At 43.0% G+C, this 72,089-nt stretch overlaps 1 protein-coding gene across 1 annotated transcript; it reads left to right on the top strand.

The window, feature by feature from the left end:
• The first annotated feature begins 24,059 nt into the window (after positions 1-24,059).
• LOC138869628 (uncharacterized) lies at positions 24,060-28,035 on the top strand. Its single transcript, XM_070147265.1, has 3 exons — positions 24,060-24,431; positions 24,512-24,682; positions 27,742-28,035. The coding sequence occupies exons 1-3, from the start codon at positions 24,060-24,062 to the stop codon at positions 28,033-28,035; spliced, it is 837 nt and encodes a 278-aa protein (XP_070003366.1).
• Positions 28,036-72,089: the final 44,054 nt, after the last annotated feature.

Here is a 72,089-nt window from a genome sequence, read left to right as displayed (position 1 = left end):
TTCTGTGCAGCATGCTAGGTTAAACATACATGTTTTACCTTGGTATGAAATTTGAATTGAATTGAGTGTTCTTCGTGTTGCTGCTGTGTGTTTACTTTGGGACTACGGGACGGTATCCCGGGAGATCCCCCTGCATGTTTACTTTGGGACTACGGATTTGTATTCCGGGAGATCCCCCTGCACTTTTATATTGGAACTACGGGACTGTACCCGGTAGATTCCCCCAGTACTGGATATTTACATTTGGGACTATGAATCGGTATTCAGGGAGATCCCCGCGCATTATGAGTTGGACTATGGGACGACACCCTGGAGATGCACTGGATATTTATATTTGGGACTAGAGGACTGTATCCTGGGAGATTCCCCGGTTGTTATCTCTGTGTCGAGCTGTATTCTTTTCTGTGATTATTTTGTCTCTGTTGTAGTGGTTGTTGTTTTTTTTTCTATCATGTGCTACTTCTTACAGTTGCACTTAATTATACTATCTTATTCTATACTGTTATACCTTATTTTTCATGTAAACTAAGTAGGGCCCTAACCTTCCTCGTTACTACTCGACCGAGGATAGGCTTGGCACTTACTGAGTACCGTTATGGTGTACTCATGCCCTTTTTGCGCACGTTTTTCATGTGCAGATCCAGGTACTTCGACTCAGCCCTACTACCCTTGAGGCGAGGTTATTCTCCAGAGACTTCGAGGTATATCTGCCGCGTCCGCAGACTGAGACATCCCTTTCCATTCTCTCTCATAATATTAGCCCTTTTGTATTTACTTTTGCTTAGACCTTCTGGAGTTAGACACTTGTAGTTATTCAATAGCTTGTGATTTCATGAGATTCCGGATTTTGGGAAATGTAGTTTCAGCTTGAGAGTTGTATTGTATATGCCGAGTGGCATCTTAAACGCTTCATTTTGATATTTTTCTACAGTTTTGGCTGGTTTATTTCTATTGTTTTCTTTTTCCGCAATTTGTTAGGCATACCTAGTCGTAGAGACTAGGTGCCGTCACGACAGTTCACGGAGAGCGAACTCGGGTCATGACAAGTTGGTATTAGAGCTCATGAATCACAAGCCGGTTTATTAGAGTCTCGCAGATTGGTACGGAGACGTCTGTACTTATCTACAAGAGGCTATGTAACTATTAGGAAAATTCCAATTCATTTGATTTCCTTGTCGTGCGAGATTTTGATATCACAATTCTAAACTTCTGTCTTCTATTCTCTCACAGATGGTGAGGACATGTGCTACCAGAGATGATCAGTCACCCGCGCCCCCTATTGGAGCCATCAGAGATCGGGGCCCGGGTAGAGGCCGAGGACGCGCACGTGGTGAAGCAAGAGCACCCGCGTGAGCTGCCGCCAAGGTGCCACCAGCAGTTCTAGCCAGAGTCCAGGCACCTGATACGCCTACTGCTACTACTACTCCAGCTTTCTAGGAGACTCTTGCACAGTTCATGAGCATGTACACCATTCTCGTTCAGGCAGGGTTGCTTCCCCTTGCTGTAGCTACATCTCAGGCTAGGGGAGGAGCACAGACTCCCGCCTTCCGCACTCCTGAGCAGCGAGTGCATGTTGACCAGGTCCAGAGATTATTCCTGTACAGCCTGCAGACCTAGATCAGCCCGAGGACAGGGCATCGGCTTCCGAGGACGAGCAGCTGAGGCTTGAGAGGTTCAAGAAGTATAAGGGGTTATATGAGCGGTGCCCGTGCTCCAGCTACAATTCGTCATGGTAGGGGTTATATGAGTTTCCCCGTTCATTCAGATCTTCCAGCAGCCAGTGGTATTCCAGCTCCTCCTAGGCCTCAGGAGCCTTATTATGCACCTCCAGTATCTAGTACGCCTCCTGCGCGGGGTGCTTTCAGTGGTCAGTCCAGCAGAATTGGCCCAAGCCAGTCACAGCTGCCACGCCCTCCCAGAGCTTGTTTTGAGTGTGGTTACACATGCCATACGGTGAGGGATTTCCCCAGACTTAGGAAGGGTGCACCTCCATAGACTTCTCAGTCACAGCGTGCCCCGCAGAGTTCTCAAGCTATGGTTATAGCTCCAGCTGCTACCCCACCTGCTCAGCCAGCTAGAGGTGGAGGTCGGGGAGGTAGAGGTCACCCTAGAGGGGGAGGCCATGCCAGATATTATGCCCTTCCTGCCTGTACCAAGGTTGTTGCCTCCAATTCTATCATCACAGGTATTGTCCTGGTTTGTCATAGAGATGCATCAGTTTTATTCGATCCAGACTCCACCTATTCTTATGTGTCTTCTTATTTTGCCCCGCATTTGGGTGTACCTCGGGATTCTTTGAGTACCCATGTTTATATTTCTACTCATGTGTGAGATTCTCTTATTGTAGATCGCGTTTATCAGTCGTATGTGGTTGCTCTTAGTGGTTTTGAGACCAGAGCCAATTTATTATTGCTCAGCATGGTAGATTTTGATATTATCTTGGGCATAGACTGGTTGTCGCCCCATTATGCTATTCTTGATTGTCACGCCAAAACTGTGACACTGGCTATGCCAAGTGTACCGCGAGTAGAGTGGAGGGGTAGCTTAGATCATACTTCCAGTAGAGTTATTTCATTCCTTAAGGCTCAACGTATGGTTGGGAAGGGGTATGACGCGTATCTAGCTTATGTGAGAGATGTCAGTATTGATACCCCTACAGTTGATTCAGTCCCAGTAGTATGGGATTTTCCTGATGTGTTTCCAGTTGATCTTCCAAGCATGCCGCCAGATAGGGATATTGATTTTGGCATTGATCCGTTGCTGGGCACTCAACCCATTTCTATTCCTCCGTATCATATGGCCCCTCTTGAGTTGAAGGAATTGAAAGATCAGTTACAAGAATTGCTTGATAAGGGTTTTATTTGGCCTAGTGTATCACCTTGGGGTGCTCCTGTCTTGTTTGTCTAGAAAAAGGATGGTTCTATGCGTATGTGCATTGATTATCGCCAGTTGAACAAAGTTACGGTGAAGAACTGTTATCCTTTGCCTCGTATTGATGATTTGTTTGACCAACTACAGGGTGGATGAGTGTTTTCTAAGATTGACTTGCGTTCAGGTTACCATCAGTTGAAGATTCGGGAGCCAGATATCCCGAAGACTACTTTCAGGACTCGGTATGGTCATTACGAGTTCCTTGTTATGTCATTTGAGCTGACCAATGCCCCAACAACCTTTATGCATTTGATGCACAGTATGTTCTGGCCATATCTTGACTCATTCGTCATTGTCTTTATTGATGATATTTTGGTGTATTCCCGGAGTCGGGAAGATCATGAGCAACACCTGAGGACAGTGCTTCAGACTTTGAGGGAAAATAAGTTTTATGCAAAGTTCTTGAAATGTGAGTTTTGGTTGGATTCTGTGGCATTCTTGGGCCATGTGGTTTCGAGTGAGGGTATTCAGGTGGATCCGAAGAAGGTGGAAGCAGTGCAGAGTTGGCCCAGACCATCCTCAGCTACAGAGATCCGCAGTGTTCTTGGCTTGGCGGATTATTACTGTCGATTTATTGAGGGGTTTGCATCTATTGCAGCCCCTATGACCAGGCTGTCCCAAAAGAGTGCTCCGTTCCAGTGGACAAAAGAGTCTGAGGCGAGCTTTCAGAAGCTCAAGACAACTTTAACTATAGCCCCAGTTTTGATATTACCTACAGGTTTGGGGTCTTATACTGTCTATTGTGATGCCTCGAGGATTAGCCTTGGAGCAGTATTGATGCAGGACGGTAGGGTGATTACCTACACGTCCAGACAGTTGAAGGTACATGAGAAGAATTATCCTGTCCGTGATCTCGAGTTAGCTGCTATTATTCATGCCTTGAAGATCTGGCGTCATTATTTGTACGGTGTGTCTTGTGAGATTTATACTGATCACCGGAGTTTGCAGCATCTATTCAAGCAGAAGGATTTTAATTTGCATCAGAGCAGGTGGTTAGAGCTATTGAAGGACTATGATATTACTATTTTATACCACCCGGGCAAGGCCAATGTAGTGGCCGATGCTTTGAGTCACCGGGCGATGGATGCTTTGGGGAGTTTGGCTTATTTACCAGCAGTGAAGAGGCCCATGGCGATGAATGTTCAGGGCTTATCCAGCCGGTTTGTGTGATTGGATCTTTCGGAGCCCAGCCGGGTTCTAGCTTGCGTGGTTTCCTGGTCTTCCTTATTTGATCGTATCAGAGAGCGTCAGTTTAATGACCCTCATTTTCTTGTCCTCAAGGACACGGTTCAGCATGGTGATGCCAGAGATGTGACTATTGGTGATGATGGGGTATTGAGGATGCATGGTCGGATTTGTGTACCCAATGTTGATGGGCTTCGGAAGTTGATTCTACAGGAGGCCCATAGTTCGCGGTATTCCATTCATCTGGATGCTGCGAAGATGTACCAGGATTTGAGACAGCAGTATTGGTGTAGGCAGATGAAGAAAGATATAGTTGGGTTTGTAGCTCGGTGCCTCAATTGCCAGCAGGTGAAATATGAGCACCAAAACCCGGGTGGATTGCTTCAGCAGAGAGAGATTCCGGAGTGGAAGTGGAAGCGGATCACCATGTACTTCGTAGTTGGACTCCACGGGCTTTGAGGAAGTTTGATGCCATTTGGGTGATTGTGGATTGACTGACCAAGTCCACACACTTCATTCCTGTGTGTACTACCTATTCTTCAGAGCGGTTGGAAGAGATTTATATCTGGTAGATTATTCGTCTGCATGGTATTCAAGTTTCCATCATTTCATATAGAGGCACTCAGTTCACATCACGGTTTTGGAAGGTCGTACAACATGAGTTGGGTACTTGGGTGGCGTTAAGTATAACATTTCACCCTCAGACGGACGGACAGTCCGAGCGCACTATTCAGATTTTTGAGGATATGCTCCATGCGTGTGTGATTGAGTTTAGAGGGTCTTGGGATCAGTTTTTTCCATTGGCAGAGTTTGCCTACAACAACAGCTATCAGTCCAGCATTCAGATGGCGCCGTACGAGGCTTTATATGGTAGGCGGTGTAGATCCCCGGTGAGTTGGTTTGAGCCGGGTGATGCTAGATTATTGGGCACAAACATAGTTCAGGATGCCTTGGAAAAGGTTAAGGTGATTCAGGATAGACTCCGTGCAGCTCAGTCCAGACAGAAGAGTTACGTGGACCGGAAGGTTCGTGATGTTTCCTATATGGTTGGAGAGTAGGTTCTGCTTCGGGTTTCACCTATGAAGGGCATTATGAGATTTGGGAAGAAAGGGAAGTTGAGTCCGAGGTTTATTGGTCCTTTAGAGATATTGCGGTATGTTGGGGAGGTTGCTTATGAGCTTGCCTTACCTCCCAGCTTGGCAGGAGTTCACCCGGTATTTCATGTTTCAATACTCCAGAGGTATCACAGTGATCCGTCGCATGTGTTGGATTTCAGTTCAGTCAAGTTGGACAATGATCTATCTTATGTTGAGGAGCCAATGGCAATATTGGGCAGGCAGGTTTGGAAGCTGAGGTCAAAGAACATTGCATCAGTAAAGGTTTATTGGCGGGGTCAGCCGGTCGATGAGGTGACCTGGGAGACCGAGCAGATATGCGCAGCCGTTACCCTCATCTTTTCACTACTTTAGGTATGTCTCTATGCTCGTTCAAGGATGAACGAATGTTTAAGTGTAGGAGGATGTAACGATATGGCCGGTCGTTTTAAGAATTAATGCCCCAATCCCCTGTTAATTGCATTTCCCATGTTTGTTTCTGCTATTGTAAGTTGCCGGGAGGATTTATTTGGCGTTTCGAAGAGTTTTGGGATACTTAGTCCCTAAATGAGAGCTTAAATTTTAGAATTTGGACCGTAGTCAGAACAGTGTGAAGACGGCCTCGGAATGGAATTCAGTTGATTTCATTAGCTCCATTGGGTGATTTCAGGCTTAGGGGCGTGTTCAGATTGTGTTCTGGAGGTCCGTAGCTTATTTAGGCTTGAAATGCCGAAAGTTGAATTTTTGAAGTTTCCGGTTCGATAGTGAGATTTTGATCTAAGGGTCAGAATGGAATTCCAAAAGTTGGAGTAGCTCCGCAGTGTGGAATGTGACGTGTGTGCAAAATTTCAGGTCATTCGGATGAGGGTTGATAGACCTTTTGATCAAAAGCATAATTTGAGAGTTTTTGGGGTTCTTAGGCTTGAATCCGATATTAAATTGGTGTTTTGATGTTTTTTTGAGCGTTTCGAAGGTTGGAACAAGGTTGTATGATGTTTTAGGATTGGTTGGCAGGTTTAGTTGAGGTCCCGGGGGCCTCGGGTGAGTTTTAGGTACTTAACGGAAATTGATTTTAGACTTAGGCAAAAAATCTGATTGCTGAACCTGTCATAACCGCACTTGCGTGTGGGGGACCACAGGTGCATCGCCGCAGAAGCGGAATTTGGTCTAGGCTCCAGAAGTCGCAGGTGCGAGACGTAGAACGCACCTGCGAGACCGCAGGTGAGGAAATGTAGTCGCAGAAGCAGAAAGTCCCCATTTAATGAAATGTCACAGGTACGAATTGGTCTTCGCAGAAGCGGGACTACATGTGCGGTCCCAGAGCCGCAGATGCAGTTTCACTGGTCAGAAAACGGGAAGAATCGAGAGTTTAGTTTCAAAACCTTAGAAATTGATTTGGGAGCTCGAGATTGGCGATTTTGATAGAGATTTTCACCTGGGTGTTTTGGGTATGTAATTCTTATTCGGTTTTGACTAATTTTCACGAATCTATGCTTAAATTCATCCTTTAAATTCTAATTTGGGGTGGAAAAATTGGAGAAAAGTTGGAAAAGTTCTTAGACCTAATTTTTGAGTTTGAATCAAGATTTTGATGTCGGATTGGAGTAATTTCTATATATATTAACTTGTAAGAGTGTGAGGATTCCGAATTTGTAAATTTTACTCGATTCCGAGAAGTGGGCTCGGGGGCGTTTTTGTCATTTTTCCTAATTTCGCATATTAGCTAAGAATTAATTAGTGGAATCAGTTACTTGAAGTTATATTTACATTATGCAATTGAATTGAATAGATTTGGGCCACTTGGAGTCGAGTACTCATGGCAAGGGCGTGGTTTCAGGTTGATTATTTGAGCCGGTTCGAGGTAAGTGACTTGCCTAACCTTGTGTGGTGGAACTCCCCTTAGGATTTTGTATTGTTAATATTTGAAATGCCTTGTACGTGAGGTGACGAGTGCGTACTTGTGCTTATTGTTGAAAATCCTGTTTTCATTAATTAACTATAATTGTGCTTCTTTCCTGTCTATACTACTTGCAATTTAAGCTTACTGTGAGCTTAGAGGAGCATGTCTAATTGACTTAATTTCTTTATTTGCTCAATCTGCCTTATTTGGATTCTGTGCAACATGCTAGGTTAGAAATACCTGTTTTACCTTGGTATAAAATTTGAATTGAATTGAGTGTTCTTCGTGTTGCTGCTGTGTGTTTACTTTGGGACTACGAAACGGTATCTCGGGAGACCCCCCTGCATGTTTACTTTGGGACTGCGGATTTGTATTCCGGGAGATCCCCCTGCACTTTTATATTAGAACTACGGGACTTCACCTGGTAGATTCCTCCTGTACTGGATATTTACATTTGGAACTACGGATCGGTATTCAGGGAGATCCCCGCGCATTATAAGTTGGACTATGGGACGACACTAGGAGATCCACTGGATATTTATACTTGGGACTACAGGACGGTATCATGGGAGATTCTCCGATTGTTATCTCTGTGTTGAGCTGTATTCCTTTCTGTGATTATTTTGTATCTGTTGTAGTAGTTGTTGGGTTTTTTCTATCCTGTGTTACTTCTTACTATTGCACTTAATTATACTGTCTTATTCTATATTGTTATACCTTGTTTTTCATTTAAACTCAGTAGGGCCTTGACCTTCCTCGTCACTACTCGACCAAGGTTAGGCGTGACACTTACTGAGTACCGCTGTGGTGTATTCATGCCCTTTCTGCGCACGTTTTTCATGTGCAAATACAGGTACTTCGACTCAGCCCTACTACCCTTGAGGCGAGGCGATTCTCCAGAGACTTCGAGGTATATCTGCCATGTCCGCAGACCAAGGAGTCCCTTCCCATTCTCTCTTATAGTATTAGCCCTTCTGTATTTACTTTTGCTTAGACCTTCTGGAGTTAGACACTTGTAGTTATTCAATAGCTTGTGATTTCATGAGATTCCGGGTTTTGGGAATGTTTCAACTTGTGAGTTGTATTGTATATGTCGAGTGGCATCTTAAACGCTTCGTTTTGATATTTTTTCTACAGTTTTGGCTGGTTTATTTCTGTTGTTTTCTTTTTCCGCAATTTGTTAGGCTTCATAGAGACTAGGTGTCGTCACGACAGTTCACGGAGGGCAAACTCGGGTCGTGACATATATATATATATATACATACATATATATATATATATATATATATATATATATATATATATATATGTGTGTGTGTGTGTGTGTGTGTGTGTGTGTGGTGTGTGTTCTTCTTCTTCTCTGAAATTCCAATCAAAACTTTCTCTCTTAATATTTTTTTGATACATATCAACAACTTAATGTAATAATGTAGTACTTAAATACAAATTTCATACTACGATTCATATATTATACAACTATTTCTCAACTTTCATACAATATTCAAATAAAAAAATATATAGCGACAATGTAAGACAATTTAAATACAATTTACATACAACTATAATACAATTTTAATACAATTTCGTAACTATTGTATGTCATGTGTTCTTCGAGTTTCAACCTGAAATTCAGCCAAAATCATGTCTAGTTTTCACTAAATACCTTCAAAATTGAGATAGAAACTCCAAAGAATATTCTCAATTGTTTGCAACAACACCCAATTCAAACAAATGATAGTTTATGAAAACCCAAATTCGAATTCAAAGCGTTGAAGCTTTTTAATGGTTGATAATGGTGGAGAGTCAAATGCTTTCAAAATTTATTGATTGATAATTTCAATTCGAACACCAATTGTGTGCCATGAAAGGAAATTGCTAAGTTAAAACTCTATATCAAAATAATTGAAACTCATTGATGAATTCCCTGGAAAAATAGAGGATAAAAAGTAGAGAAAAATGAAGGAAGAAAAATTGGGGAAAGAACAAAGAAGGAAAGAAGAGAGAGAGAGAGAGAGAGAGAGCAGGGATGGGGAAATAACTGATTCCTTATTCAATTTCTAATAAAAGGGGATATTCATTAATACTAATTTGTATATAATTGGTAAATTGTATATGCCTATGTAATTAAGTTAAAACCTGATTAGGAAGGGTAAATAGGTTTCATATGAAGTATAGATAGGTAAAAATCCAATAAATTTAACTTATATGAATGCATTCCTAATTGGGTTAAAAAACTATTAGCCCGTCATTTATGTTTCTTCCATGTAGAATAAAGTGATCTTAACTCCAAAAAATTAACCATCACGAGTCTAATTAGATAGAGATATTGCTTACTTTATAATTATGACTATATTTCTTTCTAAAGATACATACAAGCCTAATTAGTTATAAAACTTAATAGTGTAAACAAAACAGATATTGGAAATCAATGAGGATTTTGGCTTTATGTAATGATCTGATCGGTCGTTTGGAGCATTTGCAGCCGATTTGGTAGTTTGAGGTCACGAGTAGCTTCATATGGTATATTATGACTTACGGGGTGTTTTAACCATTGCTTCAAGTTGTTGGTGCTGCAGACTTTATATTTGCGAAGGTCTGCTCGCATTTGCTATGCCTGCATTTACGAAGGTCTGATTGTTTTTGCAAAGTAGGACTGCCTGGGAAAAATTCGCAAATGCGATTGCTTTGGTCGCATTTGTAACAACTGAATGGGCAGCTGGAACCTTGCTTTTGCGAAGGTTCTATTGCATTTGCGATGATGGATGGGAATTTTGGACTTCGCATTTGCGGAGTCCTTGGTCGCTTTTGGGAGAGTAGTTGACTTTGCATTTTACATTATCACATAAGGAAGAGTGTAAAGTATGAAAGGTGATGCCGTGCCATTTCATATACGTTATTATGCAGGAAGGATAATGCCGTGCCATTTTATTTACATTATCATGTGAGGAAGAGAGTAAAAGCACGAAGGGTGATGTCATGCCATTGTATTTACATTATCATGTGAGGAAGAGAGTAAAAGCACGAAGGGCGATGTCGTATCATTATTTTTATATTATCATATATTCATGGCATGAAGAGTGTTCTTGTGCAGCTGAGGACGAGAGGCATGCATTATAATGTGACATATTTTCCTTGCATATACGTTTATGCCTTTATCCTGAGCTGTTACTGTTGCACCTATGTTTTCTATGATGCTTGTGGTTGTCACGTCTTTGCCATTCTCCCTTATTTTCTATGGTTCTCTCCGTGCCTTTTATTTGTTATATTGTTATGTTCATGTCTACCTTCTTATTTGTTATATTTACATCTATGCCTTTCTTCATTTTTTGTACTTTCATATAAACCTTCTACTTTGCAAGATAGTGAAATTTATGTTCTCCTACCTTTAATTGCTATCATCACTTCTGTGATTTCTACTCTGTCTATTACCATTGTCCGTATGCTTTGCCTTATTCGTCATTGATACCTGTGTATTTTCCACTTTATTGTTACTATTATTGGCATTTACCTGGTTAGTACTGTTATACATATTCTTGGAGAGGATGAGATAAATGTACGAAAGGTGTTGTCGTGCCAATTAATTTGACATACATTCATATATTTGGTGAGGATGAGATAAATGCACGAAGGGTGTTGCATGCTATTTGACTTGATAAAATGAACGCATTCCTCATACTATGAAGATTCGTGGATTTACTATGTGGTTTGGTGGTTATTGCTTAAAAGAAAAGGATTATTGAGAAAAATGATTGTGATTTCTTTTAGTAATCATTTATTGTTTCACACATTTGTTCTTGTAAACTTCTCTATTATTTCTAGTATTGTTTCAATTGCAAATATTGCACAAGTTATATTAGTGAGTATCTTTTAACTAAAAAGCCTTGTCACTACTTCACCGAGGTTAGTCAAGATTCTTAGTGAGTACATGAGGTCGATTGTACTCATACTACACTTATGCCCTTTGCGTGCTGATGAGCGCAAAATCGATGTATAAAACTTAGGCTCGCTAGTCAACGATAGTATAGTATTAAATCGTTTCCACAGGGATTGGGTTAAATAATGCTCAAAGAAATCTTCAGCTTAACTGTGACGACCCGGCCAGTCGTCTCATGAGTTACCACTTCGTTTCCCCTTTTTCTTCTTCTTATTGCTTTGTCTGTTGGTTCTATATGTGATCGGGTTGGTTGGCTCGGGTTCGGAAAGGATTTGGTAAGGTTTAAGACACTTAGTCTCTTTTGAGGAATGGTTGGAATTTCTAAAGGATTATGATATCACTATATTGTACCATCTGGAAAAGGCCAATGTGGTGGCCAATGCTTTGAGCCGAAAGGCAGTGAGTATAAAGAGTTTGGGGAGGAATGGTTGGGGAGAGACCTCTTGCAGTTGATATTCAAGCCTTGGCCAATCGGTTCGTGAGGTTAGATATTTCGGAGCCTAGTCGGGTATTGGCTTGTGTGGTTTCTCGGTCTTCCTTATATGATCGTATCAGAGAGCGCCATATGATAATCCGCATTTGCTTGTCCTTAAGGACAGAGTTCAGCATGATGATGCCAGAGATGTGACCATTGGTGATAATGGGGTGTTGAGGATGCAGGGCCAGATATGTGTGCCCAACGTGGATGGGTTTCGGGAGTTGATTCTAGAGGAGTCCCATAGCTCGCGGTATTCCATTCATCCGGGTACCGCGAAGATGTATCAGGATTTGAGGCAACATTATTGGTGGAGAAGAATGAAGAAAGACATTGTGGGATTTGTGGCTCGGTGTCTCAATTGTCAGTAGGGGAAATATGAGCATCAGAGACCGGGTGACTTGCTTCAGCGGATGGATATTCCAGAGTGAAAGTGGGAGCGGATCACTATGGACTTTGTAGTTGGACTTCCACGGAATTTGAAGAAGTTCGATGCTATTTGGGTGATTGTGGATCGACTGACCAAGTCCGCGCACTTCATCCCTGTATGTACTACCTATTCTTCAGAGCGGTTGACAGAGATCTATATCCGGGAGATTATTTATTTGCATGGTGTCCCAATTTCCATCATCTCAGATAGGGGCACTCAGTTTACTTTGCAGTTTTGGAGGTCTGTGTAGCGAGAGTTGGGTACTCAGGTTGAGTTGAGCACAGCTTTTCACCCTCAGACGGACGGGCAGTCCGAGTGCACTATTCAGATATTGGAGGACATGTTGCACGCTTGTGTAATTTATTTCGGAGGGTCATGGGGATCAGTTCCTACCACATGTAGAGTTTGCTTATAACAACAACTACCATTCGAATATCTAGATGGCTCCATATGAGGCTTTGTATGGGAGACGGTGTAGATCTCCAGTTAGTTGGATTGAGCCAGGTGAGTCTAGGCTATTGGGGATAGACTTGGTGCAGGATGCTTTAGAAAAGGTGAAGGTAATTCAAGAGAGGCTTCGTACAGCGTAGTCGAGGCAGAAGAGTTATACTGATAGGAAGGTTCGAGATGTGTCCTACATGGTTTGTAAGAAGGTTCTGTTGAAGGTTTCGCCCATGATGGGTGTCATGAGATTTGGGAAGAAAGCTAAATTGAGTCCTCGATTCATAGGGCCTTTTGAGGTGCTTCGGAGGATTGGGGAGGTGGCTTATGAGCTTGCTTTGCCACCTAGCTTATCGAGTGTGCATCCAATATTTCATGTTTCTATGCTCCGGAAGTATATTGGGGATCCGTCTCATGTTCTGGACTTCAACACGGTTCAGTTGGATGGTGATTTGACTTATGATATGGAGCCAGCAGCTATTTTGGAGCGTCAGGTTCGAAAGTTGAGGTCAAAGGATATAGCTTCTATAAAAGTGCAGTGGAGAGGTCGGCCCGTGGAGGAGGCTACCTGGGAGACCGAGCGGGAGATACAGAGCAGATATCCTCACCTGTTTGAGGTTTCAGGTATGTTTCTTGACTCATTCGAGGACGAACGTTTGTTTAAGTTGGGGAGGATATGACGATCCGGCCAGTCATCTCATGAGTTACCGCTCTGTTTCCCCCATTTCTGCTTCTTATTGCTTTGTCTATCGGTTCTATATGTGATTGGGTTGGTTGGCTCGGGTTCGGAAAAGATTTGATAAGGTTTGAGACACTTAGTCTCTTTTGAGGAAGCTTAAGTTGGAAAAATCAACCGGATGTTGACTTATGTGTTAGAGGGCTCGGATGTGATTTTTGATGGTTTGGATAGCTTCAGGAGGTGATTTGAGACTTAGGAGCGTGATCGGAATGAGTTTTGGAGGTTCGGAATAGATTTAGGCTTGAATTGGCGAAGTTGGTATTTTGGCGATGTTCGGTTGATAGGTGAGATTTTGATATAGGGGTCGGAATGGAATTCCGAGAGTTGCAGTAGTTTTGCGGTGTCATTTGGGATGTGTGTGCAAAATTTCAAGTCATTCGGACGTTGTTTGGTTGGGTTTTTGATCGAAAGCGTAATTCGGAAGATTTTGGAAACTTAGGCTTGAATCCGATGTGTTTTGGTTGATTCGATGTTGTTTCAGGTATTTTGAAGATTGGTATAAGTTTGAATAAGGTTATGGGATATGTTGGTACTTTTGGTTGAGGTCTCGGGGGCCTCAGGGTGATTTCGGATGGTTGACAGAGAAGTTTGGAATTTTGGTGAGCTGCAGGTTTTCTGCTTCTGGTATTTCCGCACCTGCGGATTGGGGACAGCATATGCGATGCCGCAGATGGGAGAAGTTAGGTGCGGAAGCGGAAAATGCTTGGGAAGGCAGGAACCGCAGATGCGGTTGTGGGACCGCACCTGCGAAGGCGCATGTGCGGAATGTTCACCGCAAATGCCAAAAGTTGGGACTAAGTGAGGACCGCAGATGCGGTGGCTTGACCGCAGAAGCGAGAATATGGCCACAGATGCGAAATCTCTGGGCCAGAAAGTATAAATTGTTTCCTTCGCGATTTTTGAGCTATTTCACCATTTCTAAGTCGGCTTTGGAGCTTTTGAAGAAGGATTTCAAGGGAACTTCATTGAGGTAAGGATTTTGGACCTAAAACGCGTTCCCATGGTATTATTTCACGGATTAAAGCTATAATTAATGGAAATTAAGGGTTAAAATTGGGGGAAATTAGGGCTTGGAAACTTAGACCTTTGATTGAGGATTTGAAGGACCATTTGAGTTCGAATTTCAGAACTTTTGATATGTATGAACTCGTGGGGAGATAAGAAGTCTATTGATGTAAAAATTATCGAATTTCGAGACGTGGGCCCGGGGGTCGCGTTTTGGTAATTTCGGGATTTGTGTTGTAAATTGATTATTTTTGCTTGGGCTTCGTTACCTTAGCATATTTTGACACCGTGATTCTGATTTTGGATAGATTCGACGCGAGTGGAGGCCGATTCGAGGGGCAAAGGTGTCGCGGATTAGATTTGGATCGGATTGAGGTGAGTAATGATTGTAAATGATGTTCTGAGGGCCAAAGGTGTCGCGGACTAGAACTCAGTCATGCTATATTCTACTGTTTTTCATAACTCAGCCATGTTTACTCTGCTTTAACATTTAAATGACATTTTAAATGATATTTTGGGCTGAGCACTATGTTTTACTATTGCCCGAGTGGCTGTGAGATTTTGACTGAGTAAGGTCGAGGGCTTATGTTGTGAGGAAACACTGATTATGATTATGAGGCCGAGGGCCTGAGATATGTACGCCACGAGATGGCTTATTGATATGAGGCCGAGAGCCTAATGATGATTCCATGAGATGGCTTGATATTGCGCTTGGGCCGTAAGGGGCCCCTCCAAGAGTCTACACACCCCTAGTGAGCGCAGGTACCCATTGTGATGTGAGATATAGCCCGAGGGGCTAGTATTGTTAACATTGTGCCCGAGGGGCAATCCTTTATGTGCTTATCTATCTTATTTGTCTGTCATTTACCTGGTTAATTGTTTAAAAGGCATTTCATGAAGTTTGAACTGAATTAAAAATGACTTTACCCATTATCACTGCTTCACTGCTTCTATTGGTTTTACTGCTTTATTATAGCCTGTAATGTGCCTTACGTGTTTTCATATCTCTCAGTCGTTTATTTATGATTATTACTCACTGAGTTGGAGTACTCACTTTACTCCCTGCACCCCGTGTGCAGATTCAAGCGTTGCTGATCCTGTCAGCGCGAGTTGAGAGCTCCCGGCAGACTTCGGAGTCCACGAGGTAGCTGCTTGGCGTCCAGAGTCCCATGTTTCTCCCCCTTTATCTCATTTCTATCTCTTTATCAGTTATTCTGTAATAGTTTAGTAGGCATTTCAGACTTGTAGCATACTAATAGATGCGCATGACTAGTGACACTTTGGTATCGGGTTGTGTTAGGTTGTATTCTGCAAATTTTTCTGTATTGTCACTGCTTACTTTTGGATTTATATCATGTTTAAGACTAAATGCTTATTGTTTAATTGCTTAAAACTGAACTGGAAATGCGTCGGCTGACCTTGTCTTCACGAGAGGTGTCATCACGATGGGGTCCGGGTTTGGGGTCGTGACATTAACACTATTCAGAAAAATAAACCTTTGATTTTGCGTTATTAACTTCCTAAGAGTAAAAACTAATATTACCAATTGTGAATGAATAATAGAAATTAATGGATTAAGTAGCAACGATCGAATATCAAGGGAGAAACAAGGGCTTTGACAAGATATGTGATCAACTATTACTATGGGAAACTCTGTGTTATGTTCACTCTTAACTTCTATTGACTCTTTCGATTTAACAGATGATTAGGCTATCCTAAGGATTCAAACTCTTCTTCCAAATGAATTAGAGTTCGCTAAACAGCCTAATGATATGTACTGTGAAAACATGCAAAAATATGTTGAGTGAATGATCTTACGAAGAACGTCTCTCGACTATTCTTCTAACTTGGGCCAATTGATAACTCTATAAGCTCTTTCGATTACCTATGAGAGTTGTGAAATCAACCCAAACAAGATAACACAATGCGAATTGCAGCAACACTTCTCTTTCCATTATAGGAAAATCACAATTAACTTTGTAATTCGATTAGTAACTCATTCAACGAATTCAAGCAACTAACAGAAAGCAAACCCAAAACAATAGTCAAATCACAATAATAGCCCTAAGAAAGATTACTCCATAGTGGAGAATTTGTTCATCACAAGAGTATTAAGAGAACGAGAAAACATTATAATCCCCAAAATCAAACAAACTTGCATATTGAATGAATTGGATGAAGTATTCAGAGTCTATGTTGTTTCCTTGCCTTCTTCTCTCCAAAAATTGCTCTGAAATCTGAGATACCTTATTTTGGGACGAGCTAGGCTTCATATAGGTCAAAAGGTTGCCTCCAAAATTACAAAAATAGGCCTAGGTCGAATTCTCGGAGATGGTCGTGCGCGGCCGGGCACCTAGGAGTATGACAGTGCTCATGGTCGCGCACCTCTGGTAGACTTCTGTAGCACTTGCACACTCAAGTGCACACTGGGGGTCACTCGTGTGCGGCCGCGCATGAGAATTTCTTCTTGCTCAACTTTTTTTCCTCCCACTTAGTGCACTATTCGTCTATTGATCCCCTCTACATCACCTGCACTGAAAGATAATATATTAGAACAAAATTGGACCAAATATCTATCGAATCAACCAAATCAAAGATGCAAAGTGAGCATAAATATTAAGTAACTTTAAGTTCATCACGTGCAAATCTTGGAGCCGCATAACTGTGAAAGACGAAGCTTGGCATTGAAGACGCTCTAGTTCAAGCTACCTCTTGTTCATGGTAGTTTAAGACTTTAACTCTGTTTATGTGATTTTCAAATGAATATTGTACTTATTCTTCATATCAGTTTTGAAAATCTAAAATCATAGTGGCTCATGACTTATACTACCAGTCCTTGTGGTGATTGTATTGAATTCAGTTGTAGTTTATATATATAAATAAATATATATATTGTCGTTTTCTCGAATTTGTTGTGCTTTTTATTGGTTGGCTTACCTATCGGGTTGAGTTAGGTGCCATCACGACTAAGTGATTTTGGGTCGTGACAAGTTGGTATCAGATCACTAGGTTCATAGGTTGTACTAGTCATAAGCAAGTGTATAGTAGAGTCTTGCGAAACGGTACGATGACATCCATACCTATCTTCGAGAGACTACAAGGCATCTAGGAAACTTCCCTTTTTTCTTTCCTCATCGTGGGCTTTGTTTCACCTTGGTGCCTATCTTTGATTTCTTCCTATTCACTCGTATGTGATGTTGTGCACTCGGTTTTAGCTATGCACCGATGGTTTGTGATGTTGTGGATGGGCTACGAAGGGCTATGGATGCTTGATTATAGTTGCAGTATATTGTCTAGTCTTGGAAGGAGGTGTAGTGGTAGATCTTTCGGTGTTTCAATTGTGGGATGCAATGAATTCTTGTTTTTTGTTGATGAGTATGGACTCGAAATAATTAATTGATTTTCTAGTTGTTGTGACCATGGTAGGGTCATAGGGAGATGTTGGATAGAAGCTAGCCGGTGGGATTTGAGGTTGTATGTTTCGTATGAGGTTTCCATTCAGTGGAATGCATATGTCATTATTTTAGAGCATTTGGGAAGATTCGCTCGACTATCACAAGGATGAGTACGCGCTTGGCAGAATCTTCAGTTTGTTCTATGACCAGTGTTATAAGTGTTTATGAAGTATTCATATGATTAGCAATGCGGATCGGGGCAACTATAAAGGAAGGGTAATGTGGGTTACTGACGACATGTTCTATGGCTTCAAGCCAAGTGGCGGAGTCTTGTAACGATGATCAGATTGCATAGTCATGTGGTTGTCACGCCCCGAGCCCGGGGGCGAGACCGGCACCTAGTGCCTCATCTATCCTTGCGTACCACTTGCGACTAAGAGACTCTGAACATGTAATGTCATACTTTGGCTATGGGCCACATTACAAGATAATGTGCGATACAAAATATAAAATTAAATGGAGACTAATGCTGACTAATGTCAACATAAAGCTGGGCAGACAAGGCCGTCATAATTACTACAACTGACAAGCCAACAAATATACGTACAGGGCCTACAAGCCCAACATACTGCACTAACCGACAGGATATGTCTACAAGCCTCTACTGATAGATGTACTGTGATCGGAACAGGACCCCGACCTACCCATAACCTATCTACATATATACACTAGATATACACCACACTGCTAGGCTCGGCAACTCCGAAGAAGGGGAGCTTACCGATAAAGCTGAACTCGGACAACACCTACTGAGGAGGTTTACCCGTCTGTCTGTCTGAACCAGCACGCATGAAATGCAGCGCCCCCAAAAAGGGATGTCAGTACGAAATAATATACCGAGTATGTAAGGCAATATACTGAAGCTGAAACTGAACTGATAATTTAATAACTGAAAATAACTGGAAGTCAAAGAAAATCTAAAGATATACTCATCTGCTAATACTGACTCAACTCTCTCAATATAGTGAGTAAAATAGTTGCCCGACCCTATAAGGCTCAGTATATATATATATAAGGCTCTGTATATATATATATATATATAACTGCTCTGTCGTAGTAGGCTCGCTCATAGGCGCTCGGCCATACTAGGCTCTCTATCTCGACCAACTGGGCTCGCTTATAGGAATTCGGGCACAACAGACTCGATATATAACTTACCATCTGATCAGAGGTTGCCCAATAGAGGTCTGCCCATCGATTATAGCTCGATGGTAATGAAAGTACTTTTAATACTGTATATATGTAAACTTTCTGCTCTTTTTGACCGAAAGAAGGAAATACTCAACTGAATATGCAGTCTCGATAAGAAGAATATGGTAACTTACAAAACTAGAAAAATATATGTAATTTGCGAGATTAGCAAAATATACGTAAATTTCGGGATACAAATTTTTCTTTATGCCTCGTTATCCAACTTATTTAATTACGATATCATGCTAAAATGAAAGAAAAGCTTAGCCTTAACATACATGTTTCTGCGAAATATGAACGAAATTACACTTGAATGAACTTGTTTTGCTTTGCTGCTAACATTATTTGAACAAAGACATAAATGGACTTAACTTGTTCCAACAAAAACTTGGTTCTTGAACAAAGACACTAACATTTTTGAGGAAAATATTTTTGATTCTTCATAAGTCTTGAAAGAATAATATTGAATTCATTTGGTTTTGGTGGAAAATGTTTCTGATTCTAGCCTTTGAATGGGTTTAGTACTAAATTGTGATAATATCACATTTTTTTGAGTTTATTAAATTCCTACAAAGTGATAAGATTTAGACACCTCTTTTCAATTGTTATGAGTCATATTTTTAAATTGGTGGCCTTGTGCCACGTGGAGAGTGGTGTATTTTAGTTGATTTTTATCCACTTATTGGTTAACTGGGTAATGTCCCGTTACCCGATAATTAACCAACTACCCGCATAATTTAAAAATTACCACAAATTATTTAAAGTTTTATTTATTTTAAAATACTTCATATATACTTTATATATTATACTACCGTGGTCATATGGTACCTTGCATGGTACTAGTTCATAATTATCGCGTATTATCGTTCGATCCGTATTTTATTCCAAATTGACCACTTTCAATGAAACTCGTTTTCTCTAATTCGATGGCATATCAGTTTCAAAACTAAGGGACGCTCGTGAATTAGCTATGACTTGAAAAGAATGCCTTTGGAAGTATTTCAAGCTTGATACTCGCTGTGAATGTAGTGTGCAAGAAAACGGAATTGCTTGGATGTTTCTTTTGATGTTCCTATGCTGGTGAAACACATGTTGTTTGGTGTGTATTGGCTGTATAATGGAGAGTAGAGCAAGATGAATGACTTTCGAGGGGGTACTGATGAGTTCAAGATTCATATATGGCATTTAAGGATTTTCAGATTTGTGTGTGGGTAGGGCTGGAGGTTGATAGTGGATGGTATCTAGATTTGCAGTACTTCAATATCAATAATGACTCTACCTTATAATAGTAGGGAGATGCAAGAAACGACTTCGAATTCACAGAGGGTTCCTATAGAGCAGACATTTCGGATTGAGTTACTATTTGTTTTGGCAATCTGCATGACCCTATTGAGTTAGAGGAAATCACTTCTGATGACTTGATTGCGATTTGGTGTGTTTCGAAGAATTCACGAGGGTTATGGACATGGTTCAAAAGATGATGCCTTATACGGGTATAGAAGGTGTATGCATGTGGTGATGTCTGCTCGAATTGAGCTATATGGAAAGTTCTTGGGTGATGAGGTGTTCATCCTACTTGTGATTCAGAGTTGATTATGAGATTTTCGTATTTTTATGAGTCAGCATGATAGTTGCGGTGTGCCGTGTGGGATTGAAAATTTACAAGCACCAGGTTGTAGTTTAGTTCGAGAGGAAGGTCATGAGTTCTAGATAGCATGTATGATTTCGGGTGCTTGAGGGAATGCTTGCACTATTTGGTATCGCTTAGGGAAGGTGTGTACTTTAGAAAAAAGCATTATCTTTTAACTTGCGGATGCTTGACTAGTATTATGGTAATCACTTGATTCAGAAGTAGTTTTCTGGTAGTTAAAAAGGCAATTAGAGAACTAAAAGTGAGTTTAACTTTGGAAATTGAAATAAAAAACTAGGAAACATGAAAAGAAAATTTAATGCTTGCCATTATCAAAAAAATAATTGAAGTTTGTAATAATTGAAAAGACTTTGAAAATAGTTTTTACAGCTTCATAACGTGACTATACAGTGTGATAAATGATTTTTAATTTAATTAAGAGTTATTGCTTTTTTTTAACGTGTCAAAAACTTGAAAAACTAAAATTAAAACTTAAAATTGTTGAAAGGAGATTTAATGTGCTCCTAATGTTACTATATGAGAAAATAATAAAGTTTTATTTATTAAACACCTGAAATAATAAGCACAAGAAAATAATTAAGTTTTAAGAACTAACTGCAATTTGAGAAATTGAAGTGAAAGCTTCGACATGAGATTTATATCATCAAGAAAATAATTTTGTATCAAGTAAAAAGACGAATTATAATACAAGAAATAATAATATATTTAATGAACAATTATTATTATGATTTTATCTAACATGAAATGCAAATATGAACGATAGAAATGTCAAACAACAATATATATCAGAAATCATATAAAACTTTGGATTGAAATACTCCTCCTCCTTCACTTTAGCCTTCATTCTCTTTATAATTTTCTCTCTGTAATTGTTCGCATGATTTCGAGTCACAACAAAACATTTTAGAAACCATAAAATTCAGCAATGGAAGCTGACTAATCGCAACATAAATAGTTAACTATTCCTGCTCTTCAATTATCGGTGAGTATAGATTTAACTCTAAATATTCTTTTTTAGGAGTTCTATTTTTTTTTTTTTTTTTTTTTTTTGCTATATGTTCGTTTTTGGAGTTTTGCAAAAGCTTTTTTTGTAACTTATTTGCTTATAAGTTTTGGTAGTTCTTTAATAATTTGGACCTAGGGTAAGAAACATCAAAGAGTTTAGCCGGTTTACCCTCAAAATCGGATAACAATTAAATTTATACTCGGTTTTAAGGATACATAATATAACTTGATATAAATTAAGAAGACATATTAATATTAAAATTGATGATAAGAGAATAAATGCAAACCACACAAATTGAACAGCCTTGGCCTTTGAGTTCGATCACCCTCGAACCAAGAAATGCCTCAACTGATGTAAGAACAGAATAATAAGATGATAAGAGCTAAAAATTACAGTATATTACTTTGTGCTACGTATTACATTGTGTGTTAAAAATGATCAGATCTACTTTATATAGTAGGGGTTTCCTACTTTTGATACAATTTATACAAGGTAAAAATTCCCATGATTTACTAATTAATCGACCTCTCCTTGATACGTGCCGAGATTTTCGCCGTGATCTCTAATCGATTGCGGATATTTCGGCCTTCTGTTATTCGGCTCGGCAAATTTCCCTCGATCTCGTTTAGTCTCGATCTTGTTCGGTCTCGGGGTCACGAGCTCAATGACGTAACTTCGCACCTCGGTTCGATATAACCCGAGATCGAGCTTTAACTATGTTTCAGTCTCGATTGGTCACATGATAGGCAAATCTGATTTCGACCGTATACAGATAGTCCCCTCATTTTTCGGAGAGAAGATAACGAGAAACAATATGAACTTCTGAACCTCGCTTCGATAGACCATGACGTAAGCAACAAACGGTTGCTGAAACGTCCCGTCGGTCCAGTTACCAAGGCATTAAATGCCTGTCAATCGTTGGTCGGCCACTACGGGTTTTGAACCGTCATTAGAAGATTTTAAATATCCCAACTTTCATCCATTCAAACTTTATGTTCAAAATTTCTACTATTCTTGTTCTTCAAAAAATCTCTTCACTCTCCAATTTTAGTACCCAAATTTCTTGAATCTTTTGCAAACCACCAAACATACCTTGTTAATTTCCTCTTCTTCATCTTTGCTCTAAAATGGCGAAAACTTCTAAGGTTGTCCCATAAAAAGAGTCCGTCTCTTCATCACGACCTGCCGGCAATGGGACTGCGGCGGAACTACTCCCTGAAGAGTTCGATCCCGGAGGGTGCTCGACCGGTGCTGATTTCAAGGTCGAAAAAAATTCCTCGGTATCAGGTCGCTGCGAGCCGATCTTGAGGTATATATGTTCTATCACCGAGATGATCTCCTCTCCAAGGTCAAAGAGGATTGCAACTGGGCCGATAAGCATGTGGTGGTACCTTCACATGAGGAAGGAATTACTACCCATGTGGGTTTTTTTTAGGTGTTTACACTTACCTCTTCACATTGGGTCCCTTAAACCCGGTCATTATCGCCTTCTGCAAGAGGTACGAGGTGACCTTCGGTCAAATTCACCCCTCCTTCTGGAGGATAGTGATTCTTCTTCATTTTTTCGTAAACAAAATCGAGGGTGTCTCTTCACCCTCGATCATCTTATGCGCCTGTACACTCCCCGACTCTATCGAGGGGCATTAATCAAACTTGCTCGTTGGGCCATTAGGTCCCCGTTCTCGAGTGTATATGAGGATCGGGACCGAGGCTAGATGGGTCGATTCGTTCGAGTGAGGACCTTGGACTTGATACCTGCCGAGGACATGCCATTTCCCGAGAAATGGAACATGAACCGTAAGTATAACTTCACCTTAAAGATTTTATTTATTATTTCTCCCCTTTCCTCCCTTCTTATAGGTGCTTTTGTGGTGCAGCTGTGGCTCGAATGTCGGATGTAGTTCCTCAACTCAAGGAATAGGTTGAGGGCCTTGTGTCATAGAGACCATATTCTGAGTGCGCATGGCGCGAATTGTCGAAGGGTCGATGGGAGGCCCGTAATCATGGTAAGTTTTCTTTTCTGATTTAATGATGTTTGATTTTCTCCTTGCACTATAGAATTCTTATTGGCTTTGTTTTCTTTTGTAGTCTCCCCAAAGACGTTGCTATGAGGCCTCCATCCGATGATGAGGGTGTGCCTCTCGAGTCCCCTACTCCGGGGCAGAGTGATGAAAAGAAGAGAAAAAGGGTCCTGAATTCCTTGAACTCGGAAAAGAAAAACCAAAGAGGAGGTCGAGCAAGCCCAAGGGAAGCTCCGACGCTCTACCCTTGGACTCCGTAAACCGGCTAAGTGATGAGTCCGAAGAAGAAGAAGAAGAAGAAGAAGAAAAATACAAGTTGGTGGCCTGCATGCGGGCAGGTGTCACAATACAAGAGGCCTCCGAACTGGCATGTGCTGAAAATGAACAGTCTCGACTTGATGAGGTCGATGAGAGAGCTTTAGACGAAGCTCCCAAACTAGAAGGGGGTGAGGCCACTCTGCCTTAAGCAAGGGAGGTCAAGAGGGAGACCAGGGCTGATACTCCTCGAGCAGAGGAAAATGCCCCGAAAGATGCGCTTGGGGCGATTGACCTTGTCGGGTCTCCTATGTTCTCCAACTCGATAATCAATGCGGCCGGTATGATGGAAGGTCGTTCTCACAAGGGGTTTCAGGGGGGTGGCAGACATTCACAACTTCTTAGATGGCTTAGAATCTACCACCTTGGAGGACGTTACTGGGTTCGGAGACTTACTGGTTCCAAAGAAGATATCATCGCCGGGAGCCAGCAGGTTTTCCTCGAGCCCAAAGTTAGTGATCGGTTCCTGGCCCCAAGTGTTGATCCTAACCGAAAGTGGTCAATAATTTTCTCTATCCCGGAGGATGCCCGTGTTTTCTCTGCCCCCGTAGGGGTTGATAGCTATCTTCGGTGTTTGGTGACCGAAAAGGACCAAGTAGTGATGAATAAGGTAGAAACCCCATGCCTATTCAATGAAGCTCAACAAGCGTTGGACCGGGTAATTTCTAGTGTCTCTTTTATTATGTATTTTAAACTTAAAGTTGTAAATAATCATAACACCTTCCTTCATGCTTGCAGGTTTCGGTACTGCACCATGAGACTTTCCTCCGATACCGGGATGAGTTAACCCATCACGAGGCCAAGGTCTGGGAGCTTACTGAGAGGAGGGACACCTACAATCTTCTCAATGAGAAGCTTCAGGCTGAATTAGAAGTGGCTCAGAGGGAGCATGGCGAGATGGCCGAGCAGGTAAACCGAGTACTTCATGATAGTGATGATGAGTTAGACATATTGGCTAACAATCGATCCTCACCCGAGCAGTCGTTTTGAGCTTTTGCACTTTGCTTGCCAGTTCTTGGGCATGACTAGCCCCGTATGATGTATTATGTCTTATGCAAATCATCGGTTTTGGTTTTCAGGGTAATCGGAATGGATTGGAAGGACAACTCTCCGTTTAAAGCATAAAATTTGAAAGGTTTGACCAAGTTTTGACTTGTTAGTATATGATCTCGGATTTGAATTTTTATGATTTGGTTAGCTCCGTTAGGTGATTTGGGACTTAGGAGCGTGATCAGAATGTGTTTTGGAGGTCCGGAGTAGATTTAGGCTTAAATTGGCGAAATTGGAATTTTGGTGTTTTCCTATCGATAGGGGTCAGAATGGAATTCTAGAAGTTGGAGTAGGTCCGTTGTGTCATTTGTGACGTGTGTGCAAAATTTCAGGTCTTTCAAACGAAGTTTGATAGACTTTTTGATCGAAAGCAGAATTTGGAAGTTTTTGGAATTTTTAGGCTTGAATCCGATGATGATTTAGTGTTTTGATGTTGTTTTGAGAGTTCCGAGGGTTGGAACAAGTTTGAATGATGTTATGGGATATGTTGGCATGTTTGGTTGAGGTCCTGAGGGCCTCGGGTGAGTTTCGGGTAGTTGAACGGATCATTTCATGTTGGAAAAATTGCAGATTTTGCTGGTTTTTGTTGCAAAGATTTTTGTTCATCGCGTTTGCAGAGGGTGCATCGCATTCGCGAAGGGTGTTTTATGTGATGATGATTTTGTTCTACGCGTTCGTGAAGGAGAGGACACGAACGCGAAGGTGAAGGCAGCATGTGCATCGCGAACGCGTGATTGGGATCGCGTTCGCGAAGAGGAGTGAGGTCGTTGGGCACCCCAAGCCCTTGTTCTATGCGTTCGCGTGATTAGTATCGCATTCGCAAAAGCCTGGACTGGTGAAGCATTGCATTCGCATGGCAACGTTCGGAAAAGTGGAGAGGCAGTATAATTTGGTCTACGCGAACGCGAGGGGGCGGTCGCGTTCGCAAAGAAGGAAATTTTACCTAGGGCAGAATGTTTAAAAGTGGGTTTCACGATTTTTGGTCTGTTTTCTCCATTGTTGAGCGATTTTTGGAGCTTTTGAGAAGGATTGAAGAGGGAATCGAAGGGAAACACTTGGAGGTAAGATTTTTTAACTCAATACTCGATCCTATGTTGATTCTTACTTGTTTAAACATGAAATTTGTGGAATTTAAAGCCTAAAATTGGGGAATTAAGGCTTGAAATTGCAGAGTGTAAATTGGGGATTTGAGGGGCCATTTGAGGTCCAATTTTGATGTTCTTGGTATGTATGGACTCGTGGGAGGATAAGGATTCTATTGATATGATTTTTATTGGATTTCGAGATGTGGGCCCGGGGCTGGGTTTGGCCAATTTCAGAATTATTTATGTAAATTGGTTATTTTCGAGTGAGCTTTATTCCCTTAGCATATTTTGATGGTATTAATCTGTTTTTGGATAGATTTGGAGTATTCGGAGGCCGAGTCGAGAGGCAAAGGCATCGGGGCTAGAGTTTGTACCAGGTTGAGGTAAGTAATGATTGTAAATGTTTGTCCTTATGAAACCCCGGATTTCATATCGTTGTGCTACATTGAGGTGACACACACGCTAGATGACGAGTATGAGGTCATGCACCGTTGGGGATTATGACTTAGTCCATCCCGTATGACTGTTAAACCATGTATTTGATTGAAAATTGTTTGCCATCATTGTGTTTTGGAGAGTATCATCATGTTTTGGGTTGAATGCCATATTTGGGCCTCGTGCCAACTATTTTGGACCCTTAGGGGATTTTTACTACCACTACGCACTGTTTTAACTTTATATTTATACTCAATCATGTTGTATTATACTGTTTTCATAACTCAGCCATAATTACTCTGTTTTGACATTTTAAAAGATATTTTGGGCTGAGCATCATGTTTTTACTGTTGCCCGAGTGACTTGAGAGATTTCTGACTGAGTGAGGCCGAGGGCCTGTGTTGTGAGGATATTATGGGATCGGGCTATGCGCCGCAGTAGTGTGGTACTGATTCATGATTATGAGGCCGAGGGCCTGATTTGTTATGCCACGAGGTGGCTTGATATGAGGCTGAGAGCCTGTTTGATTATGCACGAGATGGCTAGTTATTGCGCTTGGGCCGTAAGGGGCCCCTCCTGGAGTCTGTAGACCCCTAGTGAGCGCGGGTACCCAGTGTGAGTGATGTGATGTAGCCCAAGGGGCTGTTTTTGATTCATATTGTTGCCCGAGGGGAGGTTCTTCCTTCATGTTATGCCTGAGGGGCTGATTACGAGTGATTGTGAGGTAGCCCGAGGGGCTGGTTCTGTTGATATTATGCCCGAGGGGCGGTTTATGGTACATGTTTTGCCCGAGGGGCTGTTTACGTTTCTATCATGTTCACTCATAGTTTTATCGCTCGTTTGAAACTATTAAAAATTGTTTTAAAAGGTTTTACCGAAAATGAGCATGATTTACGAAGTAAATAATTTCTGTACTGTGTTGGAAATGTCATGTATTTGTTGTAGCGTTTTGACGTGGCTTACGTGTTTTCTTACTGCTCAGCTTTTATTTACTTTTATTACTTACTGAGTTAGCATACTCACATTACTCCCTGCTCCTTGTGTGCAAATTCAGGTAATTCTGAACCCGATAGCGGGTGTTGATTGCTTAGTGGCGGAGTTAGTAAGGTAGCTGCCAACGTCCACAACCCTGCTCTTCTCCCTCATGTCTTCCATAGATTGTTTTTAGTATATTTTCATACTCTCTGTTTTGTTCAGACCTTAGTAGATGCTCATGACTTGTGACACCCCAATGTCGGGCTTGTGTATTTATTTCGTACTGTTCATTTAGACTTACATTATGAGATATTTAGATTAATTAAAGGCTTAAAATGATTGTATTGATTAATGTTTAATTCGAGAGTGGTGTCAGTTGGCCTAGTTTCACGATAGGTGTCATCATGACCGGGTCGCTTTTAGGGTCGTGACATCCAGGCACAGGTAGATAAGATACAAGCTGAGGCTGAGGAGTTCAAAAAAAATATGGACATATTAGCCTTGAAAAAGAAAGTTGTCCAAGCACAACTGGAGTCGGCCGAGGCCCAGCTCCGGGCTGAAAAAGAGAAAACCTTGGCACAGGCCAAGAAAATTGAGGAGCTCCAATCTCAGTTGAACTCGGCTATTTCTGGTAAAGAGAATCTGGCCAAGGAACTCAAGGTGGACAAATCAGAGGCAGTTGTGGCCAAGACCGAGGTTGATGCTAAAGTAGCCTAGTACAAGGTTGACATCGAGGCGATTCAGGCGCAGGCTAAAAGTATAGTGGAGAATGAAAGGTTGAAAGCTCGAAGGGAATCCCTCGAGGGAGTCCATGCTCAAAACTTCGATATACTGGCTAAAATCAAGAATGCCAAAGTATGTGAGGTCAGGACCCGGAAGCTGGCTTTTCCCAAGGAAGATTCCGAGAGCTTAAGCGAGTCTAAAGGTGGGGAAAATCCCAAGGATGAAGATGCTGCTTCCGATGAGGACCAGGCCACTTAGGCCTTTATATGTTTTTAATTTTTGCATCTTTTTAGGCCGTTTCGGTCATTGGTATTGGGCCATTCTGGTCTTTGTAAAAAAGATTATTGGGTAAATATATATACAAGGCTTTCTTTCCCCTTCGGCTTTCAAATTTCTCCTTTGCTTTATTACTTGTATTCACAAAGGCCGGAATGTCTTAGCATAAAATAACTTAGGTTATGTGTGAAAGTTCAAACAGACCTCGCCTTTACATTACTCTGTTTTGAGGCGAACCAAAAATTTTCTCCCAAAGTAGGTAATTCAGATTATAGTTTGCCGAGGAAAGCCTTTAAAATCGATTATGAAAAAATTACTTTTTTGAAGGCATATACGGTTCTCGGACATATCCGAATCGTGTTAATATGGTCGTAGCCTTTTAGTTCGGGCGTCACCCAATGGGCTTGCTTTCTCGAGTTATCCAGGCTTGCCTAAGATAACAGTCCCCGAGAGGGTATGGCCGTGGCCTTATGCTCCCGATGTTTATTAGATCGATCTATTCGAGTTTGTTTTTCGGACGGTAGTCCCCGAGTGAGGGAGTAATCATCCGAACTCTGGTTACAAGCGGCCCTTGATCTCGTTACTTTTAGGAGATCGGAAGTATGAAATTCTTTAAGGGATATAAAGAGGATTTTTTTAAAACATACTAGGTAGGGATAGCCTGTGCCAGCACGGGCCTAATATAGTATATATTTAGCCTTTTCTTTTTCAATTGCAGCAATGATAGTAAACAAATCTAAATAGATAATCATACTCAAAAGAGTTTTCCATACAACATGAGCATAATTTCATTTTTTTATTCACAATATGTGCAAAAAGGACATAAGAACGATGCCTTTCAACAACCAATCAAGAGCCTCATTTACTGCGTCTTTTTCAGCTTGCTACTTAATGGAAGACTATCATGTTACGCATTTCGTCGAACTCGGTTGTTTCTCAATAGTTAGTTATTAGATTGCCTTGTCTTGTAGGTTGATATTGCATATACTGATCAATTTGGTAACACCTGGACCACCTTCTTTACTTGGTAGAAGACTTGCTGCAACACAAAAAATGAACTATACCAAAATGATAGTGTGTGATGGCGCATCCATGAGCAAATCCACACGAACTTGAAAGTAGCAGAGCAAAATGATAGTCTTATACGGTTCCTGCTAAGGTTGCTAAGTATAAAAGAACCTATAAAATCTTTTTCTAGCCAGCATAAATCAACAAAAAAAAAGGTAATATATTTCAACATATAGCAACTTCGATAAAGTAGCATGTTTCTTTCCTTATATGTAATAGAAATGTGAAGTAAACTTGTCAATACTAAGTTACTAACTGGACCTTATATGAAAAATAAAACTTATCAAGTTTTCAATGTTTGAAATAGACAAAGCAGCAGTTACTATAAAGAACAAGAAGCTATGTCATAAATTCAACCCTGGGACTTATCTAGTTTTTTTGTTGGTCCAAGAAGTTACAAGGATCATGTATGAAGATAGGGATGGAAGTGTTAAAAGTTTGTCTTTATAAGACCACAAACCGCGAATTTGATGTTAAAATCTTGCACATAATTTAAAAGGAAAATCACACCTTTCGGATTTTTCATCCTTTTTCTACGATACAAAATTCTGAGAACTAATCAAGTCCCATGTACCATCTTTACTTTTAGGGCTAACTTGGTGCGGAAGCTACACCATGTGTCACAATGCAATCTTAAACAAGTGTACTCTATATTTTATATTAACTATTATATCTAGTAAGATCCGTTAATGACTCAGTTTACATAGAAAGTTATATGATACCTACCCTTTTCATACATGTTATATCATGTTTCAACAATGATAAGCGATCCACAATAAATATCTCAGAATCAGAAACCTCCCACAATTCCAATGAGATATGTTTCACTCATAAAGATGCCAAACACAGAAAAAGAGTTAGTTGAAAGCAAACCTCCATAATGGTATCAGCCATGAAAAAAAATCAAGAGCTATTAAGATATGACCAAAACTAATTTCGGTGCAGAGAAACAATATCAAAGAGTTAATGTGTTCTGTAGGGTAGAGAGAGGTGGTCAGTACCTTTGTAATGATCTCTACAGAGAGGACATTTGCTGCAATGTCGGGTACTTTTCTTTTGAAGGTTATTCTCACACAAGCATCTTTAGCAGGCAAAAACTGTATAGAAAAATAGTTGTAGTCAGTTTTGATTATATGATTGATACTACTTTATAACTGATATATCTAGGAAATATAACTTAAGCAAAACTTAGAAAAACGATGCTCCCAGCCTTTTTTTTTTCTCCTTCACACTATTTCTTTTTACTCTTCCAATTTTCCCATAAAGAAGTAGGGGATAAGAGGCAATTCCAGAGAGAACCTTTGTAGTATTATAATATGAAATTCTGAACACCGTGATATTATGGCTAAAATGAGTATATAGAAAAGCATAAACCAGTAGACACAATAAAAATATAAAAACCCCAGGTAAAACAGAAATTTAAAAGCAATTCTACCAATAATCCTTGTTTCCACATAAATTGTTCACTAATAATCTAAATAACGATTTTTCAGTAAACAACGGCAAAAAAAGATATCAAAAAATAGCATTCCAATTACATAGTACTTAGAAACACTAAAGAAAGAGGTATATAAAGGCTTAAGAGAAGTAGGTATGATAAGAAAGTAATAATCAAGAGAGGTTGTTGTATGACTTAAAAGTGTTACAATATATGAAAACTTACCCGTAAGAATGAAAACCGTTAAGTTTTTTTATATATACCCACTAGGAGACTGGAAAAGCTATTATCACACATTTGCTATACATCTAAGTTTTTGTTTATTAACATTGTTCATTCAAGTCGAGAGTAGATACTTTGCCATAGTGAAGTCTTCAAGGTTGAAGAAAAGAAAAGACATTCAAATGCAAAAAGATCTCGCATTGAACAAAAATATGCCGTCATAATAGAGGTTTTAGACGGTAAGTATAGGTGAAAAATAAAAATATATCCTTGATCTGCTAAATATTCCTACATAGACCTCCATAGGCATACAAAATGGTTCAACAACGTCCCACTCCGTGATAGGCGATCAAATTAAAGTGATCACAATAACTGAAGTTCATGAATATATCTAATAAAATATGACAACAACAAGATTTAAATGTGTCACGACCCTAACTCCGAACCCGATCGTGATGGTGCCTCTCGTGAAGACAAGGCCAGCCAATTAAACCCAATTCACTTCTTAAACAGTTAAATAACATAAAAGCAGTCTAGAACATGATATAGCAATACTAAGTAGCAAATAATGCCAATAAAGTGCGGAAGTACAACCCAACACAGCCCTAACCGGGGTGTCACAAGTCACGAGCATCTATGAGCCATAATACAAGTCTGCTAAAGTCATGAACTACTACAAATGTTTGAAAAGGAACAAAAGTGCTAGAGGAGTAGAGACACGGGGCTGCAGATATCAACAACTACCTCGTAATTTCTGAAAGGCCCGCCTGGAACTGGAGGAAATTAGCACTCCGGAGCGGAACCAATAACGCCTGAATCTGCACACAGGGGTGCAGGGAGTAAAGTGAGTACTCCAACTCAGTGAGTAACAAAGGTAAATAATGACTGAAAGTAAGAAAACACGTAAGGCACAAGGCATTCTATAATGAAGCAGTAAAACCATTTAAAAGCAGTAAAACAATGGAAAGTCAAGCAAAATCCTCTTTAAGTAAATAAGTAATTGACAGGTAATTAAGGTCAAGTAAACAAATAGAAGTTCGCCCCTTGGGCACAGTATCAACAAATTCGCCCCTCGGGCGACATCTCAGAATAGTACCAGCCCCTCGGGCAATCACATAGAACAATACCAGCCCATCGGGCTTAATCTCACATTACAATAGGGACCCGCACTCACTGGGGGTGTACAGACTCTTGGAGGGGCCCCTTACGGCCCAAGTTAAGCCATCTCATGGCATCAAATCTTGGCCCTCGGCCTCATATCAATCAAGCCACCTCGTGGCATATATATATCTCAGGCCCTCAGCCTCAAATAAGTATCAGTGTTTCCTCACAATATAGGCCCTCGGCCTTATTTAGTCAAAAATCATCACAAGCCTCTCGCGCAATAGTAAAACGGTGTTTCTCAGTTCAAACATCATTTAAAATATCATTTAAGTCTTAAAACTGAGTAAACATGACTGAGTATGAAAAAACAGTGGGAAATAACATGACTGAGCTCAAGTAATAAGTTAAAACAGTGAGGAAAATTAATAAATAGCCCCGAAGGGTTCAAATAGTTGGCTCTAGGCCCAAATATGGCATTCAGCCCAAATAATGATGATAGCAAATAGTTTTCAATTAAATACGTGGTAAAATCATCAATCAGGGCGGACCGAATCACAATCCCCAATAGTGCACGACCTCATGCTCGCCATCAAGCGTGTGTCTCACCTCAATATAGCACTACGATGTGCAATTCGGGGTTTCAAACCCTCAAAACATCATTTACAATCATTACTCACCTCGAACCAGCTAAATCTCTAGCTCGTGATGCCTTTGCCCCTTGAATCGGCCTCCACGCACATCAAATCTATCCAAAATCAGAACGAGGACGTCAAAATATGCTAAGGGAACAAAGCCCAAGTGAAAACAATCAATAAAGGGCACAAATCCCGAAATTAGCAAAATTCGAGCCCCGAGCCCACTTCTCGATACTCGAAAATTTTCACATCATTAGATTCCTTATCTCCTCACGAGTTCATACATGTCAAAAGTTCTCAAATCCGACCCTAAATGGTCCTCCAAATCCCCAATCAAAAGTACAATTTCTCAAGCCCTAGTTCTTCAAATTTAGGCTTAGTTTTCATGATTTTCTAGGTAGAATAGAATCGAGTTTTAAGTCCAAAATTCTTACCTCCAAACGTTTCCCCTTGAATCCCTCTTTAATCTCCTTCAAAAATCTCTAAAAACAATCAACTATGGAGGAAAATAGACCCACTTTCGCGGACAAGACGACCTTTTAAACATTCTGCCCAGGCCTGGAAATCCTTCTTCGCGAACGCGGTCAAAGCCTCGCGTTCGCGAAGCACAAACTTATTTTAACCAAATTACCTTCTACGCGATCGCGATCGCGACCAAGCCCTCGCGAACATGATGCTTCACCTAGGCGACCCTTCACGAACGCACTCCATCTCCCGCGAATGCGAAGATCAACTTGACTTCCAACCCAGCTGACCCAATTATTCTACGTGATCGCGAACACCTTCCCGTGAACGCGATGCATAGCCTCATAGCCCTTCGCGAACGCATCACCTGCCTCGCGAACGCGAAGGCTAAACCTTCACCTCCCCCAGCAGACTCTTCGCGAATGCGAAGACCAAAAATGTCTGCAACTGCTGGAACTGTTTTTCTGCAATTTTTCAAACTCCAAATGGTCCGATTGACCACCCGAAACTCACTCGAGGCCCCCGGGACCTCAACCAAAAGCACCAACATATCCTAAAACCTTATTCAAACTTGTTCCAATCATCAAAACACCTCAAACAACATCAAATCACCCAAAACACATCGGATTCAAGCCTAAGTTTCTAAAATCTTACGAAATACGCTTTTGATCAAAAACTCAACCAAGCTATGTCCGAATGACCTGAAATTTTGCACACACATCCCAAATGACATAATGAAGCTACTGCAACTCTCCGAATTCCATTCCGACCCCTATATAAAAATCTCGCCTATCAACCGGAAATCGCCAAAATATCAACTTTGCCAATTCAAGCCTAAATCTACTACGGACCTCCAAAATGCATTCTGATCGCGCTCCTAGGCCACAAATCACCTCCTAAAACTAACCGAACCATCGGAACTCACATCCGATCCCTCTAACATATAAGTCAACATCCGGTTGACTTTTTCAACTTAAGCTCACTCTAAAGAGACTAAGTGTCTCAAACCTTGCCAAATCCTTTCCGAACTCAATCCGACCAACCCGATACCACATAACCCGGATAATTAAAGCATAGCAAAGCAGAAATAGGAAAAACGGAGCGGCAACTCATGAGACGACTGGCCGGGTCGTCACATCCTCCCCAACTTATTCGTCCTCGAACGAGTCAAGAAATATACATGAAGCCTTAAACAGGTGAGGATATCTGCTCTGCATATCCCGCTCGGTCTCCCAGGTAGCCTCCTCCACGGGCCGACCTCTCCACTGCACTTTCACTGAAGCTATATCCTTTGACCTCAACTTTCGAACCTAACGACCCAAAATAGCTACTAGCTCCACATCATAGGTCAAATCTTCATCCAACTGAACCGTGCTGAAATCCAAAACATGAGACGGATCCCCAATATACTTCCGGAGCATAGAAACATGAAATACCGGATGCACACTCGACAAGTTGGGTGGCAAGCAAGCTCATAAGCCACCTCCCCAATCCTCTGAAGCACCTCAAAATGTCCAATGAACCACGGACTCAATTTCCCTTTCTTCCCAAATCTCATAACACCCTTCACGGGTGAAACCTTCAGTAGAACCTTCTCTCCCACCATGTAAGACACATCTCGAACCTTCCTGTCAGCATAACTCTTTTGCCTCGATTGCGCTGTACGAAGCCTCTCCTGAATCACTTTCACCTTCTCCAAAGCATCCTGCACCAAATCTGTCCCCAATGGCCTAGCCTCACCGGGCTCGAATCAACCAACTAGAGATCTATACCGCCTCCCATACAAAGCCTCATATGGAGCCATCTGAATACTCGACTAGTAGATATTGTTATAAGAAAACTCTGCAAGCGGTAGAAACTGATCCCATGACCCACCGAAATCAATAACACAAGCATGCAACATGTCCTCCAATATCTGAATAGTGTGCTCGGACTGCTCGTCCGTCTAAGGGTGAAAAGTTGTGCTCAACTCAACCTGAGTACCCAACTCTCGCTGCACAAACCTCCAAAACTGCTATATAAACTGAGTGCCTCTATCTGAAATGATGGAAACTGGGACACCATGCAAATGAACAATCTCCCGGATATAGATCTCTGCCAACCGCTCTGAAGAATAGGTAGTACACACAGGAATAAAGTGCGCGGACTCGGTCAGCCGATCCACAATCACCCAAATAGCATCGAACTTTCTCAAAGTCGGTGGAAGTCCAACAACAAAGTCCATAGTGATCCTCTCCCACTTTCACTCAGGAATATCCATCTGCTGTAGCAAGCCACTCGATCTCTGATGCTCATATTTCACCTACTGACAATTGAGACACCGAGCTACAAATCCCACAATATCTTTCTTCATTCTTATCCACCAGTAGTGCTGCCTCAAATCCTGATACATATTCACGGCACCCGAATGAATAGAATACCGCGAGCTATGGGCCTCCTCCAGAATCAACTCCTGAAGCCCATCCACATTGGGCACACAAATCCAGCCCTGCATCCTCAACACTCTATTATCACCAATGGTCACATCTCTGGCATCATCATGCTGGACTCTGTACCTAAGGACAAGCAAATGCAGATCATCATACTGGCGCTCTCTGATGCGATCATATAAGGAAGATCGAGACACCATAAAGCCATTACCCGACTGGGCTCCGAAATATCTAACCTCACGAACCGATTGGCCAAGGCCTGAACATCAACCCCAAGAGGTATCTCCCCAACTAGAATATATGCCAAACTCCCCATACTCACTGCCTTTCAGCTCAAAGCATCGGCCACCACATTGGCCTTTCTTGGATGGTACAATATGGTGATATCATAATCCTTAAGCAACTCCAACCATCTCTGCTGCCTCAAATTAAGATCCTTTTGCTTGAACAAATGCTGAAGATTGCGATGATCAGTGAACACCTCACAAGATACGCCATACAAGTAATGCCTCCAAATATTCAATGCGTGAACTATGGCAACTAACTCCAAATTGTGAACAGGGTACTTCTTCTCATGGGGCTTCAACTAACGAGAAGCATAAGCAATAACTCTACCCTCCTGCATCAATACACAACCAATCCCAACTCTCGGAGCATCACAATACACGGTATATGAACCTGAAGTTGATGGTAAAACCAACACTGGAGCTGTGGTCAAAGTTGTCTTGAGCTTCTGAAAGCTCTCCTCACACTCGTCTGACCATACAAATGAAGTACCCTTCTGAGTCAACTTGGTCAAGGGCGATGCGATAGATGAGAATCCCTGTACAAACTGGCGATAATAGCCTGCCAAACCAAGAAAGCTGTGAATCTCTGTGGCTAAGGATGGTCTGGGCCAACTCTGAACCGCCTCTATCTTTTTCGGATCAATCTGAATACCCTCGTTGGGAATTATGTGCCCCAAGAAAGCCACTGAACTGAGCCAAAACTCACACTTGGAGAACTTTGCATACAACTTCTCCTCCCTCAATCTCTACAACACAACTCTCAAATGCTCCGTGTGCTCTTCCTGAATACGAAATACACCAGAATATCATCAATGAAGAGTATGACAAACGAATAGAGATAAGGTCGGAACACGTTGTTCATCAAATGCATGAACGTTGCTGGGGCATTGGTCAATCCAAAAAACATCACCAAGAACTCATAATGACCATATCGGGTCTTGAAAGTTGTCTTAAGAATATCCGAGTCCCTGATCTTCAACTGGTAATAACCTGAACGGAGATCAATCTTGGAGAACACCCTCGCTCCCTATAGTTGGTCAATAAATCATCAATGCGAGGCAAAGGATACTTGTTGTTAATTGTTACCTTGTTCAATTGCCTATAATCAATGCACATTCTCATTGTGCCATCCTTTTTCTTCACAAACAGAACCGACGCACCCCAAGGTGACACACTAGGCCAAATGAACCCTTTATCGAGGAGTTCCTGAAGATGTTCTTTTAATTCCTTCAACTCCGTTGGTGCCATACGATACGGCGTAATAGAAATGGGCTGAGTACCCGGCACCAGGTCAATACCAAAATCAATATCTTTGTCCGGTGGCATGCCCAGCAGGTTTGTAGGAAACACATCGGGAAAATCCCTCACAACTGGAACAGAATCAATACTGGGAGCCTCAGCTCCGACATCCCTCACAAATGCTACATATGAAAGGCAACCCTTCCCAACCATACGCTGGGCCTTCAAGAAAGAGATCACTCTACTAGGAACATAATCAGTCACACCTCGCCACTCGATCCGTGGCGCACCCGGCATAGCCAATGTGACTGTCTTAGCATGACAGTCCAGAATAACACGACACGGAGATAACCAATCCATGCCCAAAATGACATCAAAATCCACCATGCTCAATAGCAATAGATCCACTCGGGTCTCCAAACCCCCAATAGTCACCACACACGAGCGGTATATATGGTCTACAACAACAGTATCGCCCATCAGGGTAGATACATGAATATGTAAAGCAAGAAACTCACAGGGCATACCTAAATAACGAGAAAAGTATGATGACACATAAGAAAAGATGGAACCAGGATCAAATAATATAGAGGCATCTCTGTGGCATATTGAAACAATACCTGTAATAACAGCATCTGAAGCGATAGCATCGGGTCTGCCTGGGAGTGCATAGAAATGAGCCTAACCGCCCCCTGATTGACCTCCCCCTCTAGGACGGCCTCTAGCTAACTGACCCCCACCCCTAGCTGGCTGAGCGGGTGGTGGTGAAGAAACTGGCGCTGAAGCCAATGACTGACCCCTCTGCTGGGACGAACTAGCAACACGACGATGACACTGCCTACACATGTGGCCCATCTCACCACACTCATAATAACTCCCAGGTGCTGGAGAAGGGGACTGAAGGGAACCCCTTGCACTAGAGTGACTAGCAGATGCATTCGGCATAGAAGAGCCTTGAGCTGATGGAGCATGGGATGAACTCTGAGCTGGAAGGGCGCTGAGTGATGACTAGCCCTACTGAGATCCATGATAAGCATGACCCGAAGATGCCCCACGATAACCTGGGCAAGCTGCCTGAGCAGGCCTGAATGAACGGCCTCTGCTATGCTGAAACTGGCCCCTCGAAGGAGCGCCACTATAGTTGCCAGATCCTCGAGGACTTTTGGCCTCCCTTTCCTCTCGCTCCTGACGGCGAACAGTCTCAATCTCACGGGCAATATCCATAACCTCCTCGAAGTTAGCACCAGTCACCCTCTCCCTAGTCATAAGAATACGGAGATGATAAGTAAGACCATCAACAAACCTCCTGATCCTCTCTCGATCTGTCGGAACCAACCAGATGGCATGACGAGCCAACTCAAAAAACCTCAACTCATATTGTGACACAGTAATATCCCCCTATCGCAACCACTCAAACTGCCTACGCAGCTCCTCTCTACGGGACTGCAGCACATACTTCTCCAGGAAGAGAATGTAGAACTGCTGCCAAGTAAGGGGTGCTGCACAGATAGGCCTACGCCTGTCACACACCTCCCACCAAGTGAAAGCAGCCCCAGAAAATTGAAAGGTAATAAATGCCACACCACTAGTCTCAAAAATCCCTGTTGTACGAAGCATCCGTTGGCACTTATCCAAGAAACCCTAGGCATCCTCGCCCTCTGCACCGCTGAATGTCAGAGGCTAGAGTCTACCAAACCTCTCAAGTTGATGTTGCTCATCATCCGGCATAACTGGTACCACAAACTCTTAAGCTAGTGCAACTGGCTGGGTTGGAGGTGCCCCCGACGTCTGAAGTCCCTGCACAGCCTGCTCAGGCGTGCGAGCGGCGGGAGTCTGATTGCCTCCCCCGGCCTGTGAAGTAGCTGCGGTTGTAATGGCTGAAACCACTTGAGCCAGGCCAGTGCAAACTGATAAGATCTGTGCCAAGGCCTCCTAAAGACCCGGAATCATGAGGCACAGCTGGTGCCTGAACTGGTGCTGCTGGAGCATCCATAGCTGGAGCCTGATCCTGAGCTGGGGCAGCTGGTGGATCTACAGGTGCTGCCCTCGCTGCTCTGCCTCTGCCACATCCACGACTGCATCCACGGCCTCTGGTGGCCGTAGCTGGTGGCACTGGTGGTCATCCACCTCGTCCGGTAGTGCGTGTCCTCACCATCTATGAGAGAATAGAATAATAGAAGTTTAGCACTCGGATCAACAAGTTTGCACGACAAGAATTTCAAGAATATGAAGTTTTTCCTAGAGGTTCTGCAGCCTCTCGAGGATAAATACAGACGTCTCCGTATCGATCTGCGAGACTCTACTAAACCTGCTCATGACTCGTGAGACCTATGTAACCTAGGCTATGATACCAACTTGTCATGACCCTATCCCCGAACCCGGTCGTGATGGCGCCTCTCATGAAGACAAGGCCAGCCAATTAAACCCAATTCACTTTTTAAATAGTTAAATAACATAAAAGCAGTCTAGAACATGATATAGCAATACTAAGTAGCAAATAATGTCAATAAAGTGCGGAAGTACAACCCAACACAGCCCTAACCGGGGTGTCACAAGTCACGAGCATCTATGAGCCATAATACAAGTCTGCTAAAGTCATGAACTACTACAAATGATTGAAAAGGAACAAAAGTGCTAGAGGAGTAGAGACACGGGGTTGCAGACATCAACAGCTACCTCGTAATTTCTGAAAGGCCCGCCTGGAACTGGAGGAAATTAGCACTCCGGAGCGGAACCAACAATGCCTGAATCTGCACACAGGGGTGCAGAGAGTAAAGTGAGTACTCCAACTCAGTGAGTAACAAAGGTAAATAATGACTGAAAGTAAGAAAACACGTAAGGCACAAGGCATTCTATAATGAAGCAGTAAAACAGTGGAAAGTCAAGCAAAATCCTCTTTAAGTAAACAAGTAATTGACAGGTAATTAAGGTAAAGTAAACAAATAGAACTTCGCCCCTCGGGCACAATATCAACAAATTCTCCCCTCGGGCAACATCTCAGAACAGTACCAGCCCCTCGGGCAATTACATACAACAATACCAGCCCCTCAGGCTCAATCTCACATCACAATAGGTACTCGTACTCACTAGGGGTGTACAGACTCTTGGAGGGTCCTCTTACGGCCCAAGCGCAATAACAAGCCACCTCGTGGCATCAAATCTAGGCCCTCGGTCTCATATCAATTAAGCCACCTCGTGGCGTATATATATCTCAGGCCCTCGGCCTCAAATCAGTATCAATGTTTCCTCACAATATAGGCCCTCGACCTTATTCAGTTAAAAATCATCACAAGCCTCTCGGGCAATAGTAAAATGGTGTTTCTCAGTCCAAACATCATTTAAAATATCATTTAAGTCTTAAAACTGTGCAAAGCCTCATATGGAGCCATCTGAATACTCGACTGGTAGCTGTTGTTATAAGCAAACTCTGCAAGGTACAAACTGATTCCATGACCCTCCGAAATCAATGACACAAGCACGTAATATGTCCTCTAATATCTGAATAGTGCGCTCGGACTGCCTGTCCGTCTGAGGATGAAAAGTTGTGCTCAACTCAACCTGAGTACCCAACTCCCGCTGTACAGACCTCCAAAACTGCGAAGAAAACTGAGTGCCCCTATCTGAAATGATGGAAATTGGGACACCATCCAATCAAACAATCTCCCGAATATAGATCTCTGCCAACCGCTCTGAAGAATATGTGGTACGCATAGGAATGAAGTGTGCGGACTTGGTCAGCCGATCCATAATCACCCAAATAACTTCGAACTTCTTCAAAGTCCGTGGGAGCCCAACTACAAAGTCCATAGTGATCCGCTACCACTTCCACTCTGGAATATCCATCCGCTAAAGCAAGCCACCCAGTCTCTGATGTTCAGATTGCACCTGTTGATAATTGAGATACCGAGCCACAAATCCCACAATGTCTTTCTTCATTCTTCTCCACCAATAATGCTGCCTCAAATCCTGATACATCTTCATAGCACCCGGATGAATGGAATACCGCGAGCTATCGGCCTCCTCCAGAATCAACTCCCGAAGCCCATCTATATTAAGCACACATATCCGGCCCTACATCCTCAACACCCTATCATCACCAATGGTCATATCTCTGGAATCATCGTGCTGAACTCTGTCCCTAAGAACAAGCAAATGAGGATCATCATACTGGTGCTCTCTAATGCGATCATATAAGGAAGACCGAGAAACCACACAAGCCAATACCCGATTGGGATTCGAAATATCTAACCTCACAAACCGATTGGCCAAGGCCTGAACATCAACTGCAAGAGGTCTCTCCCCAACTGGAACATATTCCAAACTCCCCATACTCATTGCCTTTCGGCTCAAAGCATTGGCAACCACGTTGGCCTTCCCCGGATGGTAAAATATAGTGATATCATAATCCTTTAGCAACTCCAACCATCTCTGCTACCTCAAATTGAGATCCTTCTGCTTGAACAAGTGTTGGAGGCTACGATGATCAGTAAACATCTCACAAGACACACCATACAAGTAATGCCTCCAAATCTTCAACGCGTGAACTATAGCAGCCAACTCCAAATCATGAAGGGGTAGTTCTTCTCATGGGGCTTCAACTGATGAGAAGCATAAGCAATAACTCTACCCTACTACATCAATACACACCTAATACCAACTCTCAAAGCATCACAATACACTGTATATGAACCTGAAGTTGATGGCAAAACTAACACTGGAGTCGTGGTCAAGGCTATCTTGACTTCTGAAAGCTCTCCTCACACTCATCCGACCATACAAATGAAGCACCCTTCTAAGTCAACTTGGTCAAGGGCAATGCGATAGGTGAGAATCCCTGAACAAACCGGTGATAATAACCCGCCAAACCAAGAAAGTTGTGAATCTATGTGGCTGAGGACGGTCTGGGCTAACTCTGACCGCCTCTATCTTTTTTGGGTCAACCTGAATACCCTCGCTGGACACCACGTGCCCCCAAGAAAGTTACTGAACTGAGCCAAAACCCACACTTGGAGAATTTTGCATTAAGCTTCTCCTCCCTTAATCTCTGCAACACAACTCTCAAATGATCCGCGTGCTCCTCTTGACTACGCGAATACACCAGAATATCGTCAATGAAGGCTATGACAAATGAGTCTAGACAAGGCCAGAACATGTTGTTCATCAAGTGCATGAACGTTGTTGGGGCATTGGTCAGCCCAAAAGACATCACTAAGAACTCATAATGACCATATCGGGTCCTGAAAGTTGTCTTAAGAATATCCGAGTCCCTGATCTTCAACTGGTGATAACCTGAACGGAGATCAATCTTGGAGAACACTCTCGCTCCCTGAAGCTGGTCGAATAAATCATCAATGTGAGGCAAAGGATACTTGTTCTTAACTGTTACTTTGTTCAATTGCCTATAATCAATGCACATCCTCATAGTGCCATCCTTCTTCTTCACAAATAGAACTGGCGCACCCCAAGGTGACACACTAGGCCGAATGAACCCCTTATCAAGGAGTTCCTGAAGCTTCTCCTTTAACTCCTTCAACTTTGCTGGTGCCATACGATACAGTGGAATAGAAATGGGCTGAGTGCTCGGCACCAGGTCAATACCGGAAACACATCGGGAAAATCCCTCACAACTGGAACAGAATCAATACTGGGCAACATCCCTCACAAAGGCTAGATACGAAAGAAAACCCTTCCCAACTATACGATGGGCCTTCAAAATGAGATTACCCTACTGGGAACATAATCAGTCAAACCTCGCCACTCAATCCGTGGCACACCCGATATAGCCAATGTGACTGTCTTAGCATGACAGTCCAGAATAGCACGACATGGAGATAGCCAATCCATGCCCAAAATAACATCGAAGTCCACCATACACAGTAATAAAAGATCCACTAGGGTCTCTAGACCCCTAATAGTCACCACACACGACCGGTACACACGGTCTACAACAACAGTATCACCCACCGGGGTGGATACATGAATAGGTGAAACAAGAGACTCACGGGGAATACCCAAATAACGAGCAAAGTATGATGGCACATAAGAAAAGGTGGAACCGGGATCAAATAATATAGAGGCATCTCTGTGGCAGACTGAAACAATACCTATAATAACAGCATTGGGTCTAGCTAGAAGTGCACAAAAATGGGCCTGATTGCCACCTAATCAACCTCCCCCTCTAGGGCGACCCTTAGTTGACTGACCTCCACCCCTAGCTTGCTGGGCGGATGGTGGTGAAGTAAATGGCGCTGAGGCTGATGGCTGACTCCTCTACTGAGATGGACCCGCAAGACAACGAGGACACTGCCTCCACATATGGTCCATCTCTTCACACTCATAGCAACTCTCGGGTGCTAGAGAAAGAGGACTAAAGGGAAACCCTAGCACTGGAATGACTAGATGATGCACCTGGCATAGAAGAGCCCTGAATTGATGGAGCACGGGACGAACTCTGAGCTGGAAGGGCACTAAGTGATGACTGGCCCTGATGAGAATTGTGAGAACCATGACCCGATGATGCCCCACGATAACCTGGGCGAGCTGGCTGAGCATGCCTAAATGGACGGCCTCTGCCGTGCTAAAACTGACCTCTCGACGTGGCACCACTATAACTACCAGATCCTCGAGGCCTCTTGGCCTCCCTCGCCTCTCGCTCCTGGCGACGAACAGACTCAATCTCACGAGCAATGTCCACCACCTCCTCGAAAGTAGCACCAATCACCCTCTCCCTGATCATGAGAATACGAAGCTGATAAGTGAGACCATCAACAAACCTCCTAATCCTCTTTCTATCTGTCAAAACCAACCAAATCGCATGATGAGCTAACTCAGAGAACCTCATCTCATACTGCGTCACTGTCATCTCTCCATAACACAACCACTCAAACTGCATGTACAGCTCCTCTCTGCGAGACTGCGGCACATACTTCTCCAGAAAGAGAACAGAGAACTGCTGCCAGGTAAGGGGTGATACACCAACAGGCCTACGCCTCTTAAAAGTCTCCCACCAAGTGAAGGCATCTCCAAAAAACTGATAAGTAGTGAAAGCGCCCCCACTGGTCTCTAGAATACCTGTTGTACGAAGCATCCTCTGACACTTATCCAAGAAAACCTGGCCATCCTCACGCTCTGAACCCCTGAAGGTCGGAGTCTGAAGTCTACCAAACCTCTCCAACCTACGCTGCTCGTCCTCTAGCATGGCAAAAACTACATAGTCCTGAGCAACTACAACCGGCTGGGCTGGATGTGCCCCCGGCGTCTGAAGTCCCTGCACAACCTGCTCAGGTGTGCGAGCGGCGGGAGTCTGAGTGCCTCCCCCGGCCTGAGAAGTAGTTGCGGCTGTAGAGATTGAAACCGCCTGAGCTAGGCTAGTGCATACTGATAGAATCTGAGCCAAGGCCTCCTGAAGACCCGGAATCACAATGGGCATAGCTGGTGCTGGAGCTGGTGCTACTGGAGTGTCCACAACTGGGACCTGATCCTTAACTGGGGTGGCTGGTGGATCTGCAGGTGCGATCATAGCTGCTGTGTGGGCCACACCTCTGCCCCTATCGTGACCACGACCGCATCCTCGGCCTCTAGTGGCCAACGCTGGTGGTGCTAGTGGTCGTCCATACTGACCGATAACGTGTGTTCTCACCATCTGTGAGTTAATAGAATAACAGAAGTTTAGTACTCGGATCAACAAATTCGCACGACAAGAATTTCAATGATATGAAGTATTTCCTAAAGGTTCTACAGCCTCTCGAGGATAAATACAAATGTCTCCATACCGATCCGCGAGACTCTACTAAACCTTCTCATGACTCGTAAGGCCTATGTAACCTAGGCTCTGATACCAACTTGTCACGACCCTAAACCGGACCCGGTCGTACTGGCACCTCTCATGAAGACAAGGTTAGCCGACACTTCCCCATTTCAGTTTTAAGCAATTAAACAATAAGAATTAAGTCTAAAACATAATAAATAATCCCAAAGTAAGTAGTGAATAGTACAATGCGGAAGTAAAACCAACACAGCCCGATACTGGGGTATCACTAGTCATGAGCATCTACAATCCGAATGATACAAGAAAGGTCTACATAGTCTAATTAAAATCTAAAACAGAGAAAGATAAGATAAAGGAAGAAGCTCTAGGTTGTGAACGCCGGCAGCTACCTAGAGAATCTTTGAATCGGCCTGAGCTGGAAAGATCAACACTCGCTAGCGGGACCTAATGCGCCTGAATCTGCACATGGGGTGCAGAGAGTAAAGTGAGTACTCCAACTCAGTGAGTAATAATCATAAATAAAGACTAAAAGCAAGAAATCATGTAAGGCACATTATAGGCTATAAGGAAGCTGTAAAAGCCAGTAAAATAGTGAAGTAGTTAAGATGTGTAAATTACTGAGTTCAGTTTAAAACTTCATAAAATGCCTTTTTAACAATTAAGCAAGCAATAACAGGCAATTAGGAAAGATAAACACATAAAGAATCGCCCTTCGGGCACAGTGACAACAAATCCGCCCCTAGGGAAATATCTCACATCACAATGGGTACCCGCGCTCATTGGGGGTGTACAAACTCCTAGAGGGTCCCTATAAAGACCCGGCCAGTCGTCTCATGAGTTACCGCTCCGTTTCCCCCCATTTCAGCTTCTTTACGCTTCGTTATCCGTGTTTTATATGATCGGGTTGATTAGTTCGAGTTCGGAGAGGATTTGGTAAGAAATGAGACACTTAGTCTCTTTTAAGAAGGCTTAAGTTTGGAAAGTTAACCGGATGTTGACTTATGTGTTAGAAGGCTTGGAAGTGAGTTCCGAAGGTTTGGTTAGCTTCGGAGGTGATTTGTGACTTAGGAGCGCGATCGGAATGGGTTTTGGAATTGTAGAGAAGATTTAGGCTTGAATTGGCGAAATTGATATTTTGGCAAATTCCGGTTGATAGGCGAGATTTTGATATATGGGTCGGAATGGAATTCCGAGAGTTGCAGTAGCTTCGTTGTGTCATTTGGATGTGTGTGCAAAATTTCAGGTTATTCGGACGAGATTTGATAGACCTTTTGATCGAAAGCATAATTTAAGAGTTCTTGGAGTTCTTAGGCTTGAATCCTATGTTAAATTGGTGATTTGATGTTGTTTTAAGCATTCCGAAGTGTTGAACAAGTTTGAACGATGTCGTGGGATGTGTTGGTACAATTAGTTTGAAGTTTTCGGGATCCCGGGTAGGTTCCGGGATGTTTTAGGCCGAAAATCATAGTTGTAGCAGGTCCAGGAGGGTTGCAGGCCCCGGAACTCACCCACGCGGTCCGCACAAAAATGAGTGCGTCCGCAGTGAGTGCTGTGCAGACCACACAAAAGCGGGCGCAGCCGCGGTGAAGAACCTTCCCGCTGGTCCAACTTTGGAAGCCCATATCTTTTGATCTACAAGGAATTTTGAGGTGATTCAAAAACGAAAGTTGTAGCCCTTAGTGTCTAGTTTCTAGAAAGGTAAAGATATTGCAATTTGGACATCTGTATAAAAGTTATGGCCAAAATACTAAAATCTGTCACTGCAGAGGAAGGCCTGTGTGGCCGCGGTTGTTTTTGCGCGGACCGCACTGGCTTGTGCGGACCGCGGTAGCTAAAATCTGAGGTGTAAATACGAGTTTTTTGGGTTTTATTTAATATTTTGACCTAGAGATCTCAGATTTTGGCGATTTTTTGAAGATATTTCAAGAAATTCATCAGGGTAAGTGATTTTAACTCAGATTTAGCTAGAATAAATGAATCTTTCACTAAATTTATCGTTTAATTCGTGATTTGGGATGGAATTTGGGAAGAAAATTGTGAAACCTTTCAAAAATGTAAAATGATGATTTGAAGGACCAAATGGTATCAGAATTGGATAATTTTGGTATGGTTAGACTCTTGAGGGTATGAGGATTCTGAAAATATAAATTTTACCCGATTCTGAGACGTGGGCCCGGGGCTTGGGTTTTGCTAATTTCAGGATTTTTTATATTTTTCGAATGTTTTCGCTTGGGCTTTGTTCCCTTAGAATATTGTGACGTATTTGTTCTGATTTTGGATAGATTCGACGCGCGTGGGGGCCAATTCGAGGGGAAAAGGCATCGCAAGCTAGAGAATTAGCCAGTTCAAGGTGAGTAATGATAGTAAATGATGTCCTGAGGGTTTGAAACCCCGGATTTGCACATCGTAGTGCTATATTGAGGTGAGACACACGCTGGATGATGAGCGCAGAGTCTTTTACTACTGGGGATTGTGACTTGGTCCATCCCGATTGATGATTTTACCGCATATTTGATTGAAACTTATTTGTTATCATCATGATTTTGGGTTGATTGCCATACTTGAGCTTCGTGCCAATTATTTGAATTCTTCGGGATTTTTTATCACTATTTGCTCACTGTTTTGACTTATATTTAAACTTATTCCTGTTGATAATTATTGTTTTACAAACTCAACCGCTTTTATGCAGATTTGAAAACTCAAATGATATTTCTAAATGATATTTTAGGCTGAGAACTACTGTTTAACAAATGCCCGAGGGGCTTATGATGATTTCCGGACTGAGTGAGGCCGAGGGCCATATGTGAGGATATGATGAGTGGTAAGAGGCTGAGGGCCTGAGATACTATTTATGCCACGTGGTGGCTTTAGTGATGTGAGGCCGAGTGATATGAGGCTGAGGGCCTAAGATACTTTATATGCCACGCGGTGGCTTGAGTGATGTGAGGATATGCTGAGTGATGATACCATGAGGTGGCTTGATATAGCGCTTGGGCCGTAAGGAGCCCCTCCGGAGTCTGCACACCCACAGTGAGCGCGGGTACCCATTGTTCTGAGTGATTGATGCTAAGCCCGAGGGGCTGATATGAGTGATTGTGAGGTAGCCCGAGGGGCTGATACTATTCTGAGAGTGAGCCCGAGGGGCTGATACTGTTTTGAGTGATTGATACTGAGCCCGAGGGGCTGATACTATACTGAGAGTAAGCCCGAGGGGCTGATACTATGCTGAGCGATTGATACTGTGCCCGAGGGTCAGATTTCTACTTGTTATTTACTTGTTAAATTACCGGTTTTACTTGTTCTAAAAAGGAATATCATTTGATTTCTTCACTAATTTACTGCTTTAAGTGATTTTACTGCTTGATATGGAATTGCTTTGTGGCTTTACATGTTTTCATACTTTCAGCCATTATTTATAATTATTACTCACTGAGTTGGAGTACTCATATTACTCCCTGCACCGTGTGTGCAGATTCAGGCATAGCAGAGTCCACGCCTGAGCGCTGATTCCGTCAAGGCTAGGCAGTGATTTGGAGTTACGAGGTAGTTGTCGACGTCTGTAGCCCCTTGTCTCTCTTATCCTCTATTATTTATGTTTTCTTTAGATTGTTGTATCGGATTCCATACTTTGTAGACCTATAGCAGATTCTGTAGTAGCTCATGACTTGTGACACCCCGGTTTGGGCTGTGTCGGGATGGTTCTTACGGTTATTATCGTTAAATTCCGCAATTTATGAGCATTATATTATATGTTATTACTGTTTATGATGATTAACTGTTAAAAAGAGGTGTTCCGGTTTGGTCTGGCTGGCCTTGTCTTCACGAGAGGCGCCATCACGACCGGGTTTGGGGATTGGGTCGTGACAAGTTGGTATTAGAGCCTAGGTTACATAGGTCTCACGAGTCATGAGCAGGTTTAGTAGATTCTCGCGGATCGGTACGGAGAGGTCTGTATTTATCCTCGAGAGGCTGCAAAACTGTTAAAAAACTTCATATTCTTGAAACTCCTGTCGTGCGAACTTGTTGATCTGAATGCTAAACTTCTGTTATTTGATTCTCACGCAGATGGCGAGGACTCGCGCTACCGGATGAGGTGGATGACTACCAGTGCCACCCACTGAGGCCACTAGAGGCCGTGGACGCGATCGTAGACATGGCAGAGCAGCGAGGGTAGCACCTGTTGATCCACCAGCTGCCCCGGCTCCGGATCAGGCTCCAGCTATGGATGCTCCAACAGCACCAGTTCAGGCACTAGCTGTGCCTATCGTGGTTCCAGGTCTTTAGGGGGCCTTGGCACAGATCTTATCAGTTTGTACTGGCCTGGCTCAGGCAGTTTCATCCACTATAACAGCAGCTACTTCACAGGCCGGGGGAGGCAATCAGACCCCCGCTGCTCGCACACCTGAGCAGGTAGTGTAGGGACTACAAACACCGATGGCACCTCCAGCTCAGCCGGTTGCACCAGCTCAAGAGTTTGTTGTGCCAGTTATGCCGTATGATGAGCAGCGTCGTCTTGAAAGGTTTGGTAGACTCCAGCCTCCGTCATTCAGTGGTGCCGAGGGCGAGGATGCCCAAGGTTTTTTTGATAAGTGTCAACGGATGCTCCGTACAACAGGGATTCTTGAGGCTAGTGGTGTAGCATTTACCACCATTCAGTTTACTGGGGCTGCCTTCACATGGTGGGAGGCGTAGGCCGGTTGGAGCAGCGCCCCTTACTTGGCAGCAGTTCTCCACTCTCTTCTTGGAGAAGTATGTGTCGCAGTCCCACAGAGAGGAGCTGCGTAGACAGTTTGAGTGGTTGCGACAAGGGGATATGACTGTGTCACAGTATGAGTCAAGGTTTTCTGAGTTGGCTCGTCATGCCATTTGGATGGTTCCAATAGATCGTGGGAGGATCAAGAGATTTGTTGATGGCCTTAACTATCACCTCCGTATTCTTATGACCCGAGAGAGGGTGTTGGGTGCTACGTTCGAGGAGGTGGTCGATATCGCTCGCGAGATTGAGACGGTTCGCCATCAGGATCGAGAGGAGAAGGAGGCCAAGAAGCCTCGAGGATCTGGCAGTTATAGTGGTGCTTTTTCGAGGGGCCAGTTTCAGCATGGTAGAGGCCGTTCTTTCAGGCCTGCTCAGTCAGCCCGCCCAGAGTATCGCGGGGCATCTTTGGCTCATGGTCATCATGGATCTCAGCGGGGCCAGTCATCACTCAGTGCCCTTCCAGCCCAGAGTTCATCTCATGCCCTATTAGCTCAGGGTTCTTTTATGCTGAGTGTATCAGCTGGTCACTCCGGTGTGAGGGGTTCCCTTCAGTCCCCTTCTCTATCACCTGTGAGTTGTTTTGAGTGTAGAGAGTTTGGACATGTGTGGAGGCAGTGTCCTCGTCGTGTTGCTAGTTCGTCCCAGCAGAGGGGTCAGCCCTCGACTTCTGCTCCAGTTACTTCACCACCCGCCCAGCCAGCTAGGGGTGGAGGTCAGGCAGCCAGGGGTCGCCCTAGAGGGGGAGGTCGATCAAGGGGCGGTCAAGCCCGTTTCTATGCACTCCCAGGCACACCCGATGCTATTGCTTCGGATGCTGTCATTACAGGTATTGTTTCAGTCTACCACAGAGATGCCTTTGTATTATTTGATCCCAGTTCCACCTTTTCTTATGTGTAATCATACTTTGCTCGTTATTTGGGTATGCCACGTGAGTTTCTTACTTTACCTGTTCATGTATCTACCCCGGTGGGCGATACTATTGTTGTGGACCGTGTGTACCGGTCATGTGTGGTGACTATTGGGGGTCTAGAGACCCGAGTAGACGTATTGCTATTGAGCATGGTGGATTTTGATGCCATTTTGGGCATGGATTAGCTATCTCCGTATCGTGCTATTCTAGACTGTCATGCTATGACAGTCACTTTGGCTATGCTGGGTGTACCGCGGATCAAGTGGCATGCTGTGACTGATTATGTTCTTAGTAGATTGATATCTTTCTTGAAGTCCCAACGTATGGTTGGGAAGGTTTGCCTTTCATATCTAGCGTTTGTGAGGGATGTTGGAGATGAGACTCCTAGTATTGATTCTGTCCCAGTTGTGAGGGATTTTCCCGATGTTTTTCCTGCAGACCCGTCGGACATGCCACCGGATAGGGATATTGATTTTGGTATTGACCTGGTGCCGGGCACTCAGCCCATTTCTATTCCGCCGTATCGTATGGCACCAGCGGAGTTGAAGGAATTGAAAGAACAACTTCAGGAACTCTTAGATAAGGGGTTTATTCGGCCTAGTGTGTCCCCTTGGGGTGCACTAGTTTTGTTTGTGAAGAAGAAGGATGGCAGGATGAGAATGTGCATTGATTATAGACAATTGAACAAAGTAACAATTAAGAACAAGTATCTTTTGCCTCGCATTGATGATTTATTTGATCAGCTTCAGGGAGAGAGAGTGTTCTCCAAGATCGATCTCCGTTCAGGCTATCACCAGTTGAAGATCAAGGATTCAGATATTCTTAAGACTGCTTTTAGGACCAGATATGGTCATTATGAGTTTCTTGTTATGTCTTTCGGGCTAACCAATGCCCTAGCAGCATTCATGCATTTGATGAACAACGTGTTCCGGCCTTATCTTGATTCATTCGTTATAGTATTCATTGATGATATCCTGGTGTACTCGCGTAGTCAGGAGGAGTACGCGGAGCATTTGAGAGTTGTGTTGCAGAGATTGAGGGAGGAGAAGCTTTATGCAAAGTTCTCCAAGTGTGAGTTTTGGCTCAGTATAATGGCTTTCTTGGGACACGTGGTGTCCAGGAGGGTATTCAGGTTGACCCAAAGAAGATAGAGGCGGTTCAGATTTGGCCTATACTGTCCTCAGCCACAGAGATTTGTAGCTTGCTTGGGTTAGCAGGCTATTATCGCTGGTTTGTTCAGGGATTTTCATCCATTGCATCGCCCTTGACCAAGTTGACTTAGAAGGGTGCTCCATTTGTATGGTCGGACGAGTGTGAGGAGAGCTTTCAGAAGCTCAAGACAGCCTTGACCACAGCTTCAATGTTGGTTTTGCCATCAGCTTTGGGTTCATATACTGTGTATTGTGATGCTTCGAGAGTTGGGATTGGTTGTGTCTTAATGCAGAAGGGTAGAGTTATTGCTTATGCTTCTCGTCAGTTGAAGCCCCATGAGAAAAACTACCCCGTTCATGATTTGGAGTTGGCTGCCATAGTTCATGCATTGAAGATTTGGAGGCATTACTTGTATGGCGTATCTTGTGACGTGTTCACTGATCATCGCAGTCTTTAGCATTTGTTCAAGCAAAAGGATCTTAATTTGAGGCAGCGGAGATGGTTGGAGTTGCTTAAGGATTATGATATCACTATATTGTACCATCCGGGAAAGGCCAATGTGGTGGCCAATGCGTTGAGCCGAAAGGCAGTGAGCATGGGGAGCTTGGCATATATTCCATTTGGGGAGAGAACCCTTGCAGTTGATGTTCTGGCCTTGGCCAATCGGTTCGTGAGATTGGATATTTCGGAGCCCAGTCGGGTGTTGGCATGTGTGGTTTCTCGGTCTTCCTTATATGATCGCATCAAAGAGCGCCAGTATGATGATCCACATTTGCTTGTCCTTAAGGACAGAGTTCAGCATGGTGATGCCAGAGATGTGACCATCGGTGATGATGGTGTGTTGAGGATGCAGGGCCGGATTTGTATGCCCAATGTGGATGGGCTTAGAGCGTTGCTTCTGGAAGAGGCCCATAGCTCGCGGTATTTTATCCATCCGGGTACCGCGAAGATGTATCAGGATTTGAGGAAGAACTATTGGTGGAGAATAATGAAGAAAGATATCGTGGGATTTGTAGCTCGGTGTCTCAATTGTCAGCAGGTGAAATATGAGCATCAGAGACCGGGTGGCTTGCTTCAGCAGATGGATATTCCCGAGTGGAAGTGGGAGAGAGTCACCATGGATTTTGTGAGTGGTCTTCCTCGGACTTTGAAGAAGTTCGATACTATTTGGGTGATTATGGATCATCTGACCAAGTCCGCACACTTCATCCCTGTGTGTGCTACCTATTCTTCAGAGTAGTTGGCAGGAATTTATATCCGGGATATTGTTCGGTTACATGGTGTTCCGGTCTCCATCATCTCAGATAGAGGTACTTAGTTTACTTCCCAGTTTTTGAAATCTGTTCAACGAGAGCTGGGTACTCAGGTGGAGTTGAGCACAGCTTTTCATCCTCAGACGGACGAATAGTCCAAGCATACGATTCAGATATTGGAGGACATGTTGTGTGCTTGTGTTATTGACTTTGGAGGTTCATGGGATGAGTTTCTACCGCTTGCAGAGTTTGCTTACAATAACAGCTACCAGTCAAGTATTCAGATGCTCCGTATGAGGCTTTGTACGGGAGGCGGTGTAGATCTCTGGTTGGTTGGTTCGAGCCCGGCGAGGCTAGACTATTGGGGACAGATTTAGTTCAGGATGCCTTAGAGAAGGTGAAGGTGATTCAGGAGAGGCTTCGTACAACACATTCGCGTCAGAAGAGTTATGCGGACCGAAGGTTCGAGATGTGTCCTATATGGTTGGTGAGAAGGTCTTGCTGAAGGTTTCGCCCATGAAGGGTGTTATGAGGTTTGGGAAGAAAGGCAAGTTGAGTTCGTGGTTCATTGGGCCTTTTGAGGTGCTTCGGAGGATTGGGGAGGTGGCTTATGAGCTTGCTTTGCCACCCAGCCTATCGAGTGTGCATCCGGTATTTCATGTTTCTATGCTCCGGAAGTATATTGGGGATCCATCTCATGTTTTGGACTTCAGCACGGTTCAGTTGGATGATGATTTGACCTTTGATTTGGAGCCAGTAGCTATTTTGGATAGTCAGGTTCGGAAGTTGAGGTCAAAGGATATAACTTCAGTGAAAGTGCAGTGGAGAGGTCGGCCCGTGGAGGAGGTTACTTGCGAGACCGAGCGGGAGATACGGAGCAGATATCCTCATCTATTTGAGGCTTCAGGTATGTTTCTTGACTCGTTCGAGGACGAAAGTTTGTTTAAGTTGGGGAGGATGTGACGACCCGGCCAGTCGTCTCATGAGTTACCACTCCGTTTCCCCCCATTTCAGCTTCTTTATGCTTCGTTATCCATGTTTAATGTGATCGGATTGATTAGTTCGAGTTCGGAGAGGATTTGGCAAGAAATGAGACACTTAGTCTCTTTTAAGAAGGCTTAAGTTGGGAAAGTTAACCGGATGTTGACTTATGTGTTAGAAGTCTCGGAAGTGAGTTCAGATGGTTCGGTTAGCTTCGGGAGGTGATTTGTGACTTAGGAGCATGATCGGAATGGGTTTTGGAGTTGTAAAGAAGATTTAGGCTTGAATTGGCGAAATTGATATTTTGGCAAATTCCGGTTGATAGGCAGAGATTTTGAAATAGGGTTCGGAATGGAATTTCAAAGTTGCAGTAGCTTCGTTGTGTCATTTGGGATGTGTGCGCAAAATTTCAGGTCATTCGGACGAGATTTGATAGACCTTTTGATCGAAAGCATAATTTAAGAGTTCTTGGAGTTCTTAGGCTTGAATCCTATGTTAAATTGGTGATTTGATGTTGTTGTAAGCGTTCCGAAGTGTTGAACAAGTTTGAACGAAGTCGTGGGATGTGTTGGTACAATTAGTTTGAAGTTTCGGGGATCCCGGGTAGGTTCCAGGATGTTTTAGGCCGAAAATCATAGTTGTAGCAGGTCCAGGAGGGTTGCAAGCCCCGGAACTCACCCGGAGGGTTGCAGGCCCCGCGGTGAGTGCTGTGCGAACCGCACAAAAGTGGGCGCAGCCGCGGTAGGCGTCGCGCGGACCGCACAAAAGTGGGCGCGGCCGCGGTGAAGAACCTTCCCGCTGGTCCAACTTCGGAAGCTCATATCTTTTGATCTACAAGGAATTTTGAGGTGATTCAAAAACGAAAGTTGTAGCCCTTCGTGTCTAGTTTCCAGAAAGGTAAAGATATTGCAATTTGGACATCTGTATAAAAGTTATGGCCAAAATACTAAAGCCTGTCACTGCAGAGGAAGGCCTGTGCGGCCGCGGTTGTTTTTGCGCGGACTGCACTGGCTTGTGCGGACCGCGGTCAATTTGGTGCGGCCCGCGGTAGCTGAAATCTAAGGGGTACCTATAAATACGAGTTTTTGGGTTTTATTTAATATTTTGACCTAGAGAGCTCGGATTTTGGCGATTATTCGAAGGTTTTTCAAGAAATTCATCGGGGTAAGTGGTTTTAACTCAGATTTGGCTAGAATACATGAATCTATCACTAAATTCATCATTTAATTCGTGATTTGGGATGGAATTTGGGAAAAAAATTGTGAAACCTTTCAAAAATGTAAAATGATGATTTGAAGGACCAAATGGTATTGGAATTTGATAATTTTGGTATGGTTAGACTCGTGAGGGTATGAGGATTCTGAAAATGTAAATTTTACCTGATTCCGAGACGTGGGTTCGGGGCTCGGGTTTTGCTAATTTCGGGGTTTTTGATATTTTTGAATGTTTTCGCTTGGGATTTGTTCCCTTAGCATATTGTGACGTATTCGTTCTGATTTTGGATAGATTCGATGCGCGTGGGGGCCAATTCGAGGGGCAAAGGCGTCGCGGGCTAGAGAATTAGTCAGTTCGAGGTGAGTAATGATTATAAATGATGTCCTGAGGGTTTGAAACCCCGGATTTACACATCGTAGTACTATATTCAGGTGAGACACGCGCTGGATGATGAGCGCGGGGTCTTTTACTACTGGGGATTGTGACTTGGTCCATCCCGATTGATGATTTTACCGCATATTTGATTGAAACTTATTTGTTATCATCATGATTTTGGGCTGATTGCCATACTTAGGCTTCGTGCCAATTATTTGAATCCTTCGGGAATTTTTATCACTATTTTGACCTATATTTAAACTCAGTCCTATTGATAATTATTGTTTTACAAACTTAGCCGCTTTTATGCAGATTTGAAAACTCAAATGATATATCTAAGTGATATTTTGGGCTTAGAACTACTGTTTTACAAATGCCCGAGGGGCTTATGATGATTTCCAGACTGAGTGAGGCTGAGGGCCATATGTGAGGATATGATAAGTGGTATGAGGCCGAGGGCCTAAGATACTATTTATGCCACGTGGTGGCTTGAGTGATGTGAGGCCGAGGGCCTGAGATACTTTATATGCCACGTGGTGACTTGAGTGATATGAGGATATGTTGAGTGATGATGCCATGAGGTGGCTTGATATAGTGTTTGGGCCGTAAGGGGCCCCTCCGGAGTCTGCACACCCACAGTGAGCGCTGGTACCCATTGTTCTGAGTGATTGATGCTAAGCCCGAGGGGCTGATATGAGTGATTGTGAGGTAGCCCGAGGGGCTGATACTATTCTGAGAGTGAGCTCGAGGGGCTGATACTGTTATGAGTGATTGATACTGAGCCCGAGGGGTTGATACTGTACTGAGAGTGAGCCCGAGGGGCTGATACTATGCTGAGCGATTGATACTGTGCCTGAGGGGCAGATTTCTACTTGTTATTTACTTGTTAAATTACCGGATTTTACTTGTTTTAAAAAGGAATATCATTTGATTTCTTCACTAATTTACTGCTTTAAGTGATTTTACTGCTTGATATGGAATTGCTTTGTGCCTTTACGTGTTTTCATACTTTCAGCCATTATTTATAATTATTACTCACTGAGTCGGAGTACTCACATTACTCCCTGCACCGTGTGTGCAGATTCAGGCATAGCAGAGTCTGCACCTGAGCACTAATTCCGTCCAGGCTAGGCAGTGATTTGGAGTTACGAGGTAGGTGTTGACGTCAGCAGCCCCTTGTCTCTCTTATCCTCTATCATTTATGTTTTCTTCAGACTATTGTATCGGATTCCGTACTTTGTAGACCTATAGCAGATTCTGTAGTAGCTCATGACTTGTAACACCCCGATTTGGGCTGTGTCGGGATGGTTCTTGCGGTTATTATCGTTAAATTCCGCAATGTATGAGTATTATATTATATGTTATTAGTGTTTATGATGATTAACTGTTTAAAAGAGGTGTTCCGTTTTGGTCTGGCTGGCCTTGTCTTCAAGAGAGGCGCCATCACAAACGGGTTCGGGGATTAGGTCGTGACATGCCCCCTACGGCCCAAGGGCAATATCAAGCCATTTCGTGGCATCATCACTAGGCCCTCGACCTCATATCAACAAGACACCTCGTGGCATACAAATCTCAGGCCCTCGGCCTCATAATCATAATCAGGTGTTTCCTCACAACATAGGCCCTCAGCCTTACTCAGTCAAAATTCTCACAAGCCACTCGGGCAATAGTAAAACATGATGCTCAGCCAAAAATATCATTTAAAATCTCATTTAAGTGTTAAAGCATAGTAAACATGGCTAAGTTATAAAAATAGTAGAATATAACATGACTGAGTTCAAGTATAAAGTCAAAATAGTAAGGAAATATCAGTAAAAATCCCCAAAGGGTTCAAATAGTTGGCACGAGGCCCAAATATGGCATTCAACCCAAAACATGATGATAGCAAACAGTTTTCAGTCAAATACGTGGTAAAATAGTCATTCGGGACGGACTAAGTCACAATCCCCAACAGTGCACGACCCCACGCTCATCATCTAGCATGTGCGTCACCTCAATATGGCACAACGATGTGCAATTCGGGGTTTCATACCCTCAGGACATCATTTACAATCATTACTCACCTCAATCCGGTCCAAACTCTAGCCCGCGACGCCTTTGCCCTTCGAATCGGCCTCCACTCGCATTGAATCTATCCAAAATCAGAATCACGACGTCAACATATGCTAAGGGAACGAAGCCCAAAATCGGTGGAAAATGGTGGAAATAAACTCCAAAATCGCGGACAAGACGACTATTTAAACATTCTGCCCAGGCCTCATTTCCTTCTTCGCGAACGCGGTCAACGCCTCGCGTTCGCGAAGCACAATCCAACTTTAACCAAAAATCCTTCTTTGCGATCGCGTCTTGCCACTCTCGAACGTGATGGTTCCTCGGCCTGACTCTTCATGAACGCGCTCCCTCTATCGCGAACGCAATGAACAAAACACCTCAAACCCAGCTTCCCAATTTCCTCTACGTGAACGCGGAGCTTCCCTCACGAACGTGATGCCTAATCACCCAGCCCTTCGCAAACGCGGAGACTTCCTTGCAAACGCGAAGGCTAAAATCTCAGCCTTCCCCAGCTAACCCTTCGCGAACGCGAGGACCTACTCGCGAACGCGAAGGTCTAATTTCTCTGCAATACTCAGCAGTTTTTCTGCAATTCTCAACAACATGAAATGGTCCGATTGACCACCCGAAACTCACCTGAGGCTCCCGGGACCTCAACCAAACATGCCAACATATCCCAAATGACACAACGGAACTACTGCAACTCTCGAAATTCTATTCTGACCCCTATATCAAAATCTCACCTATCAACCGGAAAATGCCAAAAATCCAATTTCGCCAATTCAAGCCTAAATCTACTCCGGACCTCCAAAACATATTTCGATCACGCTCCTAAGTCCCAAATCACCCCCCGAAGCTATTCGAACCCTCAAAATTCACATCCGAGCCCTCTAACACATAAGCTAACATCCAATTGACTTTTCCAACTTAAGCTTCCTCAAAAGAGACTAAGTGTCTCAAACCTTACCAAATCCTTTCCGAACCCGAGCCAACCATCCGATCACATATAGAACCAATAGACAAAGTAATAAGAAGCTAAAATGGGGGAAACAGAGCGGTAACTCATGAGATGACTGGTCGGGTCATCACAGAACTGCACCTCGATGGCGCAGGTGCGGAGTGAGCATCGCAAATGCGGAAAGTTGGGACTTAAGTGAAAACCACAGAAGCAGTTCAAAGACCGCAAATGTGGTACCGCAGAAGTGGGATTTTGACCACAGATGCAAAATTCCTCGGCCAAAAGGTATAAACTGTTTCCTTCACGATTGTTGAGCTATTCCACCATGTCTAAGTCGACTTTGGAGCTTTTTAGACGATTTTGAAGAAGGATTTCAAGGGGACTTCACTGAGGTAAGGATTTTAGACCTAAAACCCGTTCCTATGGTATTATTTCATGGACTAGAGCTATAGTTAATGGAATTTAAGGGTTAAAAATTGGGGAAACTAGGGCTTGGTATTGGAGACCTAGACTTGAGGATTTGAGGGACCATTTGTGGTCGGATTTTGGTACTTTTAATATGTATGAACTCGTGGGGAGATGAGGAATCTATTAATGTGAATTTTATCGAATTCTGAGACGTGGGCCCGGGGGTCGGGTTTTGGTAATTTCAGGATTTAAGTTGTAATTGATTATTTTCACTTGGGCTTCGTTCCCTTAACATATTTTGATGTCGTGATTCTGATTTTGGATAGATTCGACGTGAGTGGAGGCTGATTCGAGGGGCAAAGGTGTCGCGGGCTAGAGATTTGACAAGATTGAAGTGAGTAATGATTGTAAATGATGTCCTAAGGGTATGAAACCCCGGATTTCACATTGTTGTGCTATATTGAGATGACGCACACGCTAGATGACGAGTGTGGGGTCATGCAATGTTGGGGATTTTGACTTAGTCCATCCCAAATGATTGTTTTACTGCATATTTGACTAAAAACTATTTTCTATCATCATATTTTGGGCTGAATGTCATATTTGGGCCTCGTGCCAACTATATGAATCCTTAGGGGATTTTTATTGATATTTTCTCACTGTTTTGACTTTATACTTGAACTCAGTCATGCTATATTCTACTATTTTCATAACTCAGCCATGTTTACTCTGCTTTAACACTTAATTGATATTTTAAATGATATTTTGGGTTGAGCACCATGTTTTACTGTTGCCCGAGTGGCTGTGAGATTCTGACTGAGTAAGGCCGAGGGCCTATGTTGTAAGGAAACACCTGATTATGATTATGATGTCGAGGGCCTGAGAGTTTGATATTGCATTGGGCCGTAAGAGACCCCTCCAGGAGTCTGCACACCCCCAGTGAGCGCGGGTACCCATTGTGATGTGAGATATAGCCCGAGGGGCTAGTATTGTTTTTGAGATATTGCCCGAGGGGCAGATTTATTGACACTATGCCCGAGGGGCGATCCTTTATGTGTTTATCTTTCCTATTTGTCTGTCATTTGCTTGCATAATTGTTAAAAAGGCATTTTATTAAGTTTTAAACTAAACTCAGTAATTTTACACATCTTTACTGTTTCACTGTTCTACTGGCTTTTACTGCTTCCTTATAGCCTATAATGTGCCTTATGTGATTTCTTGCTTTCAGTCTTTATTTATGATTATTACTCACTGAGTTGGAGTACTCACTTTACTCTCTACACCCCGTGTACAGATTTAGGCACATCAGGTCCCGCTAGCGAGTGTTGATCTTTCCAGCTCGGGTGGATTTGAAGATTCTCTAGGTAGCTGCCGGCGTTCGCATCCCAGAGCTTATTCCTTTATCTTATCTTCCTCTATTTTAGATTTGAATTAGACTATGTAGATATTTCTTGTATCATCCGAATTGTAGATGCTCATGACTAGTGACACCCCGGTATCGGGCTGTGTTGGTTTCATTTTTCACAATTGTACTGTTTCACCTTATCTATTTGGGATATTTATTATGTTTAAACTTAATTCGTATTGTTTAATTATTTAAAATGAATTAGAAATGTGTCGGCTGGCCTTGTCTTCACGAGAGGCGCCATTAAGATCGGGTTCGAGTTTAGGGTCGTGACATCAGAGTACTTGGTGTCGGGTTCGGGGGAGTTTTAGAGTGGAATGGGACACATAGTCCCTAAGTTTGAAGTTTGATTTGTAAGAGTTGACCGTAGTTTGACTTGTGTGAAGACGACTCCGGAATGAAGTTTCGTCGGTCCCAATAGCTCCGTATGGTATTTTGGTCTTAAGAGCATGTCCATGGGTTGATTTGGATGTCCGTAGGTCATTTTGGCGTTAATTGGCGAAAGTTGGAAATTGGTGGAATTTTTGAGAAGTTTGACTAGGAGTTGACTTTTTGATATCGGGGTCGGATTCAGATTATGAAAGTTGGAGTATGTCCATAATGCCAAATGTGACTTGTGTGCAAAATTTGAGGTCAATCGGACGTGATTTGAGAGGTTTCAGCATCGAAGGTAGAAATTAGAAGTTCAAAAGTTCATTAAGCTTGAATTGGGGTGTAATTCGTTGTTTTAGCATTGTTTCATGTGGTTTGAAAGCTCAATTAGGTTCTTATGATGTTTTAGGACTTGTTGGTAGGTTGGGTTAAGGTCGCGGGCGCCTTGGGTGGATTTCGGATGGTTAACGAATTGGAATTTAGACTTGAAAGATGGCTGAACCTTCAGATTTCTGGTGTTTAGTTTCCTTTTACGCGTTCGCGTAGAGGGGTTTGAGTGTTACTGGAATTTTGCCTTCGCATTCACAACGTAGGTCCCGCATTCGCTAAGCTTTGGAGTCTTAGGTCTACGCATTCGCGAGAGGGTCCACGTGTTCGCGTAAAGGAATGGTTAGTGGGGCATCAGGCCTTAAGCCTACGCGTTCGCGACTGAGGCTCCGCGTTCACGGAGGCCTGGGGGTAGTAGTCATCACGTTCGCAAGTGGGACCTCGCATTCGCGTAAGAGGTTTTCTAGGCAGTAACTTTTTTGTGCTTCGCGAACGCGAGGCTAATTCTGCATTCGCGAAGAAGAAATACCTGGGCAGCAGATTAAATTTCAAATCGATTTATTTTGGGACTTTGAGAGCTCAGATTGAGGCGAAATTTTGGGGGATTTTCATAGAAAACATTTGGGTAAGGATTCTTTACCCATTTTTAATTATATTCCACTAATCTATCATTATCTTCATTTAATTAAGGATTTAGGTTGTGAAATTAGGGGGAAAAGGTGCAAGATTCTTAGGCTGAATTTTGAGGTTTTGATCGAGGTTTTGGTATCGGATTTGAGTAATTTTGGTATGGGTGGACTCATGGTTAAACGGATGTTCAGATTTTGTGGCTTTTACCCAATTCCGAGATGTAGTCCCGGGTCTACTTTTTGGACCGATTTTCCAATTCTTTGCTAAATTCATAATTTCATTATTTATATTAGTTTCTTATAGTTATATTTATAGTATGTAATTGCTTTTGGCTAGATTTGCGTCGTTCAGAGTCCGAAAGTCGAGGGAAAGACATTCTTATTAATTGATTGAGTGAGGTTTGAGGTAATTGACTGCCTAACCTTGTGGGGGGAATCCCCTTAGGATTGGTATTGTTGTAACAATTTGTGATATGTAAGTGCCGTGTACGCTAGGTGACGAGTGTGTACACGGGCTAAATATTGAAATTCCGGTCTTTGCTAAGTAGTTTCCTTTTTATGCCTTATTTGAGTTATGCTAGCACATGTAGTTATCATGTTTAGCCCAATTTCACATGTTTACGTGTCTCATCTCTTAATTGCAAATATGTACATCATGCTTAGTTGAATTACCCGTTTTCCTTGATTTCCATATTCATTATTTAACGCTAGGATTCTTTTCTTGAAATATCATTGTTTCATTTACTACGCGTTGACTTTTGTGATTCTTGTTGAGATGACTGTTTGGTTGTGGTGCGAGGTTTCTTCCGTACGGATTGTTATTGGCACAAGGTTTCTTCCATGCAGAGTGTTATTGGCATGAGGTCTCTTCCGTGCAGAGTGTTATTGGCACGAGATTTTTTCCGTGCGGAGTGTTATTGGCATGAGGTTTCTTCTATACGGAGTGTTATTGGCACGAGGTTTCTTCCATGCAGAGTGTTATTGGCACGAGGTTTCTCCCGTGGGGATTGTTATTGGCACGAGGTTTATTCCATTCAGAATGTTATTGGAACGAGGTCTCTTCCGCGCGGAGTGTTATTATGACACGAGGTTTCTGCCGTGCGGATTGTTGTTGTGGCACGAGGTTTCTACTGTGTGGTTACTATGTTTCCTCAATTTGCTGTATTGTGTTGTTGTTCCTTAACTTGTAAGATATTCGTTCCCTGATGTGTTGTAATTGTCTTCTTGTTTTCCCGTGCTATTATTTTTCGTACATTCTTTTTGTTTATTAACCTGCCATTTATTTTTATCATTTCACTTTCTGCCTTGTTTCTTATAATCTAGTAGGGCCTCAACCTGACCTCGTCACTACTCTACCGAGGTTAAGCTTGGCACTTACTAGATACCGTTGTGGTGTATTTATACTATGCTTCTGAACATATTTTTGTGCAGACCCAAGTACATCTTATCATCCTCGATAGTAGAGTGTTGTGTTACTGCTCGGAGACTTCAAGGTATATCTGCCAGCGTCCGCAGACCTTGGAGTCCCCCTCTATCCTTATTATGTTATTTTCCTTATTCTCTTTAGACTCTAATGTATAGAGATAAATTCTTGCAACTACGAAAACCAGAACACAAGCACTCCTTTTCCATTCATTCTATTTAAGAAAAAGAATTCAGCATAGCCCCCGACCGCCCCACCTTTTCATTTAGGGCTCTTTTTTAATAATTTCCCCCGACCTCAATGAGAGCGGGGATTCGTTTCTCCTCGGGTAACTCATCTTAGAACTTCCTTTAGAGCTTGTGGCTTATAACTACCGGGTTTTGGGAGTTGTTCTTATTTTGAATTGCAGATTTGCTTATACATGCTGAGCGGCAGTTTTCAGTTATATATATATCTATTGATGTTGAGATTTTAGTTTTTATTTCCTTTATTTCCGCATATTGTTAGGCTTACATAGTCTTAGAGACTAGGTGCCGTCACGACATCCTACCGAGGGGAAATTGGGTTCGTGACAAGTTGGTATAAGAGCTTTAGGTTCATAGGTGTTATGAGTCACAAGCAAGTTTAATAGAGTCTCGTGGATTGGTACGGAGATGTCTGTACTTATCTTCGGGAGGCTATGGAACTGTTAGGAAAAAGTTTCACTTCTTTAATTCCTTGTCGTGCGAAATTGTTGACTTCAGGATTCTAAGCTTTTGTCTATCTATTCTCTTGCAGATGGTGAGAACACGTACAACCGGATCATATGACCAGACACCCATGCCTCTACTAGAGCCGCAGAGGCCATGGCCGGGGTAGTGGCCGAGGACGTCCACATGGTGCAGCCAGAGCACCTGCACAAGCTGCTACAGATGAGTCGCCAATAGATCTAGTTGGATCGTAGTCACCTGAGATGCCTGTTACTATACCAGCTCTTCAAGAGACCCTCGCCCAGTTTCTGAGCATGTTCAGCACTTTAGCTCGGGCAAATTGATCCCACTTGCTCCTGTCACATCTCAGGCCAGGAGAGGAGCATAGATTCCCCCTGGCCGTACCCCAGAGCAACGAGTCTAGGTTGACAGGTTCTAGAGGTCATACCAGTGCAGTCGGTAGCCCGAGTTCGGCCCGAGGCTAGGGCAGCAGTTTCTGAGGGGGAGCAGCTCAAGATCGAGAGGTACAAGAAGTACCACCCTTCTACTTTCAATGGCTCTACGTCAGAGGGTGCCTAGGGTTTTCTTGAGGAGTTCCACCATATCCTCCATACTATGGGTGTTTGGGAGTCTAGTGAGGTTTCGTTTACTACGTTCCAGCTTAGGGGAGTGGCTTATCAGTGGTGGCGTGCATATGAGTTAGGTAGTCCGACCGAGGCAGCTTCACTCACTTGGACTTAGTTCTCATATATGTTCTTGATGGAGTATGTTCCTCCAGAGTCTCAGAGATGCATGGTGCGTAGAGTTTAAGCAGTTTCGCCAGGGTTCTATGTCCATGTCAGAGTATGCGCTTCAATTCAGTGATCTGGCTAGGCATGCATCAGCCTTGGTTGCTAATATTCGAGAGTGGGTCCGTCGATTTATCGAGGGGCTCAACCCCAATATCAAATTTAGCATGGCCCGAGAGTTGGAGATGGACATCGCATACCAGCGGGTTATGGGGATTGCTAGGAGATTGGAGGGTATGTTGACTCGGGAGAGAGAGAGAAGATAGAGGCCAAGAGGTCTCGAGAGTCTGGCACATATAATGGTACTCGTGCCCCAGCTACAGCTCGTTAGGGTAAGGGTTATGTGAGTCACCCTATTCATTCAACACATTCAGCCGCCAGTAGTATTCCGGTCACCCCTAGGCCCCAGGCTCCCTATTATGCACCGCCATTGTCTAGTGCACCTCCTGCACAGGGTGCTTTTAGCGGTAAGTCCAGCCGATCTGGCCCAAGCTAGCCACAGTGGCCACGTCCTCTGAGAGCTTGTTTTAATGTGGTGACACTTTCCATATGGTAAGGGATTGCCCCAGACTTAGGAGGGGTGCACCTCCACAGATTACTTAGGCACTGTATACCCCACCGGGTCCTCAAGCTATGGTTATAACACCAACTACCACTCCACTTGCTCAGCTAGCTCGAGGTGGAGGTTGGGCAGGTAGAGGTTGCCCTAGAGAGGGAGGCCAGGCTAGGTATTATGCTCTTCCTGCTCGGACGAAGGCAGTTGCATCCGACTCTGTCATTAGAGGTATTGTTCTAGTCTATCATAGAGATGTGTCAGTCTTATATGATCCAGGCTCCACTTATTCATATGTGTCATCTTATTTTGCTCCGTATTTGGGTATATCCCATGATTCTTTTAGTTCTCCTTTTTATGTGTCTACACCTGTGGGAGATTCTATTATTGTTGACAATGTGTATCAGTCGTATTTGGTTGTTCTTAGTGGTTTTGAGACTAGAGCCAATTTATTGTTGCTCAATATAGTAGACTTGATATTATTTTGGGCATGGACTGGTTGTTGCCCATTATACTATTCTTGATTGTCACGCCAAGACCGTGATGCTAGCTATGCCAAGATTACCACGATTAGAGTGGAGAGGTACTTAGATTATATCCCTAGCAGAGTTATTTCATTTCTAAAGGCTCAATGGATGGTTGAGAAGGGGTGTGATGCGTATCTAGCTTATGTAAGAGATGTCAGTGTTGATACTCCTATCGTGGAGTCATTTCCGGTAGTGAGGGATTATCTAGATGTATTCCCGGTAGATCTTTCGGGCATGCTGCCTGACAGGGACATCAACTTTGGTATTGATTTGTTATCGGGCACTCAGCCCATCTCTATTCCTCTATATCATATGGATCCGCCTGAGTTGAAGGAGCAGTTACATGAGTTGCTTGACAAGGGCTTCATTCATCCTAGTGTGTCACCTTGGGGTGCTCCAGTCTTATTTGTGAAGAAGAGGGATGGCTCTATGCGCATGTGTAGTGATTATTGCCAGTTGAACAAAGTTACAGTGAAGAACAGGTATCCATTGTCACGTATTAATGACCTATTTGATCAGCTACAGGGTGCTAGAGTATTTTCCAAGATTGGCTTGCGTTCAAGCTATTATTAGTTGAAGATTCGGGAGCCATATATCCCGAACACTACCTTCACGACTCGGTATGGTTACTACGAGTTCCTTGTGATGTCATTTGGGCTGACCAACACCCCAGCAGCATTCATGCACTTGATGCACAGTGTATTCCGGCCCTACCTTGACTCATTCGTCATTCTGTTTATTGACGATATTCTGGTGTACTCCCGAAGTCGGGAGGACCATGAGCAACACCTAAGGACTGTGCTTCAGACCTTGAGAGAAAAGAAGTTATATGCAAAATTTCCAAAGTGTGAGTTCTGGCTAGATTCAGTGGTATTTTTGGGTCACATAGTATCAAGTAAAGAGATTAATCTAGATTCGAAGAAGATTTAAGCAGTGTAGAGTTGTCCCAAACCGTCCTCGGAGATTTGGAGTTTTCTTGGTTTGGCGGGGTATTACCGTCGATTTGTAGAGGGTTTCTCATCTATTGCAGCACCTATGACCCAGTTGACAAGAAGGGTGCTCTATCTAGGTGGACAGAGGAGAGTGAGGAGAGCTTTCAAAAGCTCAAGACTGCTTTGACTACAACCCAGTATTGATATTACCTACAAGTTCGGGGTCTTATACTGTGTATTGTAATGCATTACGTATTGGTCTCGGGCTCTCGGCGCGATGTTGATGTAGGATTGTAGGGTGATTGCCTATGTGTCTAGACAGCTGAAGGTGCATGAGAAGAACTATCATGCCCACGACCTTAAGTTAGCAGCTGTTGTTCATGCCTTGAAGCTTTGGCGGTACTATTTGTACGGTGTCCCGTGTGAGATCTACACTAACCACCGGAGTCTGCAGCATATGTTCAAACAGAAGGATCTCAACTTGCGTCAGAGGAGGTGGTTAGAGCTGCTTAAGGATTATGATATCATCATTCTATACCATCCCGGGAAGGCCAATATGGTGGCCGATGCCCTGATTCGTAGGGTGGAGAGTTTGGGTAGTCTAGCATATATACCAGCAGTAGAGAGGCCATTGGCATTGGATGTTTTTAGTCCTTGGCCAACCAATTTGTAAGATTGGATATTTCTTAGACGAGCCAAGTTTTGGCTGTTGTGGTTTCTCAGTCCTATCTTTATGATCGTATCAGGGAGCATCAGTATGATGACCCCTATCTGCTCATCCTTAAGGACACGGTGATGCTAAGGAGGTCACTATTGGAGATGATGGTGCATTGATAATACAAGGCAGGTTATATGTGCCTAATGTAGATGGGTTGCGTGAGTTGATTCTCCAGGAGGCTCACAGTTCACGGTACTCCATTCATCCAGATGTCGCGAAGATGTATCAGGATTTGAGGCAGCAATATTAGGAGAATGAAGAAGGACATAGTGGAGTATGTAGCTCAGTGCCTAAACTATCAGCAGGTGAAGTGTGAGGATCAGTGGCCAGGTGGTTGCTCCAGAAGCTAGAGATTCCGGAGTGGAAGTGGGAGCAAATCACTATGGATTTTGTTGTTGGGCTCCCACGGACTTAGAGGAAGTTCGATGCAGTTTGGGTGATTATGGATAGGTGGATCAAGTCGGCTTATTTCATACCAGTGATGACTATTTATTCTTCTGAGTAGCTGGCTCGAGTTTATATCGGAGAGATTGTCAGGCTTTATGGCGTGTCGGTATCCATCATCTCTGACCGGGTACATAGTTTACATCGCGGTTCTGGAGGGTCGTACAACATGAGTTAGGTACTCGGGTTGAGTTGAGCACATCATTTCACCCTCAGATGGACGGACAGTTCGAACGCACTATTCTGATATTGGAGGATATGCTCCGTGCTTGTGTGATGGAGTTTGGGGGTTCTTGGGATCAGTTCTTGCCACTTGCGAAGTTTGCCTAAAACAACAGCTTCCACTCGAGCATTCAGATGGCTCGTATGAGGCTTTGTATGATAGATGGTGCCAGTCTCCAGTGTGTTGGTTTAAGTACTGTGAGCTAGGCTATTGGGTACAGACTTGGTTCTGGATGCTTTTGAAAAGGTTAAATTAATTCAGGATTGACTTCGTACAGCCTAATCCAGATAGAAGAGTTATGCAGATCGGAAGGTTCGCGGTGTTGCATCATGGTTAGAGAGTGGGTCTTGCTCCAGGTTTCGCCCATAAAGGGTGTTATGAGGTTCGGGAAGAAGGGCAAGCTGAGCCCAAGGTTTATTGGCCCATTCAAGGTGTTGCGACGAGTTGGGGAGGTTGCTTATGAGCTTGCCTTGCCTCCTAGTCTATCAGAAGTTCATCCAGTATTCCATGTTCTGTGCTCCGGAAGTATCACGGCGATCCGTCTCATGTGTTAGATTTCATCTCAGTCTAGTTGGATAAGGATTTGTCTTATATTGAGGAGCCAGTGGCCATCTTAGACAGGCAGGTTCGAAAGTTGAGGTCGAAGAACATTGCCTTAGTGAAGGTTCAATATAAGGGTTAGTCAGTCGAGGAGGCGACTTGGGAGACCGAACGTGATATGCATAGCCGCTACCCTCATGTCTTCACCATTTCAGGTATGTCTCTATGCTCGTTCGAGGATGAACATTTATTTAATAGGAGGAACATGTAACATCCTGACCGGTCATTTTGAGAGTATTAACCCCAATCCCATATTTGTTGCTCCCTCTGTTTCATTTTGTGGTTATTTGACTTGTCGGGGTGTTTGTTGTCGGATTTGGGGGAGTTCCGAAGTGGAATGAGACACATAGTCCCTAAGTTTGAACTTTGAGTTGTAAGAGTTGACCGTAGTTTGACTTGTGTGAAGACGACTCCAGAATGGAGTTTCGCCGGTTCCAATAGCTCTGTATGGTGATTTTGATCATAGGAGCGTGTCCGGAGGTTGATTGGGAGGTTTGTAGATCATTTCGGCGTTAATTGGAGAAAGTTAGAAATTGGTGGAATTTTTGGGAAGTTTGGCCGTGAGTGAAATTTTTGATATTGGGGTCGAATTTCGATTCCGGAAGTTGGAGTAGGTTCTTAATGTCAAATATGACTTGTGTGCAAAATTTGAGGTCAATCGTACGTGATTTGATAGGTTTCGGCATCGAATGTAGAAGTTAGAAATTCAAAAGTTCATTAAGCTTGAATTGGGGTGTGATTCGCCCGAAGAGCCGATGAACGAAGCAAGGAGAACTAAAAGCAAAAGAATATCATGTTGAAGTTTTCACAAGAAAGGGATAGGCAGAAATATTAGCAGAGTAATGAGAAGATAGATAAGGAATAATTATGAGTGAGATGTGATACATGGATGACAACGATAGAGTGTTACAGAACTTATAGTCAAATGAAGAAAGAGACGAAAGGTGATGGACCTTAAGACAACAAAAGAGTATAGGTCATACAGTCACATCCCCATTTCAAGAAATAAGTTCGCGACTATAACGTGATTAAGAGAAAGAAAAGTTAGACCCCAGATTAATAGAAATCAGTATGGACTAGTGAACAAGATAAACTAAACATAAATTAGGAACTGAGTAATTTGATAATAGTCAGCATCATGAGAATTTTAGATTGCATTCCGGCAATAATAGAATGGACAACAGAAGAAGATCCATGATGAATTCAGAGAATAGTCATTCAGGAAGACGCTTCCCTAAAGCAAGCAATATGAGCAAAGTTAAGCTTAAGGGACTGTATGTGCCAGTTACACTAAGTGTCACCATCGCGAGAGAGAAATTTTGTTATCCTTGGTACAGAAGGATTACCACAAGGTGAGTAAGGGTCATGGATGATGTGAAAGGACGCCAAAGATGAAGAGGAAAAATATCTATAGGCAGGTCATCATAGCTCCAAGTCTTAGTACTCCCCTAAAGGGGGGAATATGGAATGATAAAGGAAGAATGCGATGAAAATGAGAAAAGGATGATATTGCACTTATCCAAATGTTACGGATATGTTATGATTCCAGAATGTTATGTAAGCACGATGTCAAAAAGAAAAAAAGGAAGTAAGGTTTGTTGCACAAGATGTTATTGATAGATAAGGAGCCAGTACGTGAGGTAAGTTAAGACAAGAAAATAACCAAAGAAAGGTTACGCGAAATATGGATATGAGAATGGGCCAACGAGTAGTTAGTAGTTGATTCAGGAAGAGCTTAGTCATGACTAGACAAGAAGTTACAAACAAATCAGCAGATCATGCAAGATAAATGTAGTAAACCCCAACATGGAGAATTCAGCCTCGCAGTAATGTCATTATAATACTTGAGATATTAAATAAGAGTCAGGGTAGTTAAAGATACCGTATGAGTGTTACAGGGATAAATGAAAGTGCCATTGGGAATGCAGTTAAAATATTAGTTCAGAAGCAACCCTACAAGCACAAGGGCATAGAGGTAAGCAACAACAGATGATTATAGGCAAGGAAGGACATCAAAAGGTCCGTAATAAGCTCACAGCTTTACGAGAGTCAAGGGTTCTCCCTAAGTACTACAATGAAAGACTAGCTGAGGAAATAAGAAAGAAGACTTCAACCTAAGCACAACGACCTAAAGAGGAAATGGTCATGTAACAACAGTCTCACAACAACATTGTAAGCACTCCAAAGGAAAGTGGCACCTACTGTGGCTAATGAACGGAAAGTAATATTGGAGATCATATGAGTTGCACGAAAACTCTGGCATGTGTGGGTACTAAGATAAGCTAAGTACGGACGCAACAAGGAGGCAGAAAGACCAGGAAAAGTAATAGCTTGCGTTGAAAGAAAGTTGAGATGGAACCAAAGAAACCATTTGATTAATGCTCCAGAGTTGGTTACGTTATAAATGCGCTTAAGGGTTTGGAGTTTTATACATGCAGCATATACAGCCGTAGAAGATTCTGGTATACGTTAAAAGAAAGAATTGAGCCCAAGTCATAAACGAAAGATTAAACTGTTAAAGGATTATATCATGCATATTCCTCAGCGCCATGAAAGGATAAACAGAATAACTAATACCATGAACCACAGATCGAGAGATAACTTAAGCCGGCATAAAGGACGATCAGAAGAAGGAGGAAACTAAAGAGCTACATCAACGAAGTAAATCAGCAATCCGATTATTGGACCCAGAAGTTGTAGGAATCATGATTGAGAACATAATAGAATCACTCTTAATATTAGAGGTGCAAGAGAGATATCACAACAACCATATTAACGGCTCTACGATAAAACTAGTTAGAAAAATACTATTCTCATAAGAATTCAGTATGGAGCTCCCACCGGATTGTATAGGCACCAGAATTGCAAGTATTATAATAGAGCTTCAAATAGTGGATGTGATTTATACCAGTGTGAGAGGGAGGTTATGAAAGAGAGATAGAAGAATGTGAGGTGATATTTTAAAGTAAGTAAGGTAAAGGTGAACAACGTACAAAATACTCAAGTATAGAAGGATGAGAGTGGTCCGTACTTCAGGTAAAAGACTAGAAGCGCTGGGATTCAATATCCAGGAATGATAATAGCATCGTGAGTGGCATACCTTCCAACCTATGGTTTCTAAGTACTGAAAGGTCTAATTAGAAAGTAAAAGAAGAGTTAGAGACAATGCGATGTCTCGCTTGATGTTCCAGAAAAGCATAAGGGAATCGGTCGCAAGCTAAAGTACGATAGAACGACAAGGTTTTAGAAAGACAAGAGTAAGGATAAGAAGAAGGCAAGTGAGAGGGTGACGAAAATGGACAAGTCCTCGGGACCAAGCCCATGGAAACAAAGGAGCTGGTGGTTCTTTTAAGTTATAGAAAGCTCAATTTAGCCTGAATGAACTCAAAGGAGTCTAAGACTAGTAGCATTTAGAAGAGACGGGATG

Source organism: Nicotiana sylvestris, chromosome 1 (genome assembly GCF_000393655.2).
Source record: "Nicotiana sylvestris chromosome 1, ASM39365v2, whole genome shotgun sequence".
Classification (NCBI taxonomy): Eukaryota; Viridiplantae; Streptophyta; class Magnoliopsida; order Solanales; family Solanaceae; genus Nicotiana; species Nicotiana sylvestris.
Note: the sequence above shows the minus strand (reverse complement) of the source record. Positions and strands in the feature narration are given on the sequence as shown.

Excerpts from the sequence above, each read along its gene's own strand:
- LOC138869628 (XM_070147265.1), top strand. The coding sequence starts at position 24,060 with ATGGAAGGTCGTTCTCACAAGGGGTTTCAGGGGGGTGGCAGACATTCA. Across the intron at positions 24,432-24,511 it reads CTCAACAAGCGTTGGACCGG|GTTTCGGTACTGCACCATGA; the intron begins GTAATTTCTAGT and ends TCATGCTTGCAG. Across the intron at positions 24,683-27,741 it reads ATGGCGAGATGGCCGAGCAG|GGTCGTGACATCCAGGCACA; the intron begins GTAAACCGAGTA and ends GGTCGCTTTTAG.